The sequence below is a fragment of the Pecten maximus genome, chromosome 8 (genome assembly GCF_902652985.1).
Source record: "Pecten maximus chromosome 8, xPecMax1.1, whole genome shotgun sequence".
NCBI lineage: Eukaryota > Metazoa > Mollusca > Bivalvia > Pectinida > Pectinidae > Pecten > Pecten maximus.
The window spans coordinates 40,810,870-40,882,958 of NC_047022.1; the positions used below are offsets into that span (position 1 = coordinate 40,810,870).

At 34.7% G+C, this 72,089-nt stretch overlaps 3 protein-coding genes across 3 annotated transcripts; 1 reads left to right on the forward strand and 2 right to left on the reverse strand.

Annotated features, from left to right (window-relative positions):
• Window positions 1–3,465: 3,465 nt before the first annotated feature.
• LOC117333530 (WD repeat-containing protein 38-like) lies at window positions 3,466–18,459 on the reverse strand. The gene is made up of 10 exons (XM_033892865.1): window positions 18,177–18,459; window positions 14,078–14,162; window positions 13,584–13,728; window positions 9,664–9,853; window positions 7,828–7,936; window positions 7,174–7,205; window positions 5,833–5,932; window positions 5,416–5,481; window positions 4,984–5,076; window positions 3,466–4,666 (listed from the first exon to the last, which is right to left on the reverse strand). Exons 1-10 carry the CDS (start codon window positions 18,302–18,304, stop codon window positions 4,535–4,537), a joined length of 1,080 nt encoding a protein of 359 aa, XP_033748756.1. The 5' UTR covers window positions 18,305–18,459; the 3' UTR covers window positions 3,466–4,534.
• A 67-nt stretch (window positions 18,460–18,526) lies between these two features.
• On the forward strand, window positions 18,527–42,110 carry LOC117332329 (N-lysine methyltransferase SETD6-like). The gene is made up of 9 exons (XM_033891214.1): window positions 18,527–18,700; window positions 23,855–23,999; window positions 24,469–24,616; window positions 25,376–25,507; window positions 28,821–29,055; window positions 34,296–34,388; window positions 35,407–35,512; window positions 36,815–36,866; window positions 40,587–42,110. The coding sequence occupies exons 1-9, from the start codon at window positions 18,551–18,553 to the stop codon at window positions 40,747–40,749; spliced, it is 1,224 nt and encodes a 407-aa protein (XP_033747105.1). The 5' UTR covers window positions 18,527–18,550; the 3' UTR covers window positions 40,750–42,110.
• A 2,067-nt stretch (window positions 42,111–44,177) lies between these two features.
• Window positions 44,178–49,108, reverse strand: LOC117333532 (uncharacterized protein C1orf50 homolog). Its single transcript, XM_033892866.1, is given in 6 exon segments — window positions 44,178–45,620; window positions 45,854–45,889; window positions 45,891–45,986; window positions 47,700–47,786; window positions 48,193–48,308; window positions 49,006–49,108. Coding segments are annotated over 6 exon segments (570 nt in total). The 5' UTR covers window positions 49,040–49,108; the 3' UTR covers window positions 44,178–45,419.
• Window positions 49,109–72,089: the final 22,981 nt, after the last annotated feature.

Genomic DNA, 72,089 nt, shown 5'->3' on the forward strand with positions numbered 1-72,089 from the left:
GCTTTAAAGGCTTGATTAACGTAGCTCAGTGTGTCGCTGTACATACATTGTCAAACAATTCAGTTTTTATCACGGCTCTCAGGCATGTTGAAATATCTAGTTCAAATTATCTTGACTGTTACACGCTTAACAGTGTCTTAATTAAACGCCATTGTGTTTTAGTAAAGAACAAGAGACAAATTATTATAGAACTGCATTGTATGGCATCCCCATATGTCATATATGTACTAAGTTAAGGACGATTACCACCATCCTATTTTAAAACAGTGTATGCTATTCAATTCAAAAAGGTTTTGTTTCACAACATTTGTACTTCACTGGTATCTATCAAAACCACAAGATATATCATTAATACAAAATACTGGAATGTTTTTTTGTGTATATAATTACATCTTTACAAAACTTGAACTGCAACTGTGATTAATTCAGGAAAAAAAATTGTTTATATGTACTTTCAATATACTTTATTTGAATTTGATTCACAATATTCAAACAATATGTATATACATATATATATTTAAATGTTGGTGTCACTTGGCATGTAATGAATGTAAGACAATACATCTGTCACCTGACAGTAACAACAGGTATACTTGTAACTAGATGCAGCAAAAATGCCAGTAAAATAGGAACACTTGTAGAAAGAGGAGAACAACTTTTAAAACAGTGTAGGCCTTGTGAGTTACTGTGAGGTATGGGTTATAACTTCTGTTGGCTGTTACTCTATGAAAGGTCACATTTCATACAGTAAATACAGCAGGCAAAGTAACAAAATCACAAATTTAACACAAAGAAAAAAAAAATCTGTTATCAATCAAAACTGCAAAATTGTTGATTAATATTAAAATGAAAGTAGATCAAATTAAACACAAAACATTTTATCCACAGTGGCACAGAAGTAAGTAATAAATATTCATGCAAATTACTCAATTAATGTAAAATACCACATCAAATAAATTCCAACCCTCCTTAAAACACACGTTTTCATGTCAATGTCTACAACCAACATAATATTCAGAGGAATGTACGTGTATATTAATTTGTAAAAGTCTAGTGAAGTATTCTTCTATAAACAAACAAATGTCTAAATGACCTGTATCGCTAACCTTATATATGATATCAAGGGAGACTTTCTAACAAATAATGACAAATACAGTGATTGTGTAGAGACAGAGATATTATATAATTAGAGAGTGTATGTGTATCTGTATACAGCTGTTGTATGTGGAGAGATAGACATTGGCTGTTGTATGTGGAGAGATAGACATTGTATGTGTATCTGTATACAGGTGTTGTATGTGTATCTGTATACAGCTGTTGTATGTGTAGAAATAGACATTGTATGTGTATCTGTATACAGCTGTTGTATGTGTAGAGATATACATTGTATGTGTATCTGTATACAGGTGTTGTATGTGTAGAGATAGAGAGTGTATGTGTATCTGTATACAGGTGTTGTATGTGTATCTGTATACAGGTGTTGTATGTGTAGAGATAGAGAGTGTATGTGTATCTGTATACAGCTGTTGTATGTGTATCTGTATACAGGTGTTGTATGTGTAGAGATAGAGAGTGTATGTGTATCTGTATACAGCTGTTGTATGTGTAGAAATAGACATTGTATGTGTATCTGTATACAGCTGTTGTATGTGTAGAGATAGAGAGTGTATGTGTATCTGTATACAGCTGTTGTATGTGTAGAGATAGACATTGTATGTGTATCTGTATACAGGTGTTGTATGTGTATCTGTATACAGCTGTTGTATGTATAGAGATAGACATTGTATGTGTATCTGTATACAGGTGTTGTATGTGTAGAGATAGAGAGTGTATGTGTATCTGTATACAGCTGTTGTATGTGTAGAGATAGAGAGTGTATGTGTATCTGTATACAGCTGTTGTATGTGTAGAAATAGACATTGTATGTGTATCTGTATACAGCTGTTGTATGTGTAGAGATATACATTGTATTTGTATCTGTATACAGCTGTTGTATGTGTAGAGATAGAGAGTGTATGTGTATCTGTATACAGCTGTTGTATGTGTAGAGATAGACATTGTATGTGTATCTGTATACAGCTGTTGTATGTGTAGAGATAGACATTGTATGTGTATCTGTATACAGCTGTTGTATGTGTAGAGATAGAGAGTGTATGTGTACCTGTAGAGACAGGTTTTGTATACATTTCTATACTGACAGATATTGTATCTCTAGAAACAGGCATTGTGTATGTGCATCTGCAGAGACAGTTTTTTTTTTAAATATGTCAACATAGTGTCCACGTACGGGTTCAAAGCTTTCCACTGACACCTGACCTGGTGACAATGTGACATTTTGATGTATCTAAATGTGACGTCCTGAAGCGTTACAGCCCTAACTCTTCAGTGGCTAGAGGAAAGATGTAGAGGTCTCATCAATATCATTGTTTTAAATGAATACAAATGATTGTTCATTCAGATATGGACGGATTTAAGTAAACTAGTTAAGATAGTATATTATTCATTAGCACCTCTGATTAAACAAGTTTTATTTCTATTTGATTTGTACACTGCTTACATATTTAATTTATGTCTTATGTAATACAAAATATCAAATCAATTGTGTGCAATAAATTTTAAATAAAAAAAAAATCCTTTTCATACACATGCTGTATAAACATCTCACATACATTAGATACCTTAGGCCCTCTCACACACAGTAGCATGTACATAAATTAAATCACACAAGATTTCCTCTTTAATACAATCGGAGTACAGTTCTTAACTAACTACTGTGAAATACATTATAATGTCACCAAAGGAAAATACATGTTGTCAATCAAATTGCTTATAAAATTGTTAGTGCAGAATTTAAAATCACTGCACAGAATTTTCCAAATATGGTTTAATATCAATAGAATAAGGCTAGAGTTATGTATAGAGTACTGGTTCTAAAACAACATACCTAGAGTTATGTATAGAGGACTGGTTCTAAAACAACATACCTACATGGTGAATTATGACCCTTTCACTATATCAAAATGCTAATATTGTTCAGCTTCAATGATGTCTTTAAAATCTCCGTACAACAAGAACAGTAATTTTCTAATTACTATAATTCAAATGACTTAAAGTTAAATATATGTTTGTAGAAAAATTTAAAAAGAAGTCAAATCTTAACACAAACATATGTCTCGAATATTATGTTAATATTCTCATGATATGTAGTAGATGGTTATTGTAGATTTTAAAATCGCTATCCTGAGACTTAATCTAAGGTATTTATACTACCTGTAAAAGTCTATTAGTGTCATTACTGAGCACATAGCCAGCCATTGGTGATCATGAGCTTTAAGTTCAACATATTACCTGAGATAACCCTCTATGGAGAGACTGGCGAGCTGTATGATGACATAATATTGTTTAGAATAAAACTTATTGTATCACAAATCAACAGCATGTATAAACTAAACAACATAAAACATGGAAAATTAATTTTTATTTTCTGGACAATTATGAACTCAATGGCACAAATATTTCTCAACTAAACGTTGATTGTGAACAAAATCATGTCTCCAACAAGTTAAGCCAGTCACACATTTGTTATTCATTTCAAAATATTTAGCTGTTGATAAGAAAAAAATCAATTGAACTTGATAATTGACCAATACTGTCCTCATCAATTAAAACTATCTTTGGTAAATATCAGGACAAAAATATTAACAATAAAATAGAAAACTGATCTTGACCTTTACTGACACAGCCCCCCTCTCATTACATGTATATTTGATCAACTTTGCTGCATAATGTTTAAAGAAAAGGTTTAGATAAAATCTGACCTTGACCTTTGATTAGGCTTTTCCTCATTTTATTTCAGTTAACTTTGCTTCATTATATCCTAACAAAATATCACTATTGTTAAAATTTTGTTTTGGTAGCTATGACCTCTTCAGCTGAATGCCATGATGATTTCATTTCAGTGCTATATAAACAACACTTGTTTGTGATGTATAAGATGTAATGCTTCAAAGTTTCCAAAAGCTAACCACATATATTACAAATCAATATGTGTGAACAAGGAGTTTGATGATAATTATAGAAATATGTACTATTGGTCCCCAAAATAACTGGTAAGTCAATTCCCCAAAATTTCCACACATTTCTATTTGTGTTATGTTACCACTAAAGAACTGTTTCCATTAATGTGAACAGGAACAAAACAGACATCAAAGATGTCAAAACAAGTATCATATCAGTAACAAAAAACAGTGAATATCACATCCAAACTTGAGGTTCTTCAATACGGTTGACATGGTATACTTGTCATAATGAAGGTCACTTATTTTTATTGAAGTTTCTAGGGTAACTAACTTCTCATTGACTGATGTTCTTTATCAAAATATCACTACATGCTTACCTTTTTATGAGTTTAACTTTAAACTCATTTGAATCTAAAATGACAAATTGAAAGTAAAGTCCTACAAAAGGTACTGAGATTTTCTAAAAGTTCCCGCTAACAACAAATAAATGTCTTTGTTAGAACCATTACAGAGATTTAACTTTTCTTCTCCCCTCGGAGAAGATAGATAAAGTGACTGCTGCCGATGGCGATCTTTGGGTGGTGACCCTGTCGGTCATTGTCCAGGCAGTAAACACCCTGGGAAAGGTCCACAATCTGACCAGTTGTCTGAAAAAAAGGTCAAGTACAAGCATAAACACACATGTCAATCATATCTGAAGGTCAAACAGTAAAAAATCAACCATTTCAAAGGACATAATATCATGCTCAAATAGTTCAAATCAGCATACATCATTTCTAAATTGGTCTTCAAATAATTAATTAATTAATTCACAATGATTTTTTTCTTCAATGTATGCTTACATATTAAGACCTTCAAATAAAATATAGCTCACAAAACAGAATCGTATTAGTGATGAATAGCTTGGTCCAATCAATATGTAGACTGTCTCTAAACTCGAATCAGATAAATCTGTCCTACTTACATTCAGTGTCCCGCGGTCAATCACTCTGGCCATATGCATGCCAGAACTACCAGCAATGATACTGTCTTTCCCTAGCCACTGACAGCAGTATACCTGTTTAATAGTAATCAAATGTCTGAAGTCATGTGTCATACAATACATAGCACATTTAAGCTGATCCTAAAAATACAAGAGGCCCAGAAGTCCTGTATCACTCATGTGGATATCTATAATAAATGTGACTTAATGACAATACAGTAATAAACCTTAGCTATCACCCAAACCTGATGGTCTTTCTAGTTTTAATTTTCATTTACAACCATTAGTGGGAAGCAGAAAGTTTGTACAAGAAACTTTCTACTTGCCTCTGCCTGACGATTGAACTATTAATTGGAATATTTTCATGCAATGACCTTCTTTCAAAAAATATCTGACTGACATATTGAAACTTACCAGGCTGTCATTGAGTGGTTCTGCGGGCACATTCCTTATAAGTTTTCCTGAAGGGAAGTCCCAGATCTGAAATTCAATATAATTTAAAACAAGAGACATTTCAGCGTCAAAGCACTATTTTGAGCTTTACATCAATTATAAAAAACTTAAAACTAGTTTCATTTACCAGTGGAACTGTATCATTTTCAATATAAAGGTATGTGTATGTTTTATGTAGGTAATTAGCTGATTACAATATAAAGGTATGTGCATGTTTTACGTAGGTAATTAGCTGATTACAATATAAAGGTATGTGTATGTTTTACGTAGGTAATTAGCTGATTACAATATAAAGGTATGTGCATGTTTTACGTAGGTAATTAGCTGATTACAATATAAAGGTATGTGTATGTTTTACGTAGGTAATTAGCTGATTACCTGGAGAGCATTGGTCTTCCTCCAGGAACCGGTCAAGATGTGATTGTGATCTGCATCAATTTCTAGGGAGTCTCCACAAATATGTGGGCCATTGAAATGTCTGTGAAAACAAAAACGTAAAATATGATACTGATCTTTAAATACCTGATATTACCTACCATACAACATTGTCATTTACCACTGATATAACCTACCATACATCAGTCATTTACCTCACTGATATTACCTACCATACATCAGTCATTTACCTCACTGATATAACCTACCATACATCATTGTCATTTACCTCACTGATATTACCTACCATACCTCATTGTCATTTACCTCACTGAAATTACCTACCATACGTCATTGTCATTTACCTCACTGATATTACCTACCATACGTCATTGTCATTTACCTCACTGATATTACCTACCATACGTCATTGTCATTTACCTCACTAATATTACCTACCATACGTCATTGTCATTTACCTCACTGATATTACCTACCATACGTCAGTCATTTACCTCACTGATATTACCTACCATACGTCAGTCATTTACCTCACTGATATTACCTACCATACGTCAGTCATTTACCTCACTGAAATTACCTACCATACATCATTGTCATTTACCTCACTGATATAACCTACCATACATCATTGTCATTTACCTCACTGATATAACCTACCATACATCATTGTCATTTACCTCACTGATATAACCTACCATACATCAGTCATTTACCTCACTGATATAACCTACCATACATCATTGTCATTTACCTCACTGATATAACCTACCATACATCAGTCATTTACCTCACTGATATAACCTACCATACATCATTGTCATTTACCTCACTGATATTACCTACCATACATCATTGTCATTTACCTCACTGAAATTACCTACCATACATCATTGTCATTTATAACCTACCATACATCATTGTCATTTACCTCACTGATATTACCTACCATATGTCAGTCATTTACCTCACTGATATAACCTACCATACATCATTGTCATTTACCTCACTGAAATTACCTACCATACATCATTGTCATTTACCTCACTGATAAAACCTACCATACATCATTGTCATTTATAACCTACCATTACATCATTGTCATTTACCTCACTGAAATTACCTACCATACATCATTGTCATGTAAAGAATAACTTAAAACAAAAATGTTTTTCACAATTTCCTCAAATTCCTTCTTGAAATCATTGAAACTTTGTCTATCCCATCACAAATTATTGATATTTACATCACTGATATATTCCTACCATAAGTTATTGATATTTACCTCACTGCTATCACCTTCCACAAGTTATTGATATTTACCTCACTGAATGTCTTTCCCTGTCATCCCAGTACTGAAAAAGAAAGATGTATCAGTTACAAAGGCACAGAAGTTTAAAACAAGGACATATTTGATATAGAGTGTTGAGTTTATGTAAATGTTTAATGAGTGAACTAAGATAGAGATCAGAAAAAAACCCCATTAGATCTATGTACAAAATAAACAAAACGGATCTTGCCACCAAAGTTGATGATTTGTATCTACACTTGTAATTAAAAATTGTAAATCAGTGATATACTGTACGTTGATATATTCACCAAACTTGATCCTTTTTAGCCCTACCTATTATTGACATAGGGTTAGAAACCTTGAATCTTGTAAAAGGCACCAATTTTTGTAAAAAAAAAAAAAAAAAAAAGAATAAAGAAACCCTTCTAACTCTATCTATTTTACAGCAATGGTAAACAAGTTGTATTAGGCAATACAAATCATCCTTGTCAGCCCAGATGAAAGCACACATGAGGTCCTATAGTGAAAGGATACATGGAGTATGGCGTATTGAGAAAATCCACATCATCAGGCAGATGACCTTACATAAGATGTCTAATTGCAGTTGTCAAAGTGAAAGTTGAATGTGCTACAGGCCACCACGGCCACCACGGCCACCACCAAAGTGTAGAGATAGCTATATTTACCTGTACAGTGTTGTCCCAGCCCCCAGTGATAAATACATGAGGAGTGCTCGGATGATATTGGGCTGCATAAACCCGCTGTCTATGTCCGTCCATTATATCTCTCGAGTCACTGGAACAAACAATGATGACATCTCTTTTTTAAGGTTCAATTGTTTGATAATCCTGATCTCGTGGCAATTGTCTGGCAACTTTTGGGTTCCCTTGTATTGGTTTCTATGACTGGTAATACTGGAATTAGTAGCCTTGGGGTATAGATTTTAATGTCCCCGGAGACTGGTAAATACTGGGGTTAGGATCCTTGGGGTATAAGTTTCAATTTCAATACTATAGTTAGGAGTCTTGGGGTATAGATTTTAATTTCTGAGACTGGTAAATACTGGGGTTAGGAGTCTTTGGGTATAGATTTTAATTTCCCAGACTGGTAAATACTGGGGTTAGGAGTCTTTGGGTATAGATTTTAATTTCCCAGACTGGTAAATACTGGGGTTAGGAGTCTTTGGGTATAGATTTTAATTTCCCAGACTGGTAAATACTGGGGTTAGGAGTCTTTGGGTATATATTTTAATTTCCCAGACTGGTAAATACTGGGGTTAGGAGTCTTGGGGTTTAGATTTTAATTTCCCAGACTGGTAAATACTGGGGTTAGGAGTCTTGGGGTTTAGATTTTAATTTCCCAGACTGGTAAATACTGGGGTTAGGAGTCTTGGGGTTTAGATTTTAATTTCCCAGACTGGTAAATACTGGGGTTAGGAGCCTTGGGATTTAGATTTTAATTTCCTAGACTGGTAAATACTGGGGTTAGGAGTCTTGGGGTATATATTTTAATTTCCCAGACTGGTAAATACTGGGGTTAGGAGTCTTGGGGTATAGATTTTAATTTCCCAGACTGGTAAATACTGGGGTTAGGAGTCTTGGGTATAGATTTTAATTTCCCAGACTGGTAAATACTGGGGTTAGGAGTCTTTGGGTATATATTTTAATTTCCCAGACTGGTAAATACTGGGGTTAGGAGTCTTGGGGTTTAGATTTTAATTTCCCAGACTGGTAAATACTGGGGTTAGGAGCCTTGGGATTTAGATTTTAATTTCCCAGACTGGTAAATACTGGGGTTAGGAGTCTTGGGGTATAGATTTTAATTTCCCAGACTGGTAAATACTGGGGTTAGGAGTCTTGGGGTATAGATTTTAATTTCCCAGACTGGTAAATACTGGGGTTAGGAGTCTTGGGGTTTAGATTTTAATTTCCCAGACTGGTAAATACTGGGGTTAGGAGTCTTGGGGTATATATTTTAATTTCCCAGACTGGTAAATACTGCTGTTAGGAGTCTTGGGGTTTAGATTTTAATTTCCCAGACTGGTCAATACTGGGGTTAGGAGTCTTGGGGTTTAGATTTTAATTTCCCAGACTGGTAAATACTGGGGTTAGGAGTCTTGGGGTATAGATTTTGATTTCTGAGACTGGTAAATACTGGGGTTAGGAGTCTTGGGATATATATTTTAATTTCCCAGACTGGTAAATACTGGGGTTAGGAGTCTTGGGATATAGATTTTAATTTCTGAGACTGGTAAATACTGGGGTTAGGAGTCTTGGGATATATATATTAATTTCCCAGACTGGTCAATACTGGGGTTAGGAGTCTTGGGGTATAGATTTTAATTTCCCAGACTGGTAAATACTAGGGTTAGGAGTCTTGGGGTATCATGTTTTAATTTCTGAAATTTCCTGAGTATTTCTTGTGTATTGTGTAATTTCCCAATATCATTTTAAAATATGCCTTTTATGTTCTTCATCTCATTAAGTAATGAACTTCAATCACAGACTGCAAGGATTTCCCACCTTGGCTCCAGAGTGTTGATCTTTTTCTTGGTTTCCTCATCGTACACATGGATTTGTTGATCACTGCCAGCTGTAATGAATCGCCGTCCAAGTGGACTAAGAGCGAGGGCTAGGGTATGTCGTGTTTCGTGTATGGTGTGCAGGCATGCCTGGGATGTGTAGTGCCAGAACTTCACAATACCAGAGGCATCTGTCAAGAAAACAGAACAGATTGATTTGATAATATAGATGTTTAATAATTAAACTCATCAGCAATATTAGTAATGAAAAAAACTTATCTTTTACATAAAATTCTGATTGACTGACAGATTGTTTTTCATCAAATTACCTAGGTATGTCAAAATTTATTGACAGTTTATTGATACCTACATGTAGTTATGATGTTAAAATGTATCCACATTGTATAGATACCTACATGTAGCTATGATGTTAAAATGTATCCAGTATATTAATACCTACATGTAGCTATGATGTTATATATACAGTGTATAGATACCTACATGAAGTTATGATGTTAAAATGTATCCACATTGTATTGATACCTACATGTAGCTATGATGTTAAAATGTATACAGTGTATAGATAACCTACATGTAGTTATGATGTTAAAATGTATCCACATTGTATTGATACCTACATGTAGCTATGATGTTCAAATGTATACAGTGTATTGATACCTACATGTAGCTATGATGTTAAAATGTATACAGTGTATAGATAACCTACATGTAGTTATGATGTTAAAATGTATCCACAGTGTATTAATACCTACATGTAGCTATGATGTTATATATACAGTGTATTGATACCTACATGTAGCTATGATGTTATATAACAGTGTATTGATACCTACATGTAGCTATAATGTTAAAATATATCCAGTGTATTGATACCTACATGTAGTTATGATGTTAAAATGTATCCACAGTGTATTGATACCTACATGTAGCTATGATGTTATATATACAGTGTATTGATACCTACATGTAGTTATGATGTTAAAATGTATCCAGTGTATTGATACCTACATGTAGCTATGATGTTAAAATGTATCCACAGTGTATTGATACCTACATGTAGCTATGATGTTATATATACAGTGTATTTATACCTACATGTAGTTATGATGTTAAAATGTATCCAGTGTATTGATACCTACATGTAGCTATGATGTTAAAATGTATCCACAGTGTATTGATACCTACATGTAGCTATGATGTTATATATACAGTGTATTGATACCTACATGTAGCTATGATGTTATATATACAGTGTATTGATACCTACATGTAGTTATGATGTTAAAATGTATCCACATTGTATTGATACCTACATGTAGCTATGATGTTAAAATGTATCCACAGTGTATTGATACCTACATGTAGCTATGATGTTAAAATGTATCCGGTGTATTGATACCTACATGTAGTTATGATGTTATATATACAGTATTGATACCTATATGTAGCTATGATGTTAAAATGTATCCGGTGTATTGATACCTACATGTAGCTATGATGTTATATATACAGTGTATTGATACCTACATGTAGCTACGATGTTATATATACAGTGTATTGATACCTACATGTAGCTATGATGTTAAAATGTATACAGTGTATTGATACCTACATGTAGCTATGATGTTAAAATGTATACAGTGTATTGATACCTACATGTAGCTATGATGTTAAAATGTATACAGTGTATAGATAACCTACATGTAGTTATGATGTTAAAATGTATCCACAGTGTATTAATACCTACATGTAGCTATGATGTTATATATACAGTGTATTGATACCTACATGTAGCTATGATGTTATATAACAGTGTATTGATACCTACATGTAGCTATAATGTTAAAATATATCCAGTGTATTGATACCTACATGTAGTTATGATGTTAAAATGTATCCACAGTGTATTGATACCTACATGTAGCTATGATGTTATATATACAGTGTATTGATACCTACATGTAGTTATGATGTTAAAATGTATCCAGTGTATTGATACCTACATGTAGCTATGATGTTAAAATGTATCCACAGTGTATTGATACCTACATGTAGCTATGATGTTATATATACAGTGTATTTATACCTACATGTAGTTATGATGTTAAAATGTATCCAGTGTATTGATACCTACATGTAGCTATGATGTTAAAATGTATCCACAGTGTATTGATACCTACATGTAGCTATGATGTTATATATACAGTGTATAGATACCTACATGTAGCTATGATGTTATATATACAGTGTATTGATACCTACATGTAGTTATGATGTTAAAATGTATCCACATTGTATTGATACCTACATGTAGCTATGATGTTAAAATGTATCCACAGTGTATTGATACCTACATGTAGCTATGATGTTAAAATGTATCCGGTGTATTGATACCTACATGTAGTTATGATGTTATATATACAGTATTGATACCTATATGTAGCTATGATGTTAAAATGTATCCGGTGTATTGATACCTACATGTAGCTATGATGTTATATATACAGTGTATTGATACCTACATGTAGCTACGATGTTATATATACAGTGTATTGATACCTACATGTAGCTATGATGTTAAAATGTATACAGTGTATTGATACCTACATGTAGCTATGATGTTAAAATGTATACAGTGTATTGATACCTACATGTAGCTATGATGTTAAAATGTATACAGTGTATAGATAACCTACATGTAGTTATGATGTTAAAATGTATCCACAGTGTATTAATACCTACATGTAGCTATGATGTTATATATACAGTGTATTGATACCTACATGTAGCTATGATGTTATATATACAGTGTATTGATACCTACATGTAGCTATAATGTTAAAATATATCCAGTGTATTGATACCTACATGTAGTTATGATGTTAAAATGTATGCACAGTGTATTGATACCTACATGTAGCTATGATGTTATATATACAGTGTATTGATACCTACATGTAGTTATGATGTTAAAATGTATCCAGTGTATTGATACCTACATGTAGCTATGATGTTAAAATGTATCCACAGTGTATTGATACCTACATGTAGCTATGATGTTATATATACAGTGTATTTATACCTACATGTAGTTATGATGTTAAAATGTATCCAGTGTATTGATACCTACATGTAGCTATGATGTTAAAATGTATCCACAGTGTATTGATACCTACATGTAGCTATGATGTTATATATACAGTGTATAGATACCTACATGTAGCTATGATGTTATATATACAGTGTATTGATACCTACATGTAGTTATGATGTTAAAATGTATCCACATTGTATTGATACCTACATGTAGCTATGATGTTAAAATGTATCCACAGTGTATAGATACCTACATGTAGCTATGATGTTAAAATGTATCCGGTGTATTGATACCTACATGTAGCTATGATGTTATATATACAGTGATTGATACCTACATGTAGCTACGATGTTATATATACAGTGTATTGATACCTACATGTAGCTATGATGTTATATATACAGTGTATTGATACCTACATGTAGTTATGATGTTAAAATGTATCCAGTGTATTGATACCTACATGTAGTTATGATGTTAAAATGTATCCAGTGTATTGATACCTACATGTAGCTACGATGTTATATATACAGTGTATTGATACCTACATGTAGCTACGATGTTATATATACAGTGTATTGATACCTACATGTAGTTATGATGTTAAAATGTATCCAGTGTATAGATACCTACATGTAGCTATGATGTTATAAATACAGTGTATTGATACCTACATGTAGCTATGATGTTAAAATGTATCCAGTGTATTGATACCTACATGTAGCTATGATGTTAAAATGTATCCAGTGTATTGATACCTACATGTAGCTATGATGTTATATATACAGTGTATTGATACCTACATGTAGCTATGAGCATGTTTTGATATTCCACTTTGTCAGTGTCTCCAAATATCCTAAATCGTATCTGTGTGACTGGGAGACGCATTCTCTGAGTGTCCTCGTCAGAGAGGCTATATAACAGTCTGCTATTTACAGCATCGTGTATCTGGAACAAAGAATGTTGTTTTTAATAGTAAAGTTAATGTAAGACTTACTGCTATGCATGTCCTACTCTTAACAGCATACAATATTGAGATAGCAGAATGAGCCCTAACCTTTAGTCTAGGTGTACATGTCTAACTGGGCTGCTTCCTCTCTGATTCAGCTCTCTAAGTACAGGTAATTGCTGAAGAGGATTTTTCTCATCATTAATCCATAAATAGTTAAATGCTTGTTAGAATTTGATCATATTAGAATTAATAAATTGCTATTTATTTGCTTAGTAAGATCAACCCTCTGATCCAGGATTAGAGAGCGATTGACAATGGGGGCACAGCACTTCACACTTTACTTACTTTGATTGAGCCGTCACAGAGGCCAATGGCCAGTAGAGATCCGTCGTGATTAAAGCGACAACAAAGTATACCGTTTGAACACTCGCTGTAATTAAATCAAATGCATCAGTTAAAGCGACAACAAAGAACCTTGTTGGTACATTCACTGTTTAATCAATTTAAACATTCACTGTAATGAAATAAAACTATATTGAAACGACAACCCAGACTGTTATCTAGTTTACTATTTCAACAGAAGTACCAATTGTTTGACATTTTTGAATAAAAATTGAACAATAAAACACCTGTTGAGGTTTTATGCAGTTGTGTATAGTGCAGTAGATTAAACTATCGACACATTCAACACAAGCAAGTAAACAATAAATTTGGGGGGTATTATTTCCCTTTATAGCCTGATCTATTGGGTTTAACACGGAGTATAATTGCATGTTTTTTTCATAGCTCCAGTGTGCTCCTTCAACTCAGACCTTTCTTCACAGTGCACTGTACCATATAAACAATGGAATGATTGATGGTATATTATAAATTGTCCTGAGTCCTGTGACTCATAGAAGATGAGAATCACAGAATTTCTGAGACTTCAGTCTACTATTGGGGGACTCATCGTTTTTATTGCTTTTAGTAATACAGTTGAAAAGGACTTGTGAAAATAGATCGTAGATTGATCACTGATTGTTGTAAAAGGGCAAAGCTGTTAAAGTTCTGGGAATATATAAAAGTTAAGAACTAATCTTATTAGCCATAAAGTTTATTAAGAAAAATTCTACATTAATTAACATAATTGTACTTTCAATTATTTAGGGTAAAGATCTCATTTCTATGGACATTTGGCTCTAAATGCATGTTATGGAGCCATTTAGTTTTCCAATCAGGAAAGGAAAACAATGTTCCTGTCCATTAGAGGTTTTAATATCAGTAATATTTAGAGTGATCAAATTACTGGTTTTGTGTTCATCCTTTAAATAAATATTGATTGCAGCATTTGGTAAGACAATTTAGGTAAAATTCTGTGGTGAATTCTGACATAACTATGAATTAACCAATAAGAATTTGTTTGGTCTTGGGTTTACGGTTTTATAACACCTAAAATTGTACAATCAGATCAATTTACTAAATGGACAAATCTCGAAAAGTCAATTAGTCTTCCGTGTCACTGTCGACAGAGATTAGCTGATGTCAGGCTGGGTCAATACATCGATCTGTTAGTTCAATAGTCGTCCTCCCTTTTTGTTTACATATCCACCTGATATACAGACAGCTGGTGCTTGTCAACCATTTATACATAATTATACGGTAATCACGGTGTTTGTAGGGGCGGGAATACTGATAGTCCTCATGTGGCTGTGCCATTAATTTCCTGTTTTGGGTATGTCATGTATGTATTACTAGCCCTAGCTAAGACAGCATTTAAAAAAAAATTATACCAGCAAAATAAGAAAAAAATAAAATCACAATTTTTATTTGCACATCCTTTATTATTTTTTTTATAGTTTTGTCAGATAGGTGGATGCTATTATTGTCCAAATTTTCAGCAACATAAAGACTGTTTATTTTAACAGTAGCTGTAATACTTGATCGTCTATAACATAATTTCCTTTTGTTTTCATTACCAGATTTTTCTGATTTGGTAACAAACTACATAGTTAGGTATTCATACTATATACACAACAGTTACAATAAAGTTTATAATCATTAAGGTTACAACATTGTTTATATTGGTATGATGGAGTAACATCACAGCTTTTATGTGTACATAAAGTGCTCATAAAGTTATCATAAGTACACTTAAATACATGTTATTTATCATATGCAATGAAATAAATAAGTGGATTATCACACCAGAATGGCAATGCTTTCTGCTGGAAAATCAATATCAGCAATTATCTAAAATAACTTGTTTTATACTTTAAACTCTATTCATTAAAACGTTTTGTAGTTTAGCATGATGTATACTTTGTCAATACAATTTATTGCAGGCCCTTTGAATTTTTGTTAATTGGTGATAATTATTACATGTACTACAGTGTATATTCCAACTGGTAATTGAAACAAAATGCCTCTACCCAAAATTACAAAAAAAGGACCAAGTTTATAATAAATTTGTAAATTAAGCTCCTAGGCCAGATATGCATGAAACATTGTTTACTTTGTGCTATAATGATGAGTCCAAATATGGTTATTTTCAACAGTTCCATTTGGATCATTGCTGTTGGGTGGAATGGTAAGGGAGAGGGATAGGATAAAGGAGGGGAAGGTAGAACTTGATCTCAAAATATCACAGAATGCTGATATCACAGAATGCTGATATCACAGAATGCCGATATCAACAGAATGCCGATATCACAGAATCCTGATATCACAGGGGCAAGATATATTGATTCCTTGGAGTAGGAGACAGTCATGCAGTTTTTATTTTTGCAACAAATGATTTTTCTAGTGATGTTATACTGGATATCAAATTGAAGCTATTCATAAGGAATGGTTATTTTTATCATTCTCTATATACAAGAGGCTGTTAAATGGTCCTGGACAGATTGAGTACTGGATCTACTACTCACTCACCAGGACAGCAGAGCATAAAACTAAAACATCATTGATATTAATCAAAGTCCTGCTGTTGTTCATTTTGTATTCTATCATGGGTAAATATATATGTATATGTGAAAAAGATATTGGTGCAATGGTGGATGAAGATTTAAACTTTAGGACACATATTCAATTAAATGTTAACAAAGCCAATAGCATTGTTGATCTTATAAGAAGAACATTCACTTATCTGGATGAAAATAATATGTTTAAACATTTGTTTAAGTCGCTCGTTAGAACACACTTAGAATATGCCTCCAGTGTGTGGAATCTGTATATGAGTAAAGATATTGATCTAATTGAAAACATCCAGAAGCGATCGAGCTATAAAGATCATACCTGGATTTAAACAACTGACAGCGTCTGCAGAGATTTAATTTACCAACCTTAAAGCACTGCCGCATGCGAGGAGACCTTATAAATGTGTTCAAGATTGTGAAAAACTTTTATGATCCGAGAGTAAGCATGTTTTAGCGTGACATGAGTACTAGAACAAGAGGGCACTCACACAAACTCTTTAAAAACACAGTCACCTTGAAATACAGAAAAATTTCTTCACTTTCCGTGTAGTTGATCTATTGATGTTATAAAGTTTGAATTCCTCTAGATGATTACTATAAACGTGATAATAGAACTTATTTAAACTTTAGTTTAAATGCTGTTCATTTGACACAGGAAGTATGTTATAATGTTAATTTTGATTTTGTGTACTGATATGGATATGTAGGCTTTTAGCCCGTGTCCATAATGTTTGTTTGTTTTTGTTTAACGTCCTATTAACAGCCAGGGTCATTTAAGGATGTGCCAGGTTTTGGAGGTGGAGGAAAGCCGGAGTACCCGGAGAAAAACCACCGGCCTATGGTCAGTACCTGGCAACTGCCCCACGTAGGTTTCGAACTCGCAACCCAGTGGTGGAGGGCTAGTGTTAAAGTGTCGGGACACCTTAACCACTCGGCCACCGCGGCCCCTGCCCGTGTCCATAATATTAATGTATCATATCATATATGCAAAAGGTATTTTAGTGCATGGTCATTCCAATATGTAATCTGTTCTGATACTTCAATCGTATTTCATAATAATGGTTATACAAAGTACTTTTGCGGATTAGCTGGTGGACTTTTGACATGTCACCAATAATTCTGACGTTTTATGTTCATGTTTTATGTCACAATAATTGACACACTGGCAGATTTCCTACTGAGATAAATAAAGAAATATCCATGGCTTCCAATAAGCCATAGAGTGTTTTAATATATTCACATAGCTTAAAATCGAGTTGGTTCTCGAAAAAGTGCAAATTCACACCAACTAGTCTACCTGTCTATGTTGTTTTTCAATTACCAAGTCGGTGACATCACAGTAATGTAATCTAGTTGATGACGGATTATATTCTGACAGTTGTTTACATCGAGTGGCTTCTTTGACAATCTAGCTAATAGGTTTTAGTTTAACACGTTACATACCAAAACATATGTTCTCGGCCTACGTGTACATAAAAGTATGTCATACTCACATCGTTTCCAGCAACTTGAGATTGCCATCAAGGTAGGGACCGGCTTTGGTATGTTCATGTTGCTGGACATGGTCTCCGTACCCTGATGTTGTTGACATTCCGCTGCGCGGCCGTTCAACTCGTTGCATGTCTATTTCTTTTAAGTCGGTCTATGACCGGAAAAGATTATATGATATTACTTGTCCACTTTACTTCTTTCGAAATGTTTCTCCTCTAACGCACACAACTTGTCCCTATCTTGCTTCAGAGCAGAACTCGCATCAACTCGTCACCTTGCCTGCATGTAAACGTTGAAGATTCGCACGTAATGTGGGCGAAGTTTTCATTGGATCAAAACTAGCAAGGAACTCTTCTAAGATGGAGGTAATTTATTCATGAAAATGGCGGCATCCATGAAAAGAACGTGTGAAGAAGGAGATAGCAGTAACAGTTCACCAAAGTTATCCACTGGTTGTAAGGATGAAAACAAGTTGGACTCATTTCTTACCTGGTCAAGAGAAAACAATCTTTGGCTCTCTCCAAAGGTCAGTAAATGACATGCTTACGACTTTCACACACTGTCTGGTATGGCTACAATACCTAGACTACTTGGTAAGTTGGTAGTAAGGTAGCTCGAGTTTTCTCTGGCCCTGTCACCATGTCTGGTGTAGGGCCTCTAGAGCGCACTATTATATAAAAACGTGGAATTATCCGACACCGTTTGGTGTCGCTAAGAATCTGGTGTAAATACAAACAAGAAATATCTTTATAAAAGATAAACGCATAGTAGGGACTCCAGTTAAAAATTTAAAAAATTACAAAAAATTATGAAAACTGCTTATATAGATAAAGAATGTCATCCAGAGTCAACAATAAATATTTTCTTGGATTAATTGACTGTAGATTAATTACAATTTGCAATTTAATCAATGTGTTATTAACTGGGTCACGATCAACAAGGGGGATAACTCAAATATAACGAGAAGCTTTCATAGAGTATTCGTAACGGAAGGGAAATAACTCTTACAGTATAGTCTGTTTCTCTGGTGCTGAACAAATAAATTCAAAACTGTTTTTTATCGTTACTTAAGTGTTAAAAGTAAGGTCAATACAGTACATGAGGCAGCATAATATGATCAAATATGTTCGTATATCATGAGTTGTTTGTTATAAATACTTCACGCCAATTTACAACAAAAATGTTTATGTAAATACATTTTTCTGGAAAAGGCTATACCACGAAGGGAGGTAACAGTTAGTGTGATTTTATTAAAATATTAATCGCCTTTCTCTGCTGCCATTTAGAAGCTTGAAAAATTCACTTAAAATACCTTGATATATGAGCTTTCATTTAGCATATAGACTTTTATCGACCACAAATATTTTCTTGTTAAAAAAAACAAAAACTCAAACGAACATACCACTCTCAGGTACGGGATATTGGCGATCAATACGTTTTACGGATGAAAGAACAAGTATTTCACTTAACCTGAGAAACGAGAAAATACCTTATAAGTCATAGATAACTGGTGACCTCCTTCCTTACTGTGACACTAAGCATCAAGGCTTATTTCAAATATACTTCAAATAACATGTGCTCGGACCAACTGTCATGGCGAATTTAGACATTACAGTTACCTCCCTTTTCACGCCATCTAGCGATAACTGAAGTCCCTACGCATAGTTTTAATGCTGGTGGTTAATATGAATGAAGGCAAAGCCTTAGAAGAGCGCAGCTAGAATCACCAGACTCACCGTTAATCAAGAAGGATACACAGGGACATGAGAATAACAGTCTAAGAACATGTACTATATTTTCCTCCCCCCCCCCCTTTTTTTTGGGGGGGGGGGCTTAATTTAAAAAAAAATGACACAACGCGTCTGCAAAATATGCTACAAACCAGGCAAATATTAAGTCCTAATCTAATACAATGTCATATAGACTGTAAATTATACATCCCCCATTCAGAAAATAAAAACAAAAAACCCAACAACATATAAACACCTTGTAAAATTAACAATGTATTACATCTATACGTATATCACCTGAAATTTATTGTTTGTCCTGATGTGACTGTCATTGTCTTTACTTTGCCGGATTCCAAATGATCGTACATGTCATATCCCGTCCGTGATGACATGTGCACTGAATAATGGCATCACTAATATACTGCCACATTTCATATGCTACTAACAACGTAAAAGGGCAGACGATACAACAAGATTTTCATATATATCGGGAAAGCGAATATTGTCTCCACAGGGGATCAAAGCTGCGACCCGAGATCTGCTTACTGGTCCGACGCTCTACTGACTGAGCTAAAGGGAAATCCCCACTAGAAATTGCTATGTACACAATTTACAATCAAAACCTGCCTCACTACTCACTTTTCACACGTGTTCATCCCGAACACACATTAACCCAGGTTTAATCCCCATTGAAGCCTCTCATTTTCATATAGCTTGCACTTGGAGTGGTTATCAAAGTCAATGGTTGAAGTAACAAGAAGTAAAATCACTTGCTTAGACTATTAGAGATATATTATAAACATGTATGTTGTGTATATTGTGTATATTGGATAAGTTATGAAAAAAGGGCTTCATTTTCCACATAAGGAACCAAATTACAAAGTCTGTTTTCTCCTGTGAATGTTTGGTATGCTTAACGTCCTCACTGTATACTTATACAATGAGAACTACATTTAGTGTATATAATGTGGAAGCTTGTAATTGAACATCACATAGATTTTGGAAAGTTAGACTAATACAAACAGAATGGAATCTCCTCATTAACATAAATGTTTTGATACACACTGTACATTGTACAATGATAACTTATCCTTTCTTTTTTACGATGCCTTGCTAATCATAATATCCAGTAATTTAAGTTCAAGGTGTAAAGAGATCGACAGAGTAACATTTTTTAGATTATGAACTGTATTTTATTATTTAAATACAATTTTTGATAAAATGTTATGACAAAACAAGAGATCCCTGGGATCTTGGCGCCCACCATTGAACAATCTTCATAGGTTCCATGTCAGATTGATCTTTTCTCTTTTTTCCCTTCCTCTTACTAATCTGTATCAATTGAGAAACATCCCTCCAGTGCTTTTTAAACAAGGGAAACTTATATATGAAATTTGAGATTTAGCGATAATGGTTGTCCGTCGACAATGTTTTCAGATAGGTCCAAAAATGCAATACGACGGACCAAGGGGAATCTACATATGAAATTTGAGGAGGATCCCTTCAGTACTTTCTTAGAAATAGCAAAAACAAACTGCAATTGTCAAAATCCAAGATGGCTGCCTGTCGGCCATGTTGTTTTCCGATCAGTCCTAAAATGTGATATGCATAACTAGGCACCAAGGGGAACCTACATATGGAAATTGAGAAAGATTCCTTTACTACTTTCTCAGAAATAGCGATAACAAACTTCAATGGTCAAAATCCAAGATGGCTGCCTGTCGGCCATGTTGTTTTCCGAACGGTCCCAAAATGCAATATACATAACAGATCAAGGGGAACCTACATATGAAATTTGAGAAAGATCCCTTCAGTGCTTTCACAGAAATAGCAATAACAAACTTCAACTGTCAATATCCAAGATGGCTGCCTGTCGGCCATGTTGTTTTCCGATCAGTACTAAAATGCGATATGCATAACTAGGCACCAAGGAAAACCTACATATGAAATTTGAGAAAGATCCCTTCAGTACTTTCTCAGAAATAGCGATAACAAACTTCAATGGTCAAAATCCAAGATGGCTGCCTGTCGGCCATGTTGTTTTCCGATCACTCTGAATGGGGTGTTAAACTCAGTAATATTTCAGGGTTTTCGGTCGTAACCTGGAAAGTTGAGCTTATAATGTTGTTATCCAATGATAATACAATTAAAATCTGTTCTATATCATGCACATATGCAGCAAAACCTCTTATTCTGCTGTCGCATCCAATTTGATCAGCACCGAAACTGGGAAGGTTCCGATTTAGGTAACCAACGAAATCATGGCAAAATACATTTACCTCGACAGACAAAAGAAAAATACAAATGGTAACTTTTAAGTGATTTGAACTATCTTTCAGTTGACTTGTTTGTTTCGACGAGAGAAAGAAATCATTTAGATCTTGTCGTGTAGGGAACGAGATTTCAAACATGGCTGCCTCTACTCGAGGTGCGAGACCTTTCCCGCGGGACACAATTTCAAAGTTGAAGGGGCATAGAATTGATTGGAAATATAGCTTACACACATGTTGTCTTAAAGAGAGCTTCGCTCTTGCGCCTGCTGGTGAAATAAATCAATGAACTAATGCGTTTCAGCACGGATAACAAAATTAGATCAGTTTTAATCATTTTTGGTAATAATAAGACTGCATTTGAATCAGGAATATGATTTTAATAATGTGTCATTTGAAAAGATACATCCACTTATTTAGCTTGCATTCAATCTTAACTTTGTTTCGTTTTTAACTGCATATCTGCAGTTTGCATTGACCGCTACATTGACCAATCACATACTTCATCTTGACCAGTAACGCCACCTGTCGCGTCATATCCGGGGCCAAAACAAAATTAGAGGGCTATGCCGAAAAAAAAAATCGGGAGTGACATAACACCTACCTTACATTAATTTTGTGGATAAATGAGATATTTATTTACCCCAGAACACTCATTTAGTCACCATCTAGGTGTTTTATTCCGTCCGTATAGACCCTCGCTTTTACCCTTACTTCATTTTATGAACAATCATATGCATAGACTGGAATTCCCTACCACCAAATATGATATAATCTTGATGAAGGAAGTCAATATTACGTAGATGTAGATAGGGGTCCAAGGCCCCTGTGTCATTAATAATGTTCCTTACCTTATAAGGAAGTTCCTTAACTGGTATTTTATTGCTATGTAATAAATGTAAATTTCAGGAATTATCTTTAGTAAGGAATATTGATGAAACTGGGGCCAGACCACATACAATTGTAGCTGCATGTACTCCAAATCAGGGCATATAAGAGTGAGGAATGCTGTCTTCCTGCAAATACATGTAGTCAGACAGTGATTAAGATTTCTCCACAAAAACCCTAAAGTGGAGTTGACCTGGTCCGAACTTGAGGCCATCTGAGAGGATATGATGATTCCTGTACTTGCTGTTAAGATGTGATTTCCTGTCTAGTAGAAGTTTTGGGACTGGCAGTTGATGTTCATGATGTATGATTTCTTTGTGTTGAAACACCCCAGATTAATGACCATCTCTCTGAGTCTTTCTGGAGTTGTAAGTGGTCATCTTTCTGAATGAACCCTTACAGGGCGCAATTGTCAGTGAAGAGGCTAAGTCAAGATTTTGTGATCTAAAGTCATGATTCAGCAACGTTATAGAGATTTTTTCTAGATCGTCCACGATTGTATTTTTGACTCTCAAGAAAAAAACAACAGTTGTTTGGGTATGCTGAAACTGAAAATAATTAATTCAAACAGCAATGTATTTTAATGGATTTATTTCATTCTTTTGTGTTCTTGCAATTTGTTTTGCTAATTATTCATTTAAAAGTTATTTTGTATACATTTAATATGCAATTCACATATTTTAGCTAAGTTTGGAAATTTTAGGAGTTTTGGGACTGTGTGAGCTCGATTCTTATCTGCAACAGAAAAAAACAGCCTGCTAGTTTTCCATGCATTCCATTCCATTTTTTTAGGTCTGTGTTACAAAGCAAGGTTCCTGTGCCCAGTATGGCATGATAACAACAGAAAGTGTGAACTGTGGAGAATGTCTTTTGAAAGTGCCAAGGAAGTTACTTTTGCATCCTCGCACGTCTGCAATATCCCGTTTGCTGAAAAAAGGTATTATATGGTGTCAACATTTCTCTCATGCTCTATTTTTATGAATGATCATAACGTCCCGACACTTTATCACTGGCCCTCCACCTCTGGGTTGCGAGTTCGAAACCTACGTGGGGCAGTTGCCAGGTACTGACTATAGGCCGGTGGTTTTTCTCCGGGTACTCCGGCTTTCCTCCACCTCCAAAACCTGGCACGTCCTTAAATGACCCTGGCTGTTAATAGGACGCTAAACAAAAGCAAACAAACATAACGCAACAACAAAAGCAAAACAACAAACCAGGAGTTTGAAAAGTCAAACTGTTTTAGATAGATTTTGGAAGATGTCAATTTACTTTGTTGCTATATGATAAAGTACATGTTTATTTATGTGAAATTGATGATCTGTATTATTCTGATCAACATTGTATGTACAGTACATGTAACTATAAACATGTGTGACTGTTCACTACAATTATTTGTCCTCTTGTAGAAGCAGCTTCGTTGGCAAGTGAGAGTGGCTGGGTCCCTCTGCTCGTAGCCCTCATGTACGAGTACAACAATCCAGAATCCACATGGCGACCTTACCTTGACCTTGTACCAGACTTTAGAGAACTTGACCTTCCTATGTTTTGGCCTGAGTAAGTTTGAAGTATACATAATCATATGTTAGATTGATGGCAGTGGACCCCTTCCTTCCCAAATCAAACACTTTGTGAAATCCAGATTTTTGTTTTGGCTCCAGATTGTTACTTCCTCACCACATCAGTAGAGAGAGAGAGTGTTTGTCTTTCTATACATAATGTAGGTCATTGTGATTTTTAGCTCGTCTCTTCGAAGAAGAGTGAGAGCTTATGTTGTCACTCCGGCGTCAGTGTTGGTTTTTCAAATGTTAAGTTTTTGGTGCAAGTGTTGAAAGGCATAGTTATTTATGGTAATTTAGTCCCTGTGGGGGTTAAACTATCCTCTGCTGGAGTTAAACTAAAAGATTTTTTGGGAAAAAAAAGATTTTTGATTTTTTTTTGACTTACAAAATTTTTGCTTTAGGTTTTTGGTGCAAGTGTTGAAAGGTATTAATACATCACTTTATAATTGTACTAGGGTGCTGATATTTGGCAATAGATCTAGAGTCACTATGGAGTTAAACTATCCCCTGCCAGAGTTAAACTAAAAGATTTTTTTGGGGAAAAAAAACAGATTTTTCAAATTTTTTGACTTAAAATATTTCTGCGTTAAGTTTTTGGTGCAAGTGTTGAAAGGTGTGAATATTGATGTTTTATATTTTCATTAGGTCCGATTTATTTCATTGATGTTTTATATTTTCATTAGGTCCAATTTATTTTATTGGTGTTTAATATTTTCATTAGGTCTGATTTGTTATATTGATGTTTTATATTAAGGTCTGAGAGAGGATCTTTACTTGGGTCTGCCAACGGGATCCTGAACTGTGTGGAGAGAGATTTAAAATCACTGACAGCAGAATTCACATCAGTTGTTTTGCCATTTGTTCGGAAACACACGGATGTCTTTAGGTAATGTATGATATTTATGTATGTGTCAGAAAGTGTAATGTTAATATAGTGATTATTTATTGTCAGTTATATATATAACTAATAACAATTCAGATGGCCAGAGAATTTTTAGCTGTTTTACCATGATACCGTCCAAATTGGATGCGAGGGCATTTTCTACACCTATATGCTGTTTTCAATTAAGAATACAATGACATCTTTATAAGAAGTACAACATTCTTGTGAGTTACAGATAATTTGTGATAGTTACATTCAAACAAATTCCCTAGATATTTAGTTTTGATACTCCCGATATTTAGTTGTGATACTCCCTAGATATTTAGTTGTGATACTCCCTAGATATTTAGTTGTGATACTCCCTAGATATTTAGTTGTGATACTCCCTAGATATTTAGTTGTCACTCTTCTTAAATATATAGTTGTCACACTCACTTGATATTTAGTTGTCATACTCCCTAGATATTTAGTTGTCATACTTCCTAGATATTTAGTTGTAATATATATATACTTCCTAGATCTTTAGTTGTCATACTCCCTAGATATCTAGTTGTCATACTCCCTAGATATTTAGTTGTCACACTCCCTAGCTATCTAGTTGTCATACTCCCTCGATATTTAGTTGTCATATTCCCTAGATATTTAGTTGTCATACTCCCTAGATATTTAGTTGTCATATATATACTTCCTAGATATTTAGTTGTCATACTCCCTAGATATCTAGTTGTCATACTCCCTAGATATTTAGTTGTCATACTCCCTAGCTATTTAGTTGTCATACTTCCTAGATATTTAGTTGTCATATTCCCTAGATATCTACTTTTTATACTTTCTAAATATTTAGTTGTCATACTCCCTAGATATTTAGTTGTCATACCCCCTAGATATTTAGTTGTGATACTCTCTAAATATTTAGTTGTCATACTTCCTAAATATTTAGTTGTCATACTCCCTAGATATCTAGTTGTCATACTTCCTAAATATTTAGTTGTCACACTCACCAGATATTTAGTTGTCATACTCACTAGATCTTTAGTTGTCATACTCCCTTGCTATTTAGTTGTCATACTCCCTTGATATTTAGTTGTCATATTCCCTAGATATCTACTTTTTATACTTTCTAAATATTTAGTTGTCATACTCCCTAGATATCTACTTTTTATACTTTCTAAATATTTGGTTGTCATACTCCCTAGATATTTAGTTGTGATACTCCCTAGATATTTAGTTGTCACACTCCCTCGATATTTAGTTGTCATATTCCCTAGATATTTAGTTGTCATACTCTCTAGATATCTACTTTTTATACTTTCTAAATATTTAGTTGTCATACTCCCTAGATATTTAGTTGTCATATATATACTTCCTAGATATTTAGTTGTCATACTCCCTAGATATCTAGTTGTCATACTTCATAGCTATTTAGTTGTGATACTCTCTAAATATTTAGTTGTCATACTCACTAGATCTTTAGTTGTCATACTCCCTTGCTATTTAGTTGTCATACTCCCTTGATATTTAGTTGTCATATTCCCTAGATATCTACTTTTTATACTTTCTAAATATTTAGTTGTCATACTCCCTAGATATTTAGTTGTCATACTCCCTAGATATTTAGTTGTCATACTCCCTAGATATCTAGTTGTCACACTTCCTAAATATTTAGTTGTCACACTCACCAGATATTTAGTTGTCATACTTATTAGATATTTAGTTGTCATACTCCCTAGATATCTAGTTGTCATACTTCCTAAATATTTAGTTGTCACACTCACCAGATATTTAGTTGTCATACTCACTAGATCTTTAGTTGTCATACTCCCTTGCTATTTAGTTGTCATACTCCCTTGATATTTAGTTGTCATATTCCCTAGATATCTACTTTTTATACTTTCTAAATATTTAGTTGTCATACTCCCTAGATATCTACTTTTTATACTTTCTAAATATTTGGTTGTCATACTCCCTAGATATTTAGTTGTGATACTCCCTAGATATTTAGTTGTCACACTCCCTCGATATTTAGTTGTCATATTCCCTAGATATTTAGTTGTCATACTCTCTAGATATCTACTTTTTATACTTTCTAAATATTTAGTTGTCATACTCCCTAGATATTTAGTTGTCATATATATACTTCCTAGATATTTAGTTGTCATACTCCCTAAATATCTAGTTGTCATACTTCATAGCTATTTAGTTGTCATACTCCCTAGGTATCTACTTTTTATACTTTCTAAATATTTAGTTGTCATACTCCCTAGATATTTAGTTGTCATACTCCCTAGATATTTAGTTGTGATACTCTCTAAATATTTAGTTGTCATACTTCCTAAATATTTAGTTGTCACACTCACTAGATATTTAGTTGTCATACTCCCTAGATATCTAGTTGTCACACTTCCTAAATATTTAGTTGTCACACTCCCTTGCTATTAAGTTGTCATACTTCCTAAATATTTAGTCGTCATATGTTCTCCCTAGCTTTTTAGTTGTCAAACTCCCTGTATGTTAAGTTGTCATACTCCCTCTACGTTAAGTTGTCATACTTCCTCTATGTTAAGTTGTCATACTCCCTAGCTATTTAGTTATCATACTCCCTAGCTATTTAGTTATCATACTCCCTAGCTATTTAGTTATCATACTCCCTAGCTATTTAGTTATCATACTCCCTAGCTATTTAGTTATCATACTCCCTAGCTATTTAGTTATCATACTCCCTCTACGTTAAGTTGTCATACTCCCTAGCTATTTAGTTATCATACTCCCTAGCTATTTAGTTATCATACTCCCTAGCTATTTAGTTATCATACTCCCTAGCTATTTAGTTATCATACTCCCTAGCTATTTAGTTATCATACTCCCTGTATGTTAAGTTGTCATACTCCCTCTACATTAAGTTGTCATACTTCCTCTATGTTAAGTTGTCATACTCCCTAGCTATTTAGTTATCATACTCCCTAGCTATTTAGTTATCATACTCCCTAGCTATTTAGTTATCATACTCCCTGTATGTTAAGTTGTCATACTCCCTCTACGTTAAGTTGTCATACTTCCTCTATGTTAAGTTGTCATACTCCCTAGCTATTTAGTTATCATACTCCCTAGCTATTTAGCTATCATACTCCCTAGCTATTTAGTTATCATACTCCCTAGCTATTTAGTTATCATACTCCCTGTATGTTAAGTTGTCATACTCCCTCTACGTTATGTTGTCATACTTCCTCTATGTTAAGTTATCATACTCCCTAGCTATTTAGTTATCATACTCCCTGTATGTTCAGTTGTGTCATAGCCATGTATGTTTATATGTTAGTCCTGCCTGTGAGAGTCTGGAGCTGTACAAGAAAATGGTGGCCTTTGTAATGGCGTACAGTTTTACCGAACCTACAGCAGACAATGAAGATGAACAGATGAAGGACGCTCCGTCTAAAACTGCCCCCATGATGGTCCCTATGGCCGACATACTAAACCATGTAGCCCATAATAATGCTGAGCTTCGTTTTGAAAAAGAATTTTTGAAAATGGTTTCAACTTCTGAAATTGCCAAGGTTGGTTTTCATGTTCGAATTCGAAGGTAACACTTTATTTTCTAGTTAATACCATTGTTAAACCAGGTCATGTTATATTTACATTTAGATATAAATTTAAATTAAACTATTGAGTGAGTAGAAACTTAATTGATAAAGTCAAAGGTAAATGTCATTGAGAATCAAATAGTACCCATATTGCATTTAAATAAGCTTTTTATTCACGGTTGTGCTTAGCTATGTAAATGTGTGAAAAAAATATCTAAAAGAACAATTATGTTCATCCTGCAGTAGTATCAGGGTGTGAGGGTATCATTGATGAACAATTCGTCCTACAGTAGTATCGGGGTGTGAGGGTATCAGTGATGAACAATTTGTCCTACAGTAGTATCGGGGTGTGAGGGTATCAGTGATGAACAATTCGTCCTACAGTAGTATCGGGGTGTGAGGGTATCAGTGATGAACAATTCGTCCTACAGTAGTATCGGGGTGTGAGGGTATCAGTGATGAACAATTCGTCCTACAGTAGTATCGGGGCGTGAGGGTATCAGTGATGAACAATTCGTCCTACAGTAGTATCGGGGTGTGAGGGGTATCAGTGATGAACAATTCATCCTACAGTAGTATCGGGGCGTGAGGGTATCAGTGATGAACATTTCGTCCTGCAGTAGTATCGGGGAAGTGAGGGTATCAGTGATGAACAATTCGTCCTGCAGTAGTATCGGGGTGTGAGGGTATCAGTGATGAACAATTCATCCTGCAGTAGTATCAGGGTTTGAGGGTATCAGTGATGAACAATTCGTCCTGCAGTAGTATCGGGGTGTGAGGGTATCAGTGATGAACAATTCGTCCTGCAGTAGTATCGGGGTGTGAGGGTATCAGTGATGAACAATTCGTCCTACAGTAGTATCGGGGTGTGAGGGTATCAGTGATGAACAATTCGTCCTACAGTAGTATCGGGGTGTGAGGGTATCGGTGATGAACAATTCGTCCTACAGTAGTATCGGGGTGTGAGGGTATCAGTGATGAACAATTCGTCCTACAGTAGTATCGGGGCGTGAGGGTATCAGTGATGAACAATTCGTCCTACAGTAGTATCGGGGTGTGAGGGTATCAGTGATGAACAATTCGTCCTACAGTAGTATCGGGGTTTGAGGGTATCAGTGATGAACAATTCATCCTACAGTAGTATCGGGGTGTGAGGGTATCAGTGATGAACAATTCGTCCTACAGTAGTATCGGGGTGTGAGGGTATCAGTGATGAACAATTCATCCTGCAGTAGTATCGGGGTGTGAGGGTATCGGTGATGAACAATTCATCCTACAGTAGTATCAGGGTCTGAGGGTATCAGTGATGAACAATTCATCCTGCAGTAGTATCGGGGTGTGAGGGTATCGGTGATGAACAATTCGTCCTACAGTAGTATCGGGGTGTGAGGGTATCAGTGATGAACAATTCGTCCTACAGTAGTATCGGGGCGTGAGGGTATCAGTGATGAACAATTCGTCCTACAGTAGTATCTGGTGTGAGGGTATTAGTGATGAACAATTCGTCCTGCGGTAGTATCGGGGTGTGAGGGTATCAGTGATTGATGAACATTTCGTCCTGCGGTAGTATCGAGGTGTGAGGGTACCAGTGATGAACAATTCATCCTGCAGTAGTATCGGGGTGTGAGGGTATCGGTGATGAACAATTCGTCCTGCAGTAGTATCGGGGTGTGAGGGTATCGGTGATGAACAATTCGTCCTGCAGTAGTATCGAGGTCTGAGGGTATCGGTGATGAACAATTCGTCCTGCAGTAGTATCGGGGTGTGAGGGTATCGGTGATGAACAATTCGTCCTACAGTAGTATCGGGATGTGAGGGTATCAGTGATGAACAATTCGTCCTGCTGTAGTATCGGGATGTGAGGGTATCAGTGATGAACAATTCATCCTGCAGTAGTATCGGGGTGTGAGGTATGGGGATGGTTTTTTCTCTTTTCAGGGGGGAAATATTTTTTAGGGGATTTTTGAAAAAAGAAACTTACAGTAGTTTTTGAGGGTACCCCCTGAAAAAAACAATGTGATATTTGGGTTTTGGGGGGGAAATTATAACCTCATTCTTTGGGGGAAAAATGTTCAATTTGGGGTATCTTTAATGAAAAAAAGCCTTTTGTGGTTTCGGGGGGGGGTGTGGGGTACCCCGTTTGATGAATTTTTTTCCACGTTTATTTTCCCTTTTTGAATTATCCGGTGATTTTTTGAAAAAAACCTTTCCTTTTTACAGGGGGCCCCAATTTCAAACTACGAAAGTTTTTCCAAAAAAAAGTTTGAAAACTTAAAATGGGCTTGGGTACACCATACGAAAAAAAGAAACATTTATATTGTATTTAAAAGACAAAGGTTATTAAAAAAATTCATCTTTAGTACAAAAGTTTATCAGACCGTTTAAAACAAACAGACTGTTTCAAAAGTTAAAAGGGGGTATTTAAACCCGTTCTATATGATATATTTTTCCTTTCCCTGTCATATTAAAACGTTTTCTATTGACTTATTTTAAAAAAAGTGAAATTTTGTTTAAAATTTAACTACTCATTTAAAAAATTCCCCATACTTTTTAAAAAATTTTCACTGCTCATTCAAAAAGTTATAAAAACTGTCCCTTTAAAAAAATTATAACTATCAGGAAAACGTTACTAACTGACTCGGGATTAAAACATTACCCCAACTGACTCGTATTTAAAACTTACTTTAAAAATGCCGTTTTTTTTAAACAAATTTTTTCTTTCCTCCAGATTAAAAAGGTCATTTCTGTAGTATAACTTTTTTTAGATTTTAAATTTCAAGGCATTTTAAAAAAATTTTTAAACCCCCCCAAAACAGTTAAATTATTTTTAGGGGTTATATTTTTTTAGGTTTTTTGTAGGAATTACCAGCTGTGGTTTTGGGAAAACAAGTTTTTTATTTCGTTTTTTTGAGGGAGATAACCTGTGGGGGAGACAACAATTTTTATTGTGTAGGGGGATAACCCCTGGGTGTTGGAAAACAAATTTATTTGGGTTTTTTTTTTGGGGGAGATTACCACTGTGGTGGGACTACTTATTTGGGGAATAGATTACCGCGTGGTGTGTACATACAGTTTTCTGTGGGTAAATTACCGCGTGGGGTTTGAGACAAAAAGTTTATCGGGGTATAGATATACCCCTGTGGTTTTGTACAACAATTTTTTCTTGTAGGTAATATACCGTTTTGGTGGGACAACAAGTTTTTTTGGGGGTTTAAAAAGGGAGGATAAACCACTTGGGGGGTTTTGAAACAATTTATTTTGTGTAGGGAAAATACCAGTTTTTGGTGTTGAAATACAAGTTTTTTTGGGGGGTTTTTTTCTGTGTAGGTAGATTCCGCTGTGGTGTTGGACTCCCAAATTATTTGGGTAGTAATAAAATTTTTTGTAGGGAATAAGTTGTTTGGGGGGAGAATTTCAAAACTGTGGGTGAAACAAGTTTTCTGTGTAGGGATATCCAGCGTGGTTTGGACTACAAGTTTATTGTGTAGGGAAAATTTCCCGTGGGGGGAACATACAAGTTTTTCTTTTAGGGGATATACCAGGGGGGTTGTGAAAACATTTATCTGTGTAGGTAGATATACCAGTTGGTTTTTGAATTTCAATTTTTTTTGTGTAGGAAATATACCAGCTTTTTGTTGAGACAACAAATTTTTCTGGTAGGTAGATATACCAGTGTGGGGTGAGACAAAAAGTTTTCTGTGTAAGGTGAATCCGCTGTGGTGTTGTGACATACAAGTTTATCTGTGTAGGTAGATATACCAGCGGGGTTAAAAATTTCAGTTTTTGTGTAGGTAGATATACCAGCTGTGGTGTTGAGACATACAAGTTTATCTGTGTAGGTAGATATACCAGCTGTGGTGTTGTGACATACAAGTTTTATCTGTGTAGGTAGATATACCAGCTGTGGTGTTAGGGGGCTACAATTTACTTTGGGGAGGTAGATATACCGCTGTGGGTTTTGAAACAAACGGGTAGGGGAACCGCTTTTTTGAAAAACATTATTTGGGGAAATAATGTGGGGTTTTTAAAAACGGGTTTAAAAATTTATCTTTTTATTTTCCACTTTTTGAATAAAAGTTTCTTTTGGGGAATTAAATTTTTCTTTATTTTAAAATAATTGGGGTTTTTTTTTTACAAATTTTTTGAGGTAAAAAGGGTTTTGTAAATTTTTTCCCCGGTAATAAAATTTTTTGATAAATTTACTTGAGGCTAATAACCCACTTTTTTAAAAAATTTTCTTTAATTAAACCCTTTTTGGGGCAAAAATTTATTTTGGGAAAATTAAACTTGGGTTTGTTAAAAATTTTTTTTTAGGGATTAAAGCTTTTTAAACCAATTTTATCTGGGGTTTACAGTAATTTAACTGGGTTGGACAAAAATTTATTTTAGTCTGTATACCGCTGGGTTTTTGGGAAAAAATTTTTTTTTAGGGAAAAAGGGGGTGGAACAACGTTTTTTGTGGGGGATAATAAGTTTTTGGGAGGTAGAATTACCACTTGGTGTTTAATTATAAACTTTTATTATAAAAGGGGGGTTTTGAGAATTCATTTTTCGTTAGGTAAAAAATGTGGGGAAATACAATTTTTTTTAGGGAATTAGCTTTTTGTTAAATAAATTTTATCTGGTAATTCAAGTTTTTTGTGGGAATTACCCTTGGTTAAAAATACAATTTTCTTTAGGTATCCCTTTTTTAACCAACGGTTAGTATATCCAAATTACTGTGTGAGATATACCAGTTTGGGGGTTGGCAAGATCGTTAGAAAAATTTTTTTTTAGGGATAACCCCCTGGGTGTTTTAAACAAGAATTTTGTATAGATATAAGCTCTTTGAACTACAATTTATCTTAAAAAAATTGTAAAAAACCCCTTTTTGGGTTTGGGGTACAAGTTTTTGCCGGAGTAATTCACTTTTGGGTTTACAATTTTTTTCGGTAAGTAAAAACTGTTTTTGGAAAAAATTTATCGTGGGAATCCCCTGTTTGGGGAAAAAAGTTTTTCTGTTATACAAATAGAAAAACCCGGGGGCCCACTTTATTGTGTGGGTTTTATATAACCCCCTTGTGTTGAAATAAAGAATCGTTTAGAATAACCAGGGATTTAAAAATTAAGTTTAAAATTTATCGGTAGTTAAATCCCGTTGAAAAAGTTTTATCAGGAAATCCACTTTTGGGGTTCAATTTTCTTTTTGATTACCCCTTTTGGCTCAACGTGAGTGTTGTCTCCAGGAAGTGGTGGGAGAAGACGATTCCTTTGTGTTGAGTAATGAAGCTATAGAGACATGCGATGAACTGGAGGCAACTCTCAAGGTAAGTTGAGACTTATAACTGAACTTACAAAGTAAATGATGACTCATAAGTCAACTCTCAAGCTAAGCAGTAACTCACAAGTCAACTCTCAAGGTAAGTGGTAACTCATGATCACAAGTCAACTCTCTAGGTAAGTTGAGACTTATAACTGAACTTACAAAGTAAATGATGACTCATAAGTCAACTCTCAAGCTAAGCAGTAACTCACAAGTCAACTCTCAAGCTAAGCAGTAACTCACAAGTCAACTCTCAAGGTAAGTGGTGACTCATAAGTCAACTCTCAAGGTAAAATGTGACAAATAATCCAATTCTCAAGGTATGACTCATTTTCTTAACCAACAAGGTAAATGATGACTCACAATTAAACATGAAGGGTAAGTGATGACTCAATACTTAAATTTGAATGTGTGCAATGACTCATTAGTAAACTATTATATATCAATTATAGAGTCCAGACTGGAAAGTGTTAAACAGAGTGATGTCCACTACTAGATATCATAGCTGTAGTATATCTGTAACTATGCTAGTCTCTGTCCATTTCTTGACGAAAATTTGCTATATCACATAGTGGTATTCCGATTAATCAAGTTCGCCGAGTATCACTTAAAATTGTTTGAGGTGTTGACGAATTAATCGAGTAAGAAATCTGTAATTGACTTTCATCAGAAATAACCGACATCATGACAAAGGAAAGAATATTAACTGATTGATATAACAAGTGAGAAAAAAATCAATCACTTAATTGTGGTCGTTGCTTATATCAGATAGAATACAAGTGTCTAGATGAATAAAATGGCACAGTAAGCGCACATAGTATGTAATAACCAAAGAAAGATAATTAAAAATTAATTGATTTTAATCGGTCATAGATTGAATAGCAAAGTTGATGATTGATCAGGAAATTCCAACTGATTCCCATCACTAGTACAGTATTACATTTGAGCTCACCAAGCCTAATTATTTGGGATGAATGTTTGATTAAAAACACTATACATACTGACCACTGACCACTGTCCAGGTACTGGAGATGACCAGGAGTGAGTTTGAGGACTACCAGGAGAAAGATGGTTGGAGTGAAGATGAAGGAGATGATGAGGAAGACCGTGATGAGAAGTGGATGTTTGGTAAGGGCCGCTGTAATAAACAACCTTTACATCCTCATATGAAAAACTCCGAGTGCACATAGCATTTCCCACATCACTCTGTCACTCTGAAATTCCCTTCCCACTAAGTTACAAATTTGGCAAATACAATCTAGATTGACAGAAATTTGAAAGAGAATATATATAACTTGTACAAATAAGGCCTGATGTGTAACAATGCCATTGTTTGTTTGTTTTTGTTTAATGTCCTATTAACAATACCATATGTAATACCATCTACTTTAAAAACAGCAATAAATATTTTTCTCTTGTAAAGATTTATTTTTAGAATAATGATTGAAATAAGAGATGGGGATAGTTTCCTTATTATCGACCCCCTCTCTATGGTTTGGAAGGAGTTATAGGGATAGGGTGATATGTACATATGTAACTAAACAACATTCTCACTCTATTGACTTAATTAAAGATCTAATTGTTCCCAAACTTCATCCACTCAAAACCATTATATCTTGACCAAGTTCACATTTCAACCACCTTGGGTCAATTTTTAGGTCACTGTTACTATAAATAGATTTCCAATGCCCTTCCTGTACTGACTTCATTGATTATCCAATTTTCCTGAAACTTCTTCCCCTTTTGTTCTGTACCTGACCATTGAATCTCAGTTTCTGTACCTGGTTATTGAATCTCAGTTTGTGTACCTGACTATTGAATCACAGTTTTTTTTTACCTGGTTATTGAATCACAGTTTGTGTACCTGACTATTGAATCACAGTTTCTGTACCTGATTATTGAATCTCAGTTTCTGTACCTGATTATTGAATCTCAGTTTTTTTTTAATACCTGGTTATTGAATCTCAGTTTGTGTACCTGGTTATTGAATCACAGTTTGTGTACCTGATTATTGAATCTCAGTTTGTGTACCTGGTTATTGAATCACAGTTTGTGTACCTGGTTATTGAATCTCAGTTTGTGTACCTGATTATTGAATCTCAGTTTGTGTACCTGGTTATTGAATCACAGTTTCTGTACCTGACTATTGAATCTCAGTTTGTGTACCTGATTATTGAATCACAGTTTCTGTACCTGATTATTGAATCACAGTTTCTGTACCTGACTATTGAATCTCAGTTTGTGTACCTGGTTATTGAATCACAGTTTCTGTACCTGATTATTGAATCTCAGTTTGTGTACCTGATTATTGAATCACAGTTTGTGTACCTGGTTATTGAATCACAGTTTCTATACCTGATTATTGAATCACAGTTTCTATACCTGATTATTGAACACTTCTCTAATCTTAGTATTGTTTTGATGTTATAGTTCCAAATGGCATTCCAAAACTGAAGGAGACATGGAAACAAATATTGAAAGGGTAAGTTGTGAGTTGTAATTGTCCTAAGTATCGGATAATTACCTTGAGTGTACTTGGAAGGGAACATGTGCTAGTATCGTAAGTGCTAAAGGATGAGAGACAGGATATGCCCTGTAGCTGGCAGAGTAACATTCTGTCAAACGTTCATGTCTTTTATGTCTATTCGGATCAGTATACTCCAACAATGTTAAAGGTTCAACGCGGCCAGAAACTTTGAAGTGGATCGAAGTGTAACAGTTGGCTCAATAATTTTAGATAATAAATCGGCCGACCAGCGCCGCCTTATATGAGTATTCAGACCGGTTACATATTTAGACCACATTTAATGAAAACAGGTTTCTAATCAAATGTATTCAGAAATTATTGAAATATAAGGTCTAGACTAAGAACATATCTTTGTGAATAGCCTATCTGCCTGGTAACTATGATTATGTTATGTGCCGAAAAGTTTGGATTGTATCCGGTAGCCAATGATTGAACTGAGCAGATTATTCCGACAATTACATTCTAATTCTGACTATTACATTCTTATTCCGACTATTACATTCTTATTCCGACAATTACATTCTTATTCTGACTATTACATTCTTATTCCGACTATTACATTCTTATTCCGACAATTACATTCTTATTCTGACAATTACATTCTTATTCCGACTATTACATTCTTATTCTGACTATTACATTCTTATTCCAACAATTACATTCTTATTCCGACAATTACATTCTTATTCCGACTATTACATTCTTATTCCGACTATTACATTCTTATTCCAACAATTACATTCTTATTCCGACAATTACATTCTTATTCTGACTATTACATTCTTATTCCGACTATTACATTCTTATTCCGACAATTACATTCTTATTCCAACAATTACATTCTTATTCCGACAATTACATTCTTATTCCGACAATTACATTCTTATTCCGACTATCTTATTCCAACAATTACATTCTTATTCCGACAATTACATTCTTATTCTGACTATTACATTCTTATTCCGACTATTACATTCTTATTCCGACAATTACATTCTTATTCCGACTATTACATTCTTATTCGGACTTTTACATTCTTATTCCGACAATTACATTCTTATTCCAACAATTACATTCTTATTCCGACAATTACATTCTTATTCTGACTATTACATTCTTATTCGGACTTTTACATTCTTATTCCGACTATTACATTCTTATTCCGACTATTACATTCTTATTCCAACAATTACATTCTTATTCTGACTATTACATTCTTATTCGGACTTTTACATTCTTATTCCGACTATTACATTCTTATTCCAACAATTACATTCTTATTCCGACAATTACATTCTTATTCCGACTATAACATTCTTATTCCGACTATTATATTTAATTCTTATTTCGACTATTACATTCTTATTCCGACTATTACATTCTTATTCCGACAATTACATTCTTATTCCGACTTTTACATTCTTATTCCGACTATTACATTCTTATTCCGACTATTACATTCTTATTCTAACTATTACATTCTTATTCCGACTATTACGTTCTTATTCCGACTATAATTATTATTCTGACTATTACATTCTTATTCCGACTATAATTCTTATTTTGACTATTACATTCTTATTCCGACAATTACATTCTTATTCCGACTATTACATTCTTATTCCGACTATTACATTCTTATTCTGACTATTACATTCTTATTCTGACTATTACATTCTTATTCCGACTATTACATTCTTATTCTGACTATTACATTCTTATTCCGACTATTACATTCTTATTCCGACTATAATTCTTATTTTGACTATTACATTCTTATTCTGACTATTACATTCTTATTCTGACTATTACATTCTTATTATGACTATTACATTCTTATTCTGACTATTACATTCTTATTCCGACTATTACATTCTTATTCCGACTATAATTCTTATTTTGACTATTACATTCTTATTCTGACTATTCCGACTATTACATTCTTATTCCGACTATTACATTCTTATTCTGACTATTACATTCTAATTCTGACTATTACATTCTTATTCCGACTATTACATTCTTATTCCGACTATTACATTCTTATTCTGACTATTACATTTTTATTCTGACTATTACATTCTTATTCCAACTATTACATTCTTATTCCGACTGTTACATTCTTATTCCGACTGTTACATTCTTATTCCGACTATTACATTCTTATTCCGACTATTACATTCTTATTCCGACTATTACATTCTTATTCCAACTATTACATTTTTATTCCGACTATTACATTCTTATTCCGACAATTACATTCTTTTTCCGACTCTTACATTCTTATTCCGACTATTACATTCTTATTCCGACTATTACATTCTTATTCCGACTATTACATTCTTATTCCGACAATTACATTCTTATTCCGACAATTACATTCTTATTCCGACTATTACATTCTTATTCCGACAATTACATTCTTATTCCGACAATTACATTCTTATTCCGACAATTACATTCTTATTCCGACTATTACATTCTTATTCCGACAATTACATTCTTATTCCGACTATTACATTCTTATTCCGACAATTACATTCTTATTCCGACTATTACATTCTTATTCCGACAATTACATTCTTATTCTGACTATTACATTCTTATTCCGACAATTACATTCTTATTCCGACTATTACATTCTTATTCCGACAATTACATTCTTATTCCGACAATTACATTATCATTCCGACTATTACATTCTTATTCCGACTATTACATTCTTATTCCGACAATTACATTCTTATTCCGACAATTACATTATCATTCCGACTATTACATTCTTATTCCGACTATTACATTCTTATTCCGACAATTACATTCTTATTCCGACAATTACATTATCATTCCGACTATTACATTCTTATTCCGACAATTACATTCTTATTCCGACAATTACGTTATCATTCCGACTATTACATTCTTATTCCAACTATTACATTCTTATTCTGACTATTACATTCTTATTCCAATCATTACATTCTTATTCCGACTATTACATTTTTATTCCGACTATTACATTCTTATTCTGACTATTACATTCTTATTCCAATCATTACATTCTTATTCCGACTATTACATTCTTATTCCAATCATTACATTCTTATTCCGGTTATTACATTTTTATTCCGACAATTACATTCTTATTCCGACAATTACATTCTTATTCCGACAATTACATTCTTATTCCGACTATTACATTCTTATTCCGACTATTACATTCTTATTCCGACAATTACATTCTTATTCCGACTATTACATTCTTATTCTGTCTATTACATTCTTATTCTGACTATTACATTCTAATTCCGACTATTACATTCTTATTCCGACAATTACATTCTTATTCCGACAATTACATTCTTATTCCGACTATTACATTCTAATTCCGACAATTACATTCTTATTCCGACTATTACATTTTTATTCCGACAATTACATTCTTATTCCGACAATTACATTCTTATTCCGACAATTACATTCTTATTCCGACTATTACATTCTTATTCCGACAATTACGTTCTTATTCCGACAATTACATTCTTATTCCGACAATTACATTCTTATTCCGACTATTACATTCTTATTCCGACTATTACATTCTAATTCCGACAATTACATTCTTATTCCGACAATTACATTCTTATTCCGACTCTTACATTCTTATTCCGACAGGTGTGCTGAAAAATGTCTTGCGCTGTACAGTACAAGTCTGGAGGAAGATGAAGAATGTCTGGCCTCGAGACTGGACTCCCTGTCTCAGCGACAGAAGTACGTGCTGTACACCAACCACGGACAGAAACTTATCCTACAGAAACTGCTGGACAGTTGTAGCTGATCCTATATGAATATCATTCTTACTGAACACTTCTGTACAGTGGTGAATTAGGAGAATTTTGTTATGTTGTCTTACAGCCTCATATAAGACATGAATAATTACATAAACATGAACAGCTACATAAACTATAAATGGCCTTGATGGATAAAAAGCTGTTTATGACTTGTTACTGGTTAATAATTGTCAATCTCTGAAAGTTCTGATCCTGGTAATTACCGGAGATTGTACTTGATCTGCATGATTACAATGTTGGTTTCCTTAGTTTTCAATCTGCAGAAATTTGCTAGCGAGAAAGAGTTCGAAGTCTAAAAAGGCATACTAATAATAACTGTCTGCAGCATGTCATCAGTTATAGATAAAGCCAATTATAAAATATTGTTATTAGGTCTTTTAGACTCTATATTACTTCTTGCTAGCCAACTATTCATTGGAAAATTGATAAGGTTGTCTTTAAATGTGGTGCACCACAGTACATGGTAAGACATTATGTTCCCTTAGAGCACTTCGATGTTGTACTATTGCACACTATGTCATAGTGTGCAATAGTACAACATCGAAGTGATCTAAGGGAGATAACTGCATAATGAATGTTGCAGAACTTTTCTCAAAACTCAATTTACATTAAAAATTCTCACCACAATGCATTACATAATTTTGGCCTATTCTTAAAACAACAAGAAATACTATAAATGTATATTTGCTCCGTTTGATAACATGAAAGTGTTGTTGCCATGTGACAGGACTTACTTTGGACACATATTATTTTCTGGGAATATCCAATACATGACATTTGGGAGGTTTGTTATGTCACTGAATGCCTTTTTCTGGTAGTGGGCAGATTTAGACCCGGTGTCATGAAATTTATGTAAACGTGGTATTTCTGAAGGGGTTTAGTTTTGTGAATTTGTCAAGTTAATTATACGTGTTGGGGCTAATTATGCGGTTTATTTTGTCATTTTCTCTTGTTCCATATGTAAATATCTCATACATAACAGAATTATGGAGAAGTTTTGCCGTCAAATGGCCTTCGTGTATTTAGTGTTAATTTCCACGTTTACAGTTCCATAAGTGTTCAGATGTACACTGTTCTTCGTGCACCAGTTAAGTACATTTAATTTTACATTTTTTATTGTATTGAAGATATGTGTTAATGGAACTGTGCATCATGTTCACATAAATATGTATCAACTTAAGATATTTTCAAACTGATAGAAATTTTACTGATACTGCTTTTGTTACTTTTGACCTTCTCAAAAAACATGTTGAAGTGAAGAATGGACATTGTGCCATGTAATTAGCATGAGTTGTCTTTGTGTATGTATGTTATAAGGGCAATCTCAATAAACTTTAGTATTCTGGAATTAAAGACTTTATCATTTGATTAATTATGAAGAATTTAATCTTACGTACATTACCTTGAGCTACTTAAAGGACACTAGACAATGCTCAACCAAACAAAGTCATCAAGTTAAAATGTTTGCTGGGTTTATTGCCTCCTGAAGACCCAGGGTTGTTTTGAGGTGGGGGTCTCCATGTAGTAGTTGTTGACTACCTCATTGAACAACACACAAGAGGCCCATCAAATGCCATCCAGAGCAATTGTTGTAAAGAGTCTTGCCCAGGGAAACCACAACAGCACAGGGCAGCCGTTCCTTGGCTTCCTGAGAAACAAAAACGAACACTGGTCTGGAGCTGCAAACGACATACTTTAACCTGAGATAACGCGGCCTATGTTCTGATCGACTTAGCTAATGCAAAAGAGTTCCTCTGTTATGACCGACAGCTTATAATGATTCCTCAATGAAAATGACTATGATTAAGCTTGACAGATTTCCTCGGTTACAAATGACCAAGAAATGTATAACTTACTGGGAAATTGAAATAAATCACAGAGGCACATCTACTCTATGTAGAGTAGTACATTCGTGTGGCAAGAACCTGTCCATTGTTAGAAAGAGCCCTTTGTTTTGTTTTTTATTAAAATCTGCTTTGTAATAGGTTAATAGTATGTAGGTGATTTGTCGAGACAACTATCATTTTCCACTTTATATTTGAATGCCACATGTTCAGTGTTCCATACAACATTAATTAAGCATTATACAGTTTCCTAACCTGAGAATTATGATTGTTTATTGATAGCCCACCTGGCCCAAAGGGTTGGTTATTATTGGTAAACCGTATCTCACCTGGCCCAAAGGGTTGGCGAGCTTATGCTATGGTGTATCGTCTTTGTCGTCTGTCAACATTTCCTTTAAATTGCTACCAGTCCTGAGCGACTAAATGGATTTTGATAAAATTTGGTCAGGAGCATTTATGAATTGAGGGTGTGGCTCTCCTGGAGCCAGAGAGGTGAGGCACAAAAGGGGAAATTGAGGCAAACCATTGAAATCACTGCTAGTCCTGTAAAACTTGATGGACTTCGATGAAGTTTGGTCTGTAGTATAAATGTAAATGGAGAATGTAACCCCTGGGGCCAGTGGGGCGGGGCTTAATAGGGGAAATAGAGACAAATCCTTTAAATTGTTACTTAGTGTCGAATAACAGAATGAATTTGATGAAATTTGGTCTGGAGCATTAATGGGCAAAGGAGATCCAATGTTATATAAACAGGCTGTGGCTTCCTGGGGCTGAAGGGGTGGGCCTATTAGGGCAAATGTAGCATTTAACTTTCATTCTTCTTAGGATGTCAGCATTTGGTTCACAGTTAGTTTGAACCATTAATGGGAGAGGCAGCTCAAAAAGTTGGAAAATATTTGTAGTATAGCTTATATGAGAATATTTTGCCATAGGCCAACTGGATTTGTACCCTTCTCGGAAGAAAAGCCCTTTAAGAAGAATGCATTTCGTTATATGTAAATCGAGTGAACCGGAAGAACATAACCCAAAACAAACAGTTTTTAAGTTTTCTCAAACACTGTTACACAAACCTGTGCATGTATGTGCCATAAATTCTTCTCTAGTGAAACTAATCACTCTGCATGTCGTACACTTAAACACAAGGTCGTCGCCATCTTGGGAAGATAATTCTTTCCATCTTTGAGACAGAAGAGGTAAAAGATCTTCCAGAAGCAGAAGAGCTACAAATCGAGTGACCGGAAGTTATATTCTAGAAGGAGAAGAGTGCTAGTCGAGTTGGACTCATGATTACCGAAATATCCAGGTGAGCAATGCAGGCCTTCTGGGCCTCTTGTTATTTATTGGATTCATCGCTCAATGAACAGCCAGGGTCTCCTTGTATTAGTTGGTGACTACTCACTGAACAACATAAGGAGGCTTGTCCTATACCATCCAGAGCAGTTAGGGTAATATTATAAAGTGTCTTGGCTAAGGACACAATCAGGTTTCTAAGAAACAATCCACCACAGGGAGCGAGTATAGAACCATACACTTTGTTTCATCGGCAGGTGACAAATAAAAAGCAAGTAAAAGAGGTTTGAAAATATTTCATTTTATTTTTATGATGATTTATGATTTAGTAAAATGGTCCTTACCAAATGGAAAATGGCCTATCACTGCCACACAGATATCACTTATACCTTACATAACACTCCTTCTATACCTCATTAAACTTACAATGTACCGTTCTCACATTTATACCTCACTATTACAAAATACAATTCTCACATTCATAAGTTCTTCTCTCATAAACAATCTGTATAATAAATTAAAATGCTTCTGACTGATAATGTACACAGTAAAACAAACCACACATTTTCATTCAATATTGAAAAAATCATTTGAACATGTTCTAGTCTCTTCTCTTTCAGCAGTCACGACCTAAGAAAGCTTCCTAAATGTATGTTTTAGCCACAGCAACACTTCACTTAGTAACAAGAAGTTCCTAGGAAATATCTGAAAGACTTTTTATATTTCATGCATGGATACATAAATTACTTTCATTCTGTGAAACTGATGTTCTTTGGGGAAAATTAAAATGCAGATTAAAAGATTACTGGCAAGTTTCTGTAAGGACTGAAATTCAATTTTGCAGGAGTGCAAGAATATTGAGTTGGCCATCATTTCTAGAAGAGTTAAATGGACCTCTAAAAAATTCCATCAACATCTCTGAGTTAAAATGCATACATGTACAGATATATTACCACACACAATTGAATATGGTACATGATAATATAAGAGGCCCAAAGGGCCTGTATCACTCATCTGATTTTACAGCAACTTTGAAGTTGATCTAGGTCATTTCTGTAGATAAACTTCAGGCGTTGATTACCACTTTATTCAAATGTCAGATTAGGCTATGTTTATTCATGTCAATAAATTTTCTAGTCCTCCATTCCAACATACTATTGGCCTTGGCTTATTTCAGGTCTCGGAGTCTCTTGGCTATCGAGAAATCATTGTTTCAAGACTTTAGTCTATTTGACTCCTGCAACCTTGAATGTAGATCAAGGTCATTTATTTGAACAGACTTGGTAGCTCTTCACCCCAGTTGGTTACAGGGTCAATATTGGGTCTCTGTGCTTCATGGTTATTGAGAAGTAGTTTATAAGAAAAAGTTGATACCAGATGGATGGACAGACAGACGGACGCCACACCACATCATAAGCTCATTTGTCCTTCAGACAAGCGAGCTAAAAAATATAATAGCTTGTTAGATCTTACAGCCCATACTAATAGCTGATTAGAACATCCATAACAACATAGTAACATTATCAGGATTTCTCTGACTTTTCATCTCCTAACACTGTAACAGTTGCAGAGTCTGTTATGGATTTCTGATTACTGGATAAAAGTTGGTCAATCAATGCAAACTGTTCTGTCCGTTTTTCTACTTCTTCAATAGGTGTCCATGACATGTCATATTCAAGTTTGTAGGCACCAATAAACTCATGTGGACAAGAGGCTCCCCACTCCTACAATGAAACAATATTACTTTAACAAGATTATCATTAAACTTTGCCAGCATAGAAAATTCAAGCCTCAATCACTCTCTGGTAACAATGACTACAAAATAGCTACTCTCTCTAGGATTGCAAACATATAATTACCGGTAATTAAAAAAATAAAATACCAGAAGTATGTCATCAATAACTAATACAAGACATAAGTATACAAATGAATGATGTAGATTAAATCGTCCACCTACCTCTGGTGACAGGATGGACATGTACTTCTGCCCGGACTTCCCTCTCATACATGTAGTATACAGTACCAGGTTTCTTCACCATGTTACAGGCCGCATGGTGTATCGTGTTATCTCTCTGAGCATCTTTCAATGCCTACAAATCAAAATGGCAGTCAATTTTAATTGGACACATATTTCTGATTATTTTGTGATTTGTACTTCTGAGATGTTATACTTTACTAGAGATGTAACTACTTACTACATTCTATGTCCTAGAGATATCATATCTTGGTATTTAGTTATATACAGTAGGTATGTAATCTTTCAATCTGGCTCCCATAGATATTGTATCTGGGTAATTCACTGTTGTATAACCTACCTTTCTGACCTTGATATATTGTATCTGGGTAATTCACTGTTGTATAACCTACCTTTCTGACCTTGTGATATTGTATCTGGGGATTTCACTGTTGTATAACCTACCTTTCTGACCTTGAGATATTGTATCTGGGTAATTCACTGTTGTATAACCTACCTTTCTGACCTTGAAATATTGTATCGAGGGATTTCACTGTTGTATAACCTACCTTTCTGACCTTGAGATATTGTATCTTGGTAATTCACTGTTGTATAACCTACCTTTCTGACCTTGAGATATTGTATCTGGGGATTTCACTGTTGTATAACCTACCTTTCTGACCTTGAGATATTGTATCTGGGTAATTCACTGTTGTATAACCTACCTTTCTGACCTTGAGCTATTGTATCTGGGGACTTCACTGTTCTATAACCAACCTTTCTGACCTTGAAATATTGTATCTGTGTACTTCACTGTTCTGTATCCTACCTTTCTGACCTTGGGATATTGTATCTGGGGACTTCACTGTTGTATAACCTACCTTTCTGACCTTGAGATATTGTATCGGGGGACTTCACTGTATAACCTACCTTTCTGACCTTGAGATATTGTATCTTGGTATAATTCACTGTTGTATAACCTACCTTTCTGACCTTGAAATATTGTATCTAGGGACTTCACTGTTATATAACCTACCTTTCTGACCTTGAGATATTGTATCTGTGTACTTCACTGTTCTATATCCTACCTTTCTGACCTTGGGATATTGTATCTGGGGACTTCACTGTTGTATAACCTACCTTTCTGACCTTGAGATATTGTATCAGGGGACTTCACTGTTCTATAACCTACCTTTCTGACCTTGAGATATTGTATCGAGGGATTTCACTGTTCTATAACCTACCTTTCTGACCTTGAGATATTGTATCTAGGGACTTCACTGTTGTATAACCTACCTTTCTGACCTTGAGATATTGTATCGGGGTACTTCACTGTTCTATAACCTACCTTTCTGACCTTGTGATATTGTATCTGGATACTTACTGGTTCTACAGTATGGAGATATTGTATTTAAATTTCTTTTCTACCTGCCCTGGGGATATCATCCTTGCCTGGGTATATGTAATATACTGTGGAGTTCTATAACCTATGATACCTTCCTGACAAGGGTAAACGTGTACATATTTTACTGTGGAGTACTATAACCTACCTTTCAGGCCTGGGTAGACATATTTTACTGTGGAGTTCTATAACCTACCTTCCTTGCCTGGGTAGACATATTTTACTGTGGAGTACTATAACCTACCTTTCAGGCCTGGGTAGACATATTTTACTGTGGAGTTCTATAACCTACCTTTCAGGCCTGGGTAGACATATTTTACTGTGGAGTTCTATAACCTACCTTTCAGGCCTGGGTAGACATATTTTACTGTGGAGTTCTATAACCTATGATACCTTCCTGACCAGGGTAAACGTGTACACATTTTAATGTGGAGTTCTATAACCTACCTTCCTTGCCTGCTCCTGAAGGTATCTGATCTGATCAGCAATTACAGTCAGCTTGCTGCCTGCTGTAGCTTTGACAAACTCGTCAGCCTAGAAAAACAAAGGGAGATAATCATACCAATTCTATGTCATCGAATCTTTCTAGTCCAGTTCAATTTAACATATGTCAGGTTACAAATCATGTTGGCAGTAGTTAGTTGATAGTTTAAAGTAACAGCATAAAAAGCAACAGGAATAGACCAAGATTCTAGCATGAGGCCTTCAAACTTTTTGATAATCAAGCTGAATGGTGAGATTTGTTTGGCCAATCTTGCTATATTTAAATATGGATACTAGTAAATATGTGGTGCAGTGTTTCAAAGCAACATGAGGAACAGTTTCAGCTTCTAAAAGAGACAAAAATGTGGTGCATTGTGTATTATGGCCACGGCTATAAAACTTAGATGGGATTACCGATACTAATATCTGTATTAATGGATTTATACATGATATGTACCTGTTGAATGGAGGAAGCAAGTTCAACAAGATCCATAGGTGAGGAATGTTTGTTTGTCCGTCTACTACTGACAAGCTGAACACCCCCTGGAGTATTATTGGATTCCACCAGTTTGACTGAAAAAGATTAATTATACTTAGTACATATATACTTTTATAATTTGACAAACATTATTTTTATGATAAGTTCATTGAGGCATCTCCGTACTAGTCATAATCACCAATTAACATTCAGTAGCTGTTGAGTATTATAGTAAGAGTGGTTAAGACTACTCTTCCCAAAGGAAGATGCAGTCTGTTGTTATATAAATTATTTGTTTGACATCAAATTAAACCCATGGCACATTGTTTCTTCCCCTAGTGGTAACATTTCCATTAGCAGTTTGCAGTGTCGTGAGATTTTGATCTTGTAAATGAAGGTAATTTTAAGTTAAAATGTTACCTAAACATGTATCAGTAGGGTTGTAGTTACAAGAAGGATATGCCTTATGGCTAGTTCTATACTCACTGTTGTGTTTACATAAACAAGTACCTATATAAATACTAATGTCCTAACAGCCATTGTAATGACAGGGGCATGTCTACATTTATATGATTAAAGACTTAAATTATCTGTTTCTGGCTCATTTTACATAAGTAAGACTAGAACTGTCCCTGTACACGTGTTGTGTATGTGGTTATGAAACGCCTGTCAGTTAGTTACACAACACACTGACTGGTGTTTTTGCATTATTTTTACAGTTTAAATGCAAACTACTCGTGTATAGAGATAAAGAATGTAAAAACACATCAAAACGTTTTTTTTTTTTGTTACCTGCCATCGTGTTAACTTTAGCTGGGTTATCCATAATAAACGTTACTGTCTCTACACTGACAGATCTGCGACCAGTGGGGATCCTGCCGGAAGTGAAAATGAACTGGAAATGGACTCCCGGTTTATATAAGGGATTCCCCGGTGACGTCACTTATAATTATCATTCGGCATTTTCCGCTTTGACTGTACGGAAAGATCCGATTGAGAACGTTTAAAGGACTCACACAATAAAATATTTTAAAGTATGTTATTAGCAGTGACTCCATCCCCTCAATCGCTCATTTGAAGTCTAAATGATGTGAAATTTATTTCAAGTTAAAGTAAGCAGTTTTCGCTACCTAAGAAATGATGTCGAGGTATAGTTTTATGATATATTAGACCACAGGAGTATTCGAAAGCGAGCAGTTACCCCGATATTTACAGCGGATCCACTCGGGTAATCCAACGTTTTCTGTTGTATCCACCTTATAAAGATTATATGGGCCGACTAACCCGCCGTTTAAGTATCCCGTTTAAGAGCTGTCCGAAAATGTAAGACCTTTATTATTTATAGAAGTAACTTAATAATGAACAAAGTGTTATACTTTTATATCTAGATCTATCGTAGAATTTTTCATTTCAAAATATTTTTGAATTAATTTACATCCAATATTTCATAATAGAGATATAATCTATCGTAGAATAGTTTTTTTCCCAAAATAATTCGATTTATTTGCATGATATGTTTTTTTTGTGTTTTTTATTTTGTTTTTTTTGTTTTTAAATTTAATGATTTCTTTTTTCAGTTTTGAAATCTTTTTTATTCATCCTTTTACATATAGTATACATACAGGTACATTATATTACATGGTATAATAATACAGACATACAGTGTATCATTACAGCAGTAAGATGTACAATACGTATTAAGTGATGAATAGAAAAAAAAGGATTAATATTGAAATAATTCTACAGAACATCATTGACAAGAATTTGCGTAATTTTCGGAAATATCAAGATTGCCTGAATTGTCAAAGAAAACTTAACTCACGAAAACAAAATAGCTTTATGTATATAAGTATTAACGATGACAAGGAGACATCGACAGCCAGGGTCATATGAGGACGGTGTCGGGGACACTCACAGACAGGGTCATATGAGGACGGTGTCATATGAGGACGATGTCAATGAGACACTCACAGACAGGGTCATATGAGGACGATGTCAATGAGACACTCACAGACAGGGTCATATGAGGACGGTGTCAGGGAGACACTCACAGACAGGGTCATATGAGGACGGTGTCAGGGAGACACTCACAGACAGGGTCATATGAGGACGATGTCAATGAGACACTCACAGACAGGGTCATATGAGGACGATGTCAATGAGACACTCACAGACAGGGTCATATGAGGACGGTGTCAGGGAGACACTCACAGACAGGGTCATATGAGGACGGTGTCAGGGAGACACTCACAGATAGGGTCATATGAGAACGATGTCAATGAGACACTCACAGACAGGGTCATATGAGAACGATGTCAATGAGACACTCACAGACAGGGTCATATGAGAACGATGTCAATGAGACACTCACAGACAGGGTCATATGAGAACGATGTCAATGAGACACTCACAGACAGGGTCATATGAGGACGGTGTCAATGAGACGTCAACAGTCTTGGTCATATGAGGACGGTGCCAAGGGGACACCAACAGCCTTGGTCATAGTTTTTATTTCATCCAAATGCAAAACAAGCATATAGGGAACAGTACAAACATTTTCGTAATTATCATGACATAGACAAGCATGAGATGGCGGAGGACAATATTACCATCAATACTAATGAGATGTACAAGACATGTTGTAACTACATTGTGTTATCAATATATAATTTAATTTTGTATGAAACACGCATTTTCATTGGCTGAAATAATTTTGTTATACCTCCATAACAAAATTTTTGACGTTGCGAAATGTAACGTCATTTTTGATTGGCTGATGACGTTGCGTAATAATTTATCACAGAAAAGAGTTCGACAAAGAAAGTGAAATATCTTGGTGTGTATAAGACGAAATTAAATTATAAGAATTAACATTAATTATTTGTTCTGTTATACAGTCATAACATAAAAAACTGGAGTGTACTCTCTTCATAAACCGCTTCGCGGTTTATTTAGAGTACACTCCAGTTTTTTCTGCTATGACTGTAATATAATTTTAGGCATGGCCTATGTGAGAGCGCAGCAATCCCGGTGCCCATGGAATTCGAGAAACAAGCACACATAATCTAATGGTTTAGATAACTTACTACAAAAACTAATCGTAGAATAAGTCTTAAAATAGACTGATTAAGCGATGACAAGGTGACGGGACAGCAGATCTCGCAGATGAGCAGCAGACGACAACAACAAAAATTCGGAAGTCCTCTTTATTTTATGTGCTATATTTGGTAAACTTGTATGCGACTCGAACGGAACGGAGCTGCACTCGTAAAACACCGGAAATATTTTCGTTGAAAATTATACCGTTACGTTTTGAATATAAAAAATTAAGAACTTGTTCGTGATAAATTTTATTAACAAATTCTAACTAGTGTGAAGTCAAACATTTGCATATTTTTAAAATCTTGATATTTTGTTATCTCCCGAGAATGTGACTTTGAAAACAGTCTTGCGCAACACGGGATCTTGTCGTAACTTCCTGTTTCCGGTTACTGAGAAAGTTTTTGAACTCTAAGTATATTGGGGGAAAAGGGGGGGTTTCCGAGACATCTCTACCATTAAGTTCGCTACGCGAACGGGCTTCGCCCGTTCGAGCTGCGCTCTCTATAACAGAAAAAACTAATTGATGTTAATCCTTAAACACTGTAAACTCACCAGTTTCAACTTATTGAATTATATGACAAAACCGTGACGTCATACATAGTAACGATACGTCATAACGGATAACGTCATACTATATAAAAAGCTACAGAAGCAACAGTGACACTGATGAAAAATGATGAATCAATAATAGCAACAAACTAAGATCAATTTAATTACTTGCAAGCAGGGCTTTTCTTTTCGCTGTAGCACGAAACAAATACTTACCCAACATATTCAAAATTTTAACACTTTTACTCGAGAATAATTCAATATACTTATACACACTTGGTCGACAATAAAAATGCTTTTTGATGTATGTCGCCCTTAATTCGGAATATGCCGGACAGAGAAGTACAAAATGCACTTCATCCTCTACGTCATTTTTATCACAGACAGTACAAATCCTCTGATTTCTAGGGATGTTATTATAACGCCAAGTATCGATATTAAGACTGTGACATTGCATACGAAATTGGCTTAATAACTTCTTAAATATATGACTGATAGGTTTAATTAGATAGAACCGAGTACAGAAGGATTTCACAATATGTTTATACAAATAACATTTGGGGGATACATCAAAAGCACTATACAATTCTTGAACAAAAACATCATGAATACGTTGGTTGTATATTTGCCAAAAAATGATTTTCATTTAAAACATTGATTTTTCCAAACATATCCAAATCCTAAACTACAAAGTTCATACTTAATATGATAGACCTAATTAGTTTTACAATTAGGTTTTCTGCAATTTCAATTCGACTAGAGCATCATAGCATGATTTCAAAATACAATTTTTTGTTTTCAATATTTTTAACCAATATTTCATAACAGATGTTTTACGTTGCACATACAATGAATATCTACCGGTTTCGAAAAATACCATAGAGGTATTGACTGTTTTTCTAACGTTAAGTCAATCCTTAAGAAAAAGGAGGTGAATTTTTTCTACTTGTGGCGAAACATCTTGCCCCCAGACTTCACATCCATAATTCAAAATACATGTAACATATGTATCAAATAAGGAGAGTTTTGTTTCCGTGTTAAGGTTGAAGTGTTTCCTTTTTCTTTTTAATTGAAAATATGCTTTCCTGCCTTGAGAAGCTAAAGTATCTTGCGCTACAGAAAATCTGCCGTTAAAATTAAAAACCAAACCCAGGTAACAAAACTTATCCACAATTTCTATAGGTTTACTATTGAACGTCCAGCTTTCACCAGGTAATATACTCTTCTTTTTTCTAAAAATAACAATTTTTGTTTTATCTGTGTTTACTTTTAAATTCCACTTAGCAGTGTAAGTCTGTAAACAGTTAAGCATACGTTGGAGGTCAGTAACGTCCTCGGATAACAAAACTGTATCATCTGCATACATTAACATAAACAGGTTAATCAACTGTAAGGAGTAACTTTGACAATCAGACTTTATAAATTCACTTTCCATATCATTTACAAATAAAGAATATAGTATGGGAGACAAAGATTCCCCTTGTAATAAACCGACATGCAAATCGAACATGGCGGATAATTTACCATTAAGTTTCACGCACGAAACGTACATTATCATAAATTGATGAAATAACATTAAGTAATCGCCCTCTAATACCACTTTTCCAAAGTTTATGCCATAAATATCGATGATTAATACTATCAAAAGCCTTACTGTAATCAATAAAAACACAATATAGTCGTTTGTTCTGTTCTATAGAATTAATAATTAAGCTGTGTAATGCAAAAATTGCATCTCTAGTACCAAACCCAGGCTTGAAACCAAACTGTGCATCGGTAACAATATCTTCACGAGCGCTCCACTTCAACCAGCGCTTATTTAACATAGACGTAAAAGGTTTAGCTAAATGACTAATTAATGTTATGCCTCTGTAATTGTTAACATTATCAATATCCCCCTTTTTGTTCAGGGGAATTATAACACCTTGAGCCCATGACTCTGGGAAATAACCAATATGTAACATGGTATTGAATAACTCTAATAAAACTGGTAGGAATATATTTTTATATTCAATAAAATATTCATTAAGTACCATATCAATACCAGCAGCTTTGCCCCTGGGCAGATCCTTAATTACTTCCAATATTTCATCATTACTAAAATCTACATCTAACTCGGGATATACGCACTCAGTATCATTACTACTTGCAATAACACTATTGTCTGTTTCACCCGCTAGATCTTTGAAATAGTTGAAAAAATCTGTTAATGATACATTGCCAGTCTTGGAGGTCTTACGATTTGAAAAATGACGATAAAACTCCCTAGGGTTATTACGTTTCAATAAATCCAGCATATTGCCTTCCATACTATTATATTTACGTTTCATCCTTCTCTCATAGACTTTATATTGTTTTTTGGCACGAGAGAGAGTAGTTCGGTTAGCCGAGGACCGCTCACTATTAAACTCAGATAGAGCTCTTTTATATCTTTTATACAAATTTCTACAACTGTTGTCAAACCATGGCTTATCCGTTTCCATTTTAACCGAAGTACCAATATGACAGGAACATGAACAATCAATAACTTTACTGTTGGAAATACAAAATTTATCAAACAATTTGCGTGTACATGAAACAAAATTATGGAGACATATATCGACACTTTCTTTCGAGCAATCAAGTGATTCAACACAGCTATGTATTAAAAGTCTGGCGTTAAATATATCACTCGTAACGCTACTACTGGCCTCATTTGACCATCTTACATTTGTTATAGTGGTATACGTATCATTACCTTGGCAACAGTTACATTGAAATGTATCTGATAAACAATCTAAAACAAGAAATATTGGTGCATGATCGGAGTATTCCGTAAAGCCACCTACTTCAAAACTTTTAATAGACGACATTGAACCATTATCCGTCAATGTGTAATCTATAACAGAACAGCCATTCGAATTAACAAATGTTAATTTACCATCCAGATCGCCAGAGGTACGACCATTTATAGTTTGAACACCCGTTGTTTTACAAAGATGTAGCAAATAACGACCAAAGGTATTAACTTGTTGGTCCTCTGATGTACGTGTAACTGTACATGGATCCTGAGGGTAACTAATGAACCCCTCAAGCTGACGATGAACGCTATCATGCAGTAAGTCGATAGGTATAAAGTCCGGATCTATGCCGGTCCTACTGTTTAGATCGCCCATTACAAAAACCTTCCCTAATGAACTATAAGAGGCAATGCTGTTCTCAAGTACCAAGAATATATCCTCTTCGTACGAACGATGAAATACAGAACCCTCGGGAGGTAGATATACAAGCGCTAGATAAACACTTTTCTGGTCAGGAAATAGTTTACCATCAATTTTTACCCATACAATGCTGTCTAAACGTACAGACTCAAGAGAAATGTAATTGTGTAACCATGGTTTGTATAAACATACTAATCCACCACCTTTACATATGATTTAATCGTCAACATTCTGAACCATGTTCTCTTACATATAGGTAAACATTCCGTTTTTATGAACTATAAAGTCAGACATGTCTTTGCTCGTTGACATACCTAATGGTTTCATCCTGAACCATGATCACCTATATAGCTAGGTAACTATTCTGTTAATTAATGAAGCATACAGTCAGGCGTACCTAGGCTTGTTGATATGCCTAATTTATGAACTAAATCAGTGGATTGTGATAGACTTTTGTATAAAGTCCATAAGTGGTCAGAGAGGAAGGGAAAGTCCTGGGATGCTAACGCAAATAAACTAGCAAAACATTACCAAGTCGACCAAATCATCACGAGGGCTACCGGAGCTACGAAAGCGGTCATGCGCGATATTTCTAAAAAAGTTTTTAAGTTAGATGAACAGTCATGGTTTACAAGGGTCTGGACAGATAGTGGGCAACAAAATGGTAATAAGCTGAGAACTTATAGATTGTTTAAGAAAGATTTAATACCTGAAACTTATGTAACCAGTATTATGCCTAGATCACACAGGAGCGTTTTAGCTAAACTACGATGTGGAAGTTTGCCACTATGTATAGAGACTGGTCGCTATTTTAAACCTGCAATACAATTATGTGATAGACTGTGTACATATTGTAAATCTAAATCTGTTGAATCTGAAATTCATTTTTTATGCGAGTGTGATTATTATAATGAAATCCGGGAACCTCTTTTTATAAAGGCTAATGACATCTCATCAGATTTTTTAGATATGTGTTCGAAAGATAAATTTATATTTTTAATGAATGAGGCATCTCTGCAGTGTTTTATAGCTAGAACAGTGTTTTTATGTATGAGAAAACGTCGCTCTTTTAATCATGATTGATTTGTGTTAATGTATATTAATTTCTGTGTCTCGTAAGCCAAATACTGGCTGGGCATTTTATAAATCATGCATTGTTTTAGTTAAAACTATTATGTATGTATTTTAAAATGTGTGACACGCTAATAAAATATTTATTATTATTATTATTATTATTATTTACTAAACAGTCAAACACGTCTTTGCTCATTGCATCTTTCCCCCACTTACTATAGACACAATACGTATACATGACCCTAGTTTGAACGGAAGATTATTCTTAATATGTTTGGGATGGTTAGAATAAAACTTCTGGTAATTTTTTTTATTGATTACAAATACGATATCGGCTGAAATATTTACATAAGTGAATAAAAGATAAATCGTGATGATATAACTTCACTTTTATGTTTTGATAAAATTCATCCATTAAGCATGTAAATAAACTACATGGGCTATATTTTGTATAGTATGTACTCATTCTCGCATTCTTACTTTTTTTTTATCGTTTTCTGTATTGATAATTATAGATTAAATCTACATGTAAAATATTCAAAATAAATGTTTATCACCGATATCACGTTGCGTTAAAACTGTTTATTACTTTTTTGCCTGTTAGATATAGAAATAGTATGCATTATTGCCAGTGAAATATAGATTTAAAAAAAATTTTTTTAGGTTCAAATAAATGCTATTTTTCTAAGTCGCAAACATATACATTTTTTTGTACATCATTGTCCTCGTGTAAGAGGGCTATCATTCGCCATACTTATTAATTCTAATATAATAATATTCTAATGTATAATACTATTTCTCGATCTCGATCTCATATGTTACCCTCGCCCTTTCGCACAACATTTACATCAACTTCTAGTAATTATGCGAATCTGCAGGCTTTCTATATAAATCTGTTGATATAGTATCACCCTTTATTTCAACTAACACATCCACGAAAGGTAGCGATGAATCACTAACTTCAGTTGTTTAACAGATTGACGGATGTAAACTATTGAATTCTTAGTATGGCATTTCATAAAATTATGAAATCATATAAAATATATATATTTAGAGGTTACACAACAAGTAGTTGTTGTATATATGTGTTAATTTCACTCGCGTTAGTTTTTTTTTCAACTTACAAACACAGAAGCGTTAGGGAGTGTTTTATTTTTAACTTTGGAAGAATAAATTACGCCAGTGAAAGAAAACCCATACATAACAACCACGAGTTTGTGTGATCTGTTTCTACCACAATAGAAAAAGCTATTCTAAGGATGAATGGATGTGTTTTCTGTCAACATGTGTTATTTCCTCAATATCAGGAGGGATGTAAGGTATGACCTAAAGTGAAATGCCGCTAATTAATATGCAAAACTGACAACTTTAGAAATATATGAAAATGCTACAATTGATTACAAATCATAACAAATAAAAGCAAGTTTATACTTTTCAAAGCAATGATTGATAAGAATATATAATATTTTTTTTAAATAAGACAAAAGCAACCGCAAACTGCTAATTGTGCGTCATCATTTCCAGGACCATGTGAAGCGGCCTTCAAGTTACTGGCTGCTAGCGATTGGTATATATTTTTCAGGTCGTATCGCTTATATCATTTCCAATAAATATATTTTGACATTTATGTAAGATACACTGTATATTTCTTGAATACAGGACAGGAGGTACATACCTTTTGCAGAACATAGATGGAAATTAATTGAGATCTGAGGCCTGATGCTTCCTTTCTAAGAGTAAGAGTTATTGATCTTTGCTCACAGATTCGAGTGTAACCTAACTGAACACAAACGGCGAGTGTCGAGTGTATGAAGTTATGCTTCTTTAAAACATGGGCTGTTCACTGTATTATTGTATATATTGTTGTATACTAACCCCCTTTACTTGTGTTATTTTTTTATTTAAACATATTATCGATATTGGCGCGGTGATTTTTAAAAATACAATTAACACAAGTTTAACGGAATGCCTTCAGCGTTGAACCGCTAAAATAATATTATATCGCTAAATTGTATACGTTACAGTAGTTGTTTTCTAAGATTAAAATGTGTTATGTAAGCAGACAAAACTTTAAAAACAAAAAACAAACAAAAAACGTTGAGTTCTTATCTCCAACTCCTTGTACGGCGTATCTGCTTACGGTATGGATAGCTTTACAAACCAAATTGAAGCTAATATCTAATAGCAATACAAGAAGGAAATAAAAAATAGTCAAAGTTGGCATTGAAAATCTTTGAATGACATTCAGTATTAAATCCTTTTTGTTCCTGAACTGATTTAAGTCATACACAGGAATTAACTGATGGAGTTGGATCAAATGTATCTACGTTAACCGACCATCTGAGGTGAAGTGTATCTTACAGTGCCTCACTTCTCAATGATATTTGGCGTTATAAACAGTATGATTTTGACAGGTATACTCAATCAAATTCCTACTCATGGGTAGGTTTCGCCTGTTATCCGACACACCTCTTCAGCCGTACTGAAAGGGGACAGGCTATAATTAGTTGTGTTCAGTCACGTGACGGAGGACAAGGCTAGCTAGGCGCCAGGCAGGGATGTGGTGCCCTTTTACCAGAAGATTCCTTTGGCCTTGTTGGTTTGCTCCTCCTACAGGATGCATGTCTTATAAAGAATGCAGTATTTCATTTTATTCCTTCTTAACAACGTTACTTCCAGTCTCTTTTGACAATAGTTTGCCGGCATATATTGTTGATTTTCAGTAAACTTTGTGTAATTGGATCCACTTTACATCACTATCATTTCTAAATACAGCAAACGAACTAATGTTTCCATGATAGGTCGGTCTATTGAAGAAACAACTTCATACACGTTATACATAGAAATATGAATGTTATGATTACAAAATTTATTCAGAAGGCGTTTTCCGGGCTTTTTTTTCAACACAAATATCGTGTTTTAAATCTATCTTAAAGTCTTGATGTAATTAAATATATTTGCACCATTTTGACAATACTCCTTTATTCTAGGATAATATCTGCATATATACCATTAGTGCTAATAACATTGTAGAAATATATAAAGTCCTTTTACACGATACTATTGCATGTAATACTCTGTACTTTGCTACGAGCATGTTTATATTTCGAATTTGATAATGCTTTTCAGATGAGTCACCTTTCCTAGAGATATTGATGTACACTGTTGTTTGGTATAGATAACATCTTCACGCATCATCAAGATTTCCTCTACAAACTCTCATTCAAACAATAAATGTGTTTCCTGTCAAATAGTGTGTCTCTAATAGCTAGAGCGCTTTTGGTTTCTATATATATATATACATGATGAGATAATGCCAGATTCTGTCCAATACATTTTATTGCATAAGAAGCAGGGATATACATAATGATGTTGCCTTAAAGTAATCAATCAATTCTTCTTCCATCACCTAAACCGCTGAAATAGGCATATTTACGAGAACCAAGCTAACTAAGGCGAGAAAATGTAATCCTTTGCTAACATATTCGTGTGCGTAATATTTTGCCCAGAAGATATCAAGATCTGTTTTTTTTTCTTTCTTATACAACTTTTCTATGTCGGTATGACCTTGATATATATTAGCATTACAAAAAAGCTGTAATGAGTTCCACTATGTATCCAGCATAATAAGTTACTACCGTCAAATATAAGTTCATTTAGTATAAAGCAAGGAACAGCTGCTTTTAGTCACTTTTAATTTAGGCACACTTTATGTTCATAAATCATTAGATCTACATACACGTTACATTATTATCTTTAGAGAATGTAGTTAATGAAAAGTATAAAACACTTTACCAAGATTTGTTCCACATTGTTTCAGAATAAGTATCAATGGAAACCTCTTAAGATAGATGATATCTGCCGATTCAGCCATTTTCGATTTAATATAACACAAAATACAGCATTCAGTGGTTTTCGATTTTTGTTTGTTTGCTTGTTTGTTTTTTGTCAATTTTAAATGAAACTTTCGACGTCTTCATCGATCTATATGTTTCAAAACCCTAGTTGTGTTATTATATGATAAACAGATCCGTCTTATTTTGTTGCTAAGTTAATTTGATATCGGTGATGCCAAGTTAATCTGATATTGGTGATGTCAAATTAATCTGATATTGGTGATGTCAAGTTAATTTGAAATTGGTGAAGTCAAGTTAATCTGATATTGGTGATGTTACGTTAATCTGATATTAGTGATGTCAAGTTAATTTGAAATTGGTGATGTTACGTTAATCTGGTATTAGTGATGTCAAGTTAATTTGAAATTGGTGATGTAAAGTTAATTTGAAATTGGTGATGTCAAGTTAATCTGATATTGGTGATGTCACGTTGATCTGGTATTGTTGGTGTCAAATTAATCTGATATTGGTGATGTCAAATTAATCTAATATTGGTGGTGTTACGTTAATCTGATATTAGTGATGTCAAGTTAATCTGATATTGATGATGTCAAGTTAATCTAATATTGATGATGTCAAGTTAATCTGATATTGGTGGTATCAAGTTAATCTGATATTGGTGATGTCACGTTGATCTGGTATTGTTGGTGTCAAATTAATCTGATATTGATGATGTCAAGTTAATCTGATATTGGTGATGTCAAGTTAATCTGATATTGGTGATGTTACGTTAATCTGATATTGATGATGTCAAATTAATCTGATATTGGTGGTGTCAAGTTAATCTGATATTGATGATGTCAAGTTAATCTAATATTGATGATGTCAAGTTAATCTGATATTGATGATGTCAAGTTAATCTGATATTGGTGATGTCAAGTTAATCTGATATTGGTGATGTCAAGTTAATCTGATATTGGTGGTGTCAAGTTAATCTGATATTGATGATGTCAAGTTAATATGATATCGGTGATGTCAAGTTAATCTGATACTGATGATGTCAAGTTAATCTGATATTGGTGATGTCAAGTTAATCTGATATTGGTGATGTCACGTTGATCTGATATTGGTGATGCCAAGTTAATCTGATACTGATGATGTCAAGTTAATCTGATATTGGTGATGTCAAGTTAATTTGATATTGGTGATGTCAAGTTAATCTGATATTGGTGATGTCACGTTGATCTGATATTGGTGATGCCAAGTTAATTTGATATTGGTGATGTCAAATTAATCTGACATTGGTGATGTCAAGTTAATTTGATATTGGTGATGTCAAGTTAATTTGATATTGGTGATGTCAAGTTAATTTGATATTGGTGATGTCAAGTTAATTTGATATTGGTGATGTCAAGTTAATTTGATATTGGTGATGTCAAGTTAATCTGATATTGGTGATGTCAAGTTAATTTGATATTGGTGATGTCAAATTAATCTGATATTGGTGATGTCAAGTTAATTTGATATTGGTGATGTCAAGTTAATTTGATATTGGTGATGTCAAGTTAATTTGATATTGGTGATGTCAAATTAATCTGATATTGGTGATGTCAAGTTAATTTGATATTGGTGATGTCAAGTTAATCTGATATTGGTGATGTCAAGTTAATCTGATATTGGTGATGTCAAGTTAATCTACTATTGAGGATGCCACGTTAATCTGATGAAGTCACACTCGAGCTTTCAGTTCTAGGCGAGTATTCCCTAATATTACATATACTATGTATTGTTTGTACATTTACGTCATTACGACTTACACCCTTTAGCCAAACTCGGTTCCTACTGACTAATACCGTATTGAGAATGATCCCGTATTTTCTAGCCTGTTTTCACTTAACTAACAAAGTGACACTTTCCAGGGAAAACGTTGTTGTAATTAATCAACGAAAACCAACGTTCATCTTGACCTTTGTTGACCTCTGGAATGGCCTTACATGATATGTTTGATTACACAGACGCGACCTATGACTGGCAATATTGATATCCGACGTCTTTAGACGTCTGAGGTGTTATGAGAGGCTATCTATATAGTTTTATTCACAACATATGTGTCGGAACAATAACCAGCCGTGTCCAGTAGTCACACCCTACGGGGCTTACCAACAACACGTGTAACTGTTCATAGATAACACATCTGTCAAAATCGTTGTCTGCCGGTAAACATCTTGGATAATATTATGATGGATTGTATTGTCAACAAACGTTCTTCTGACCGTTTATAAGTTGATCTCATTTTTAGATGGTGTTCATTCATAAACATTGAATTGTTTTCTTCATTTCAAGATTAATAAAACATTATTTTTGAAATATACAATAATAACCTGTGATGTTCCTGAATTATTCTAGTTGACTATTGATTATCATCATCTGTTACAGGCACGCGTGTTTAGTTTGATTGAAAGTATCAATCACATGATCGTAGCCAATCTGAAAGCATTTTATTTATTCTAGCTCGTTAACTCGATTACATCCCTTGACTTGGGTTATCTGTATTTTAGTCTTGTGTGCTAATCTGGTAACTAAAACACCCCTGCTGAACTAAAACAAAACCCGAATGGGATGTTTTCGTCTAGCAAATCAGGCAACAGGTGGGCGGGACTTATCAAGCTTAAGCTTGTTACTGACAATGCAGATGACATTTTCTGCTTTTTGCTCTGTCACGTTTTCTGAAATAGATGAAGGTGAAATCAGATTGGCAGATGTCAGGTTGATCAATGCGATCAAGTATAAACTATTTACAAAGTCCCAGGTCATGAAGTCATTCTTGTTTTACATGAAAGTGTCAACTAAAATGATAAGTCTATTTATTTTAACGTCAAATCTTTTAGTAGCATTAGATAGACTGCTGCCTACACGGACTAGGGCATATTCATATATATATCATATATACATTGGTGGCCTAACTTTACCTGATAAATACACACATCTGTTAGTATCATATATACATTGGTGGCCTAACGTTTAGAATCATTTTGTAATCAAGAGATCAATTGCAGAAGGAAAGAAAATTGCTCGAGACGAACCCCAATTTAACTGCAGTTCAAGTCAAAGTCCATGTACGTAGTCCGACCACTCGAATGACAAAATGTCCAACAGTAAATATTTGCATTATTTTTCCTCTGTGGTCTCTGTTCTGGTCATTTACGACCAGCTGAGCCATTGTTTAGAAAATGTATTTATTGAGTTTTTTTTTAATGTTTGGATGTTTTTGAATGTCTTTGAAATTTCCTTGTTTATCCGGTTAGTTGAAGCACTAAATATTTAGTGCTACATGTAACTCTTCAAAAACAAATGTAAATGTGCTGTGCAGCTTAATATAGTATAGAAAATAACTTCATTTAACGGACAAGAGTACTAGTGTATCACGGTTTAACCAACGGTCAGTCTTTCAATGTTGCATTCGTAAAACAAAAATATTTTCCTATATGGTGAAATTATGGATTGTTGTTTCTGCCCATGACACGATAATTTCACACGCTGAAGCTTTTAGATTGTACCATGGCAGCCATATTTAATTTGTCCGGAATCTGCATTTCGTTCGATTTACAAGTCGTTTCCGAACTTTCAGAACACTCCAGAACTGTACAAATCGAGCGTACCTTTGGTCTCAACACTACATTCGATGACTGTACAAATCGAGCGTACCTTTGGTCTCAACACTACACTCGATGACTGTACAAATCGAGCGTACCTTTGGTCTCAACACTACACTCCATGACTGTACAAATCGAGCGTACCTTTGGTCTCAACACTACACTCCATGACAGTACAAATTGAGCGCACCTTTGGTCTCAACACTACAGCCATCTTCCCGCCCATGTGTTCATCACAAACTGCCAGAAGATCCGTCACACTTGCCTCATGGTGTACGCACTTAACCGAATTCCATCCCAGCCTAAGCTGGGCCGACGCTCAGTAAAGCTGTAGAAAGAAAGAAAATGTCTTTATAATAGTTAAGTTTTAATATTTTCCTTTTTCTGGTTAGAAATATGGTAATGTACTTATATTGTGTCAACTCACAAAATAAGTGTTGTTGTTTGTGCAAATCATTTAGAAAGCTGGATGGTTCCTTGTGTTTTCTCATTAACATACAGATGTATGTGATTTGTTATGACGTTATGTGTCAAATCAGCAGAATGTTCCCAAAGTCTGAAACAAAATATCTTATTTATCAAACTAGTTGTTTTTCACAAGTGACAATCAAATTTTAAACCTTTTGGCACCATTTGATAACTTAGTATTAAGAAACTTGATATACTACAACAGGTCATTGTCAAACAAGTGGGCTGGTGTCTCTCTATTTTAAGAGTGGCATTCTAAGAAAAGGTCGCAATTATAACTGGGATATGTGACATTAACTCTTGTGGGTGGTAAACGTTTACTTGAGCAGCGTCTCAGTTTATGATATATGGTCTTTTAGTGGCACATAGCTACTTTAAAAGCACTTCCGTGTAACATTATACAAATGTATCAACATTTTATTGCAAACACAGGCTAAGAACCATAATCCAATACCTGTCACAGACAGAAACGCTATGATTTGTTAGGCTATAAAACAGTTCGTAAGGTTTCATGTATCTGATACACAAAAACAATTGATTCATATTTGAAGATATACTTTAAGATTATAACATTCCCTTTCTTGAGGACGTATATGTTATTTACTGTAAAGATACAGCGAGGAAGAACATAACTTATTTCAATAAAGCGATTATTATTCTGAAGACAAACCGTAATTCTTACACTCTGGGATTTTGACACCCGCCCCTAAATATAGGTTAAAGTTAGATAATGCATGGTTAGGCAAATGAGAATCGATGAGGAAACAACCAACTACAAATGTACTTCTAAATCGAACTGTTAGTTATACCAATGAACATCGACATCGTCTAACGTCAGTTCTCAAGTTTTAAAGGTACAAGGAATTTAGCTTACTTTAACTCTGTGTTCTAATGATATTACCACTGGCAACAAGATTGTACACCGTGTGGAATATGCTACTAAACACATCATGTATATAATCATATTGTTAACTTTCCTTAAATAGAATCAATAAAGTGGTTATCTATACTTTGTCGTGTACTAACACTAAGATAGAACAGACCATTGGAATACAAATGATAGCAATTATATTTCAAAATTTTCAGCATACAGGTACAAAATGATTAAGACCTTCCAAATGATGTGATATTACGAAGATAAACTACCGTCGTTTTTTTATCAAAACGTTTTCCTGACGGAATACTGGTAAAATGTATCAAATCTATATCTAACATGTAATATTTAATGAGTTAAATTTTATCCAATATGTTCGGTGATGTTGACCTTCAACCATTTGAGTGGTAGTTCTATACCGACGTCTACCCTAGACAGAGGGAGCATGGATTCCTCATTCCGACTTCCACACCAACAATAGACAAACATGATACCGGATCGTTGATGGCAGGTGTTATTTTTACCCACCTGATGTTTCCATTACCATTTCATTCTTCCGGTAAATGGAGGGCTCGGTGGTGAATCATGAGTAGAACGCGACTCTCGTGTGTCACTTCACGTGTGTGGTACGTAATAGGCTGTGATTAGTTTTAACACTAGACGGATGGAGATGGATACCCCCGTCATAGTTCATGCTATCTGATCCCAAGTGCCGAGAAGAGTACCACTCAGAAACTGACTTAGTCTGCGGATACCAGGCGAGAGTCTGTTAGGGATTGAATTCTTTATCGGAAATAGAAATAGTGTTTCTGACAATTGAGGAGTAATTATGACCATGATGTTAGGTTATGTTATAATTAGCATAATTATTTTATCAGTTTCTGGCATTAATGAAACAACAGAGATGCCGTCATAATAACAAAATCCTAATTCTATAATCTATAACACGAGCCGTTATCCTTACCCCTGTGATTTTAACTTCACTTTATCAGCGTCAACACTTGGTTCGTATTCTATTTTCTTTAAAGCCTTCTTTGTTATGGTCATAAGACGGTAGTTAAAAAACTAAATTTCCTTATTTCATATATTCAACCTTTAACAGTGTCATCGAATTCCGATGATTTCGCACTGGTTACTTCAACTGGTTCACCATCTCTGGTTACTTACTGGTTCACATCTCTGGTGACTTATATTGGTTCACATCTCTGGTGACTTATATTGGTTCACCATCTCTGGTGACATATATTGGTTCACCATCTCTGGTTACTTATATTGGTTCACATCTCTGGTGACTTATACTGGTTCACATCTCTGGTTACTTATATTGGTTCACATCTCTGGTGACTTATATTGGTTCACATCTCTGGTGACTTATATTGGTTCACCATCTCTGGTGACATATATTGGTTCACCATCTCTGGTTACTTATATTGGTTCACATCTCTGGTGACTTATACTGGTTCACATCTCTGGTTACTTATATTGGTTCACATCTCTGGTGACTTATACTGGTTCACCATCTCTGGTTACTTACTGGTTCACATCTCTGGTGACTTATATTGGTTCACCATCTCTGGTGACTTATATTGGTTCACCATCTCTGGTGACATATATTGGTTCACCATCTCTGGTTACTTATATTGGTTCACATCTCTGGTGACTTATACTGGTTCACATCTCTGGTTACTTATATTGGTTCACATCTCTGGTGACTTATATTGGTTCACATCTCTGGTGATTTATACTGGTTCACATCTCTGGTGACTTATACTGGTTCACCATCCTGGTGACTTATATTGGTTCACATCTCTGGTTACTTATATTGGTTCACATCTCTGGTGACTTATACTGGTTCACATCTCTGGTGACATATATTGGTTCACATCTCTGGTGACTTATGATGGTTCACATCTCTGGTGACATATATTGGTTCACCATCTCTGGTGACTTACTGGTTCACATCTCTGGTGACTTACTGGTTCACCATCTCTGGTGACTTATACTGGTTCACCATCTCTGGTGACTTATATTGGTTCACATCTCTGGTGACTTATAATGGTTCACATCTCTGGTTACTTATATTGGTTCACATCTCTGGTGACATATATTGGTTCACATCTCTGGTGACTTATATTCGGCAAGCCTGGTGCTGACTGGCCAAACTCTGTCCACGGAACAGACTCATGTTAGATGCTATTTTTTTTTTAAGTTTCATAAAATTTTATTCAATATTTACAGATAAAAACGTCATTCAATAATTGAAAAGTAATATGGAATCAACATTGTAATTATTATCAACTCCTTAAAAAAACAAAAACATTTAAAATAAATAAATAAAGCACAAAACCATCGATGTAATTATAAAAGAAACAGATCAGATACCAGTTTACCCTCTTGGATGGAGCATGCTATTGCTTCCAATCTTGGCCTCAAACTAGTGCCTTTCTCTCTCAAGGCTAATATCCTACTACCAGGCTAAAACGAAGTCCCACTAGCTACATAATAGGTGAAGTAAGCTGTCCTGTTTTATAGGTGTCCTGTTTTATAGGTGTCCTGTTTTATAGGTGTCCTGTTTTATAGGTGTACTGTTTTATAGGTGTCCTGTTTTATAGGTGTCCTGTTTTATAGGTGTCCTGTTTTATAGGTGTATCGGCGACATTTCTACAATACTAATATGTGAAGTAAGCTTTCCTGTTTTATAGGTGTCCTGTTTTATAGGTGTCCTGTTTTATAGGTGTATCGGCGACATTTCTACAATACTAATATGTGAAGTAAGCTGTCCTGTTTTATAGGTGTCCTGTTTTATTGCTGTCCTGTTTTATAGGTGTCCTGTTTTATAGCTGTCCTGTTTTATAGGTGTATCGGCGACATTTCTACAATACTAATAGACTATTCCGGTACCTTGAGGATGTCACATAGGACAAAAACTTAAAAATAAAATTAACAGAGAAGCTGGCTACTAACTTAATGAGACTTTACAGCATCTATTAGAGTACAATGCTTACACTTCTAGGGTAGATTAAAGGGAGGCTATTTTGTTTGATATTATTTTTAGACTTTGCAGGTGTACTAAAGTATATTAAAATTGAAAAGTCACAATATATATATATACATTTAGAAATAGATAAATGATACAAAGAAATACCATTTTCGTCAAATTAATATTTTACACGAGGTCAAGGCCTCTACCGATACGAATCTATTCCACAACGTGACGTCAATCCATGCTGTAAAGTGAAGTAGGCAGTAATTGAGGATTTCATCACTAAAAGCTTGGTTAAAATCTATCCATAGATTTATTGTGTATACCTTACGTCTCGTTACTTGAGATTTTTTATTTATTTTACCTGGCACAGTGGGTGGTGAATGGCGGGGCGTATATCTAGGGACTTACCATGTAATGTAATTCTCGGGATACTTCTTAATATCATCAATACCATATGCACGCATTTGATTGAGCTTAATAAGTAAAACGTGTGTATAGTTGAAATCTAATAACTGTTATTATACGATACACGAAGCATGTAAGCGTACGTTATATCAGTCTTAGAGACATATAGATAGATGCGAGTGATACTATTTCCATTTTACACAACTGTATAATTACCTTTTCAAATTTTAGGAAAATGTTGAGTGTTCATTTTATTTTTTAGTGTAAAACAATAAAAGGTTCGAGGTTTGTGAACACACTTAACAATTTCCTATCCACAAACACTGTATAATTTGGCGTTATTATTCATTTTTGATACCACGGGAAGTTTTTGAACATAATAGTCACTTAACAACATAACATGCAATGTAAAAAAAAATTTGAAAATTTAAGAATTCTAGTGTTTCATATCAATCCCTACCGCCAGTTTTAGACGATACGAACGCTCACTGACACGGCAGGTCGAATTCTATTGGTGGTATATTTACTTGTAATTCCATGGTTCAAGTATTACTCACCAACTGTACATCCCACGGGGTGCTCGATGTACCTATAATCAGGTTATGACTTGGTTACGTAATACAGTCAACTCGCAACTTTATATACATTAAATAGGTAATATATTACTCTGCTTTTTCTTGGAAAAAACAAAAGATTTATTCTTGTACCAACTTGTGCATTTCTCTACAGGATACAGAGAAAGACAAACTTCTTGGACATTACCAATGAGGAGGAAATGGTTGATGCAATTATATGAATGCCAAAATTATCATTTGTTGTTGATTTTTTATTTAAACTTGTATACTGAATCGGGAATTTGTAAGGTACAGAAAAAAAACTTTTCAAATGAAACATCTGCGATCACCCATACAACACTGATAGACAGTGATTGTTATACAATACTGATAGGCAGTGATTGTTAGCAGGATACAATACTGATAGGCAGTGATTGTTAGCAGGATACAATACTGAAAGGCAGTGATTGTTATACAACACTGATAGGCAGTGATTGTTATACAATACTGATAGGCAGTGATTGTTATACAACACTGATAGGCAGTGATTGTTATACAATACTGATAGGCAGTGATTGTTATACAACACTGATAGGCAGTGATTGTTATACAACACTGATAGGCAGTGATTGTTATACGACACTGATAGGCAGTGATTGTTATACAACACTGATAGGCAGTGATTGTTATACGACACTGATAGGCAGTGATTGTTATACAATACTGATAGGCAGTGATTGTTATACAATACTGATAGGCAGTGATTGTTATACGACACTGATAGGCAGTGATTGTTATACAATACTGATAGGCAGTGATTGTTATACGACACTGATAGGCAGTGATTGTTATACGACACTGATAGGCAGTGATTGTTATACAACACTGATAGGCAGTGATTGTTATACAATACTGATAGGCAGTAATTGTTATACAATACTGATAGGCAGTGATTGTTATACAACACTGATAGGCAGTGATTGTTATACAATACTGATAGGCAGTGATTGTTATACAATACTGTTAGGCAGTGATTGTTATACAATACTGATAGGCAGTGATTGTTATACAACACTGATAGGCAGTGATTGTTATACAACACTGATAGGCAGTGATTGTTAGCAGGAAAGACTACAAAGGAATCACGGGAGAATGTTTGCTAAAAATATGATTATTTCTAGAAAAACATATACTATTGAGTAAAATAACCAACGATCGTCCGAAGTAAACTATCCCACTAGACACGCGTACACGGGACAACATAAACTATCCCACTAGACACGCGTACACGGGACAACATAAACTATCCCACTAGACACGCGTTCACGGGACAACATAAACTATACCACTAGACACGCGTTCACGGGACAACATAAACTATTCCACTAGACACGCGTTCACGGGACAATATAAACTATTCCACTAGACACGCGTTCACGGGACAATATAAACTATCCCACTAGACACGCGTTCACGGGACAACATAAACTATTCCACTAGACACGCGTTCATGGGACAACATAAACTATCCCACTAGACACGCGTACACGGGACAACATAAACTATACCACTAGACACGCGTTCACGGGACAACATAAACAATCAACATTGCCTAACAAGAGAAAATGGGACAAATAGAAAAGGTCAAGACATCAAACGACAGCTTCAATAAGGACAACCAAACACCATATCGAAAATGCCTTGCCAATCAGATAAAGGTAAACCATAAACAGTTCTGGATATACAGTAAGGTATAAAACCCAAACAAACTATATGTGATTTGGAGAACTGAAACGATGAAATATTTAACGGTAATAAAGAAAAATCATAACTGTTTTAACTGTTGAATCGAACGGAGATCTTACCCCAATTTACTTCTTAATATGTCAGTACCACATCGGAAAACGTCAACATAACAAAAGAAAATATCAAGTTGGCGATCTCTCAGCTTCGGTCCGATGAATCCCCTGGTCCGGATACATTCTACCCGAAACTAATTTGGGAAACTTGTGAGGAAATCCAGAGCCTCTTGAAAACATACTAAATCAATCATCTTATTGGGAAAATGCAATAGTAACTCCTATATACAAAAGTAGATTAAAAAAAGAAACAAGAAAATCATCGGCCTATCAATTCAACCTTCGTTCAATGTGAAATTCTACAACGCGTTATAGAATATGAAATAATGACGCACATGGAACAAACAGGTCTTTTTACGAGCTGTCAACATGGATTCACAAAAGTAAAATCACGTGTGACGCAATTAATCGAAGTCATCGATTACGTCTCAAAATAAATGGAGAACAACATGGGCGTTATGTACTTTGATTTTAGTAAAGCCTTCGACAGAGCTAAACACCATAGGCTACGTGATGAAGATGGAATGATAGGGAAAGTCCTAGACAGGAGCATAAGTTTTCTTGTTAGCATAAAACACCGAGTCTGCATGAATGAGGAACTTTCTGATCCTCGTGACGTCACAAGCGGCGTCCCACTGAAGCGTCCTAGGGCCGCTTTGTCTTTTTATATTCCTTAACGATATACCGGAAGTAGGTTACGCAGTAATTAAAATGATCGGAGAGGACGCTAAATTAATGAAAGTTATGGGATGTAACAGAGACATACCATGAGGTCCAGTATGATGTGGACAACATTTGTAACAGGACTGAGGCGTAGAAAAGGTAAGTAAATACAAAAAATGAAAGCACATGTCTTTTGGGAACTCCCAACTCCCATGGACTTCCTAAATGACTACATTTACACATATTAAGAATCACGTTAGAAAGAAGACATTACCAACTGTAATTCGGAGAAAGATCTTGGTGAAATATTCGATCATCGATTTAAATTCAGTCAGCATGTGAGAAAGCCTACATGTATTTCCGAGGTCAAAAAGGCAAATATTGAAACCTGCGTCAAGACTAAACGACTCTAAAATGATTCAACATTAGGTTATTGGATACATGGAACAGTTTGACGGAAAATGTGATATCCGCAAGTACCCTGAATTCCATAAAGTCACGTCTGAATCAGCATTAACGCCATGAACCCTCCAACTTTTCACCAACACGTTTTGAGTGTTACCTGATTGGATAACTGATCATTACAAGGAAACGCCTCCGGAAGGCTTTAGGGGTTACATCGGGGTCAAATTATCATTACAAGAATACGCCTC

What these genes read in the sequence shown, in the direction of transcription:
- LOC117333530 (XM_033892865.1), bottom strand. Translation starts at nt 18,304, where the DNA reads ATGCAACGAGTTGAACGGCCGCGCAGCGGAATGTCAACAACATCAGGG. An exon ending in AGGGAAAGACATTCAGTGAG is followed by an intron (nt 5,933 to 7,173) that starts GTAAATATCAAT and finishes TTGTTTTCACAG; the next exon opens with ACATTTCAATGGCCCACATA. An exon ending in TTGACCGCGGGACACTGAAT is followed by an intron (nt 4,667 to 4,983) that starts GTAAGTAGGACA and finishes CCTTTTTTTCAG; the next exon opens with ACAACTGGTCAGATTGTGGA.
- LOC117332329 (XM_033891214.1), top strand. Translation starts at nt 18,551, where the DNA reads ATGAAAATGGCGGCATCCATGAAAAGAACGTGTGAAGAAGGAGATAGC. An exon ending in AAACACACGGATGTCTTTAG is followed by an intron (nt 25,508 to 28,820) that starts GTAATGTATGAT and finishes TTTATATGTTAG; the next exon opens with TCCTGCCTGTGAGAGTCTGG. An exon ending in TGATGAGAAGTGGATGTTTG is followed by an intron (nt 35,513 to 36,814) that starts GTAAGGGCCGCT and finishes TTGATGTTATAG; the next exon opens with TTCCAAATGGCATTCCAAAA.